General features: G+C 39.3%; 2 protein-coding genes across 3 annotated transcripts; both read left to right on the top strand.

Annotated features, from left to right (window-relative positions):
• Window positions 1-531: 531 nt before the first annotated feature.
• On the top strand, window positions 532-36135 carry LOC122638539 (fatty acyl-CoA reductase 3-like). Of its 2 annotated transcripts, XM_043831376.1 has the most exons (10): window positions 532-643; window positions 745-848; window positions 1159-1364; window positions 1500-1600; window positions 1720-1912; window positions 4535-4699; window positions 4920-5001; window positions 6415-6681; window positions 35571-35698; window positions 35952-36135. In XM_043831376.1, the coding sequence occupies exons 1-10, from the start codon at window positions 565-567 to the stop codon at window positions 36127-36129; spliced, it is 1503 nt and encodes a 500-aa protein (XP_043687311.1). In that variant the 5' UTR covers window positions 532-564; the 3' UTR covers window positions 36130-36135. The 2 variants fall into 2 exon arrangements, with proteins under 2 accessions (XP_043687311.1, XP_043687312.1); XM_043831377.1 differs by lacking the exons at window positions 6415-6681; window positions 35571-35698; window positions 35952-36135 and adding an exon at window positions 34999-35267.
• Window positions 36136-41636: 5501 nt separating this feature from the next.
• LOC122638642 lies at window positions 41637-43729 on the top strand. The gene is made up of 2 exons (XM_043831499.1): window positions 41637-43412; window positions 43458-43729. Exons 1-2 carry the CDS (start codon window positions 41637-41639, stop codon window positions 43725-43727), a joined length of 2046 nt encoding a protein of 681 aa, XP_043687434.1. The 3' UTR covers window positions 43728-43729.
• The last annotated feature ends 17219 nt before the right edge of the window (window positions 43730-60948 follow it).

Below are 60948 nucleotides of genomic sequence, written 5' to 3'. Positions count from 1 at the left end.
CCCTTAATTATATGAGATATGGTTTATGAAAGCGTATCAAAAATTAAACTGAACTGAACCTAATAAGAAAAAGGTTTTGAAATCGAATGTAAACCGTTTCGAAACCAACCAACTCGGTACGGTTTCAGTATTGAAAATGCAATTGAGTTCTCGCCTTCTCGGTATGGTACGGTACCGTTTTTGTTTTAGATTCTCCTCTCTATCTCCTGCACTGAACTGGAATTTGGATCGTCTACGACTGCCCGTCCTGCCTGTGCTGGTCAGACAAAAGGCCGCATGCAAAGACCGCCTTACCCCTGCCCAAGCGTCTTGCCCGAGTGGGGATAAGGCAGTCTTTGCGCGCGACCCCATATCTGCGCAGCACAAGCAGGACGGGCAGCTGCGTCGTAGATGATCTGCATCCACCGAACTGAAACCATACCGAATTCACAAAACCGTATGGATGGACAACTTTACCCATATTCGTCTTTCCTTACCTGTATAAATGCACACATCCTTCACTCCCTTCCCCTCCCCTCAATACTCCCGCCCTCTCTCTCTCTCTCTCTCACATTGATTTTTCCTATGGAATTAACGGGCATTGTCCAGTCTCTTGAGCACAAGACCATCTTGGTCACTGGTGCTGCTGGCTTTCTAGCGAAAAGTAAGAAGGGATGATCTCTCTCTCTCTCTCTCTCTCTCTGTGTTTGTGTGTAAGACTGTAAACGGTTTCTTATAAGTTCTGCATGGGTTCTTGAAATACAGTTTTCATAGAGAAAGTGTTGAGGGTCCAGCCAAACATCAAGAGGCTTTATCTTCTGTTAAGAGCTCCAGATACAGAGTCGGCTGTAGAGCGACTGCATAAGGAGGTATTACTTCATGGATCCAGATCTTCTATGGCGCACTACCCGTAGCGGCCTGAGGGGCGCAGACACATGGGTGTGCACATTGACCACCTTATCCCTGCCTGAGCTGGGGTAAGACAGTCATTGCATGCGCCCATGTGTCTACCCCCTCAGGCTGCTACGGGCACCGCACCATAGAGAATCTGAATTGTTACTTCATCCATCATAATCTCATATCTCATCATCACATATTAACGTTCAATGTCTCTCTGCTACCATTTAGGGTATGCTATGTTGCCATAACTCTCTTCTTGTTTGAATCTTAATAATTTAGGTGATAGGAAAGCAAGTTTTTAGGATTTTGAGAGAGAAATATGGTGCCGGCTTAGACTCCTTCATCTCGGAGAAGGTGACTATGGTTGCTGGCGACATCGCTTGCGAAGACTTGGATATCGATGACGCCTCAGATTTAAGGGAAGAGATGTGGAGAGAGATCGACATCATCGTAAACATAGCTGCCACAACCAAATTTGATGAGAGGTAGTACTTTAAGTAGATATTATTATCATTTTACTTAATTATCATCCGAGAATGCGAAATTGACTTAAAATGCATTCCAAAGATACATACCAAACACAGCCTTCTTAACTTGTTAGTTGTAACTGCCATGTGTAGATATGACGTGTCTTTAAGTGTGAATACAATGGGAGCTAAGCATGTTCTAAGCTTTGCAAAGAGATGTGTGAAGCTACAGATGCTTCTCCACGTATCTACTGGTTAGTATAGTAATGAATCTGTTTGTTTAATCTACCTAATTATGAAATCTTAAAAGAAGAATTTTGATGGATGATTAATGGTTTTTTTTTCTTTTTCTTTTTTCGTTTTTTCTTGACAGGTTATGTCGCGGGAGAACAGGCAGGGACCATATTGGAGAAACCGTTCAAGATGGGTGAAACACTGAATGGGATACCTGGGTTAGACATCGAACAGGAGCTCAAACTAGTGGAGGAGAAATTGAAAGAACTCCGGGCTTTGGGAGCCTCCAAAGAAACTGAGACAGATGCCATGAAAGATTTGGGACTAAACAGGTTTGAATCAATCCAATACAGTCAATGATCATAGGACGGTTCTTTATTTATTTATTTATTTTTTGGGTAAGAGATCGCTAACCAGTTGTGTAGTCCTTGCATTAGTACAGTAGCCAACGATAGTGTGTAAAGAGACATTGGTTTGGATGTGATTTTCGATTTCCCTGGGGGTTGGACGGTCTTTTCACACCCAAAAGCATTGGTTTGTGCCTAGGAGCAACAACCACGGGACCAATTAGCATTATTTTTCCCTCTTTTTTTTTTTTTGGTAAGAGAGTTTTCCTACACCCATGGATTGAGGAATTGGTATCGGCAACAATTTCATATCGACGTATCAGTAGGGACCAAGGGTAAAGAGGTTAAAAAACCTGATTTTTTTATAAAAAAAAAGGGGTAAGCCCGTCTGATCTAGATCAATATGGGTCGATCTGGATCGGTATTGGTATCAGCATCGACTGAGACTGATACCGATTACTAAATACATGCCTACACTCGTAGAGTAGGGTTCAACCACCTATCTAGGGTCATTAAAACTCCCCATATTATATAAGGTCAATAATAACCCCAAGTGTTGCCTGCTATCCTATCAACACAATCCAAACACAACAATCAAGGGATCGTTGTCAATTTAGGACCAGAACTAGAAATCGGAACCGATCCGTACCGACAGGAACCGCAATCGGACCACCCAATAGCTTATTGGGATGGATCTGGTCCTAGTGATATACTATTAATCCGGGTTGGTTCTGGTCCGGGTCCAAAACCAATAGCCCATTAAGGATCCAGTAGCACCGGAACCATTGGAGCTGGATGATGTATAAATAAATTGAATAGGAAATTAGAAATATGAAACCCCAAAAGGTTTTAAACCCTAACCTATTAATAGTATTACATTGTTTGGGACTTTTAAGTGACGCTCTTTTGTTGCTCTTTACGTCATCAGTATATGAGTTGTTGAACTGGAAATCATGAACTATTAAAGTTGTTTCCTTATTTATATATCCATTAATGTCGGTACTTTGGGCTCTACAAGTCTATATCTATATATGATGAAGTTTCCGTTTTCCTAGAGAAACTCTCATTGTCCTTGTTTTGAACTCAATAATGTTTGGAATCGATTAGGAATCGGAACTGGACCACCCATTAGTTAACGGTCCTGGATTTCAGATTTGGATCCACTAATCTTATTGGTCCGATTATGGTCTAGACACCTTAGAGTTGGAACCGCTAAGGATTTGGACCGATAGCCCAAAACCGGACCAATTGACAACCCTAGCGTGAGTTTCCAATTATAGAAATGTACACTGGTTACTAAACCAGATCCTTAATTGCGAAAAGTGACTACACAATTTATAGATCAAGATGGAATCACATGTACCACTTAAATTTTATTTGATATCAGAAGCCTGAGATAATAGCATTGGACACGCCATTAGTGAAGCTTTTGCCCATAAGTTATTTGAGAAAATGACTTAACAGATTTGAGCATTTTATAATTAAGAATGCAGTATAGTCAAATATGTATCCAAACAATGTTTTTATTCTAATTTAAAAACGTAATATGTGTAAGTATTGACGTAATTTCAGTTATTCAATTTGAATGCTACATGAAGAACATAAGCCAGATGACGGAATGGGGAGACCTAGAATATAGAAGATCATAATATGAGTGATTAGGCAGATTTAGATTCATATATATCGACTCATGTGGTATTTAGTCACATGCACTGGATTTAGCTTGTCTCTAGGGAGCCCATCACGCCAAGAATGCTGCCAGCTGTTGGGCTGTGCCTCACACATCCCTAGACATGCGCCAAGATGTGTGCGACACAGCTCCGTTGGATGCCTCCTGACAACACCCTGGACACACACCTCCCTGGAGACGATCCTGATCCTACCCAATATGGCTTTAATGTTTTACCCCAAAGCCTCCTATGTGGGTGGGTGAGTTTCACTTGACAGGAGGGACAACCGTACATCATGAGCCTGACCTAGCCCATGTGAATCGGCCTAAAGCTACCTTACCAATAAATGGGCTGGCCTCAGGTGGGCCCAGGCCCGATTTTCTGGTATCCATTATTTTGGTCCTAGCCCAAGTGTCAACTTTCTAGCTGTTTGTTCAATTTTATTTTCTTTGAGCATTGGAACTAGTAATAGACTTTTAATTAAGGTAAACAGATAATAGATAGCTGTCTTAATAAAAATTAAGGATCATTTCTCTTAAAAAAATAAATTAAGAGAACTATATAACATTGCCTGAGTCTCAAACACTATATTTCTTGGCCGAAACTATGTAAGTAACTGTTTACCAAAAAAAAAATGTAACTGCTTTTGACCACTCAATTTATTTTGTTTCTAATTCCAAACGATCTTCTTGTCTTATATATGTTAATGATAATTGGATGATTGTTCTTTGGCTAGGAGCGCAGGCTATGCCCAGATACATGGAATGATCATTTAGGTCATTCACGGGGGTGGGGTAGTCATTTCACCCATCTCATGTGTTTGGACGCATCTTGCGCCTCAGATACAGAGAATATTTGGCTATATTTTAATGATAACTGGGCAATTTTGACTCATAAGCCTTTTCTCTTTTCCCTCCTTTAATTTATTTTCATAAAGGGCAAGAATCTATGGTTGGCCGAACACCTACGTCTTTACAAAGGCTCTGGGAGAGATGCTTCTCGGAAGACAGTTCAGAGAGAATCTACCACTTGTTATTATTCGCCCAACCATCATAACAAGCACATACAGAGAACCATTCCCTGGTTGGATTGAAGGGTTGAGGTAATTTAATTCTCTATGAAGGTTTAGAGCAATTAATTAGTTCTCTTTAATATTAGCACTTATGATTATCTCTCTTGGAAAATTTTGTTTTTTCATTACCAATTTGATGTTACTTTCTTATCTATAAACAAATAGAATTACTAAATTTTGCTCAAGATCATCATGCTTGCATGGCTAAATTTTAATTTTGTGTTCACTTATTACTCTTTGATGACCACAGAACCACCGATAGCTTGTTTGTTGGTTACGGTAAGGGGAGAATAACATTCTTCCTCGGTGATCCGGATTCGATTATTGATGTGGTGAGTTTTAACTCATTTTGCGATTGACCATTATTACATACATACATACATACATACATACATACATACGATATTGCTCTTGTAACTCTGTATGTGAATATGTGGGGGATATTTTAGACAATCTTCCTATAATAAGGAGGAATAATAATGAGTGCAGGCCTCAGCACAGTCGTAAGGTTGCTCCAGGACCACCTATTGGTCACGAGTTTGAGTCAAGAAACAGTCTCTCTGCGAAGTAGGGATAAGATACCGAGATGGATCCGCCCATATTTGACCAATTTACCCTTGGTTTTCTTAAAAAAATGGGTTTTTTTTTTACTGGATTAGGTTTATCATTGGATGAACTGCATTGCGGATACTGACCCCAAAAAAAAAAGCGACAGCCCTTCCACTCGGCACCGTCGGATCACTAAGGCCGACTTTTGTCCCTACTCGATGGGTGGGTCTTGCAGTCAAGCTCCCTTCTATCTTTGCACTCGAAAGCCAATCTCCGTCCGACCTAAGGAAACCTTTGCACACCTCCGTTAACTTTTGGGAGGCCTACGATAGAAACTGTTTACCTGAGATTGTCCCTTGACCCATAGGTCCTGACATTTACTCCTGACCTGTACTATTCAACCGATAAGGTATTAGCACAGTATTGCAATCATGACCAGCAAAACCAATACGGATCATCCTCAATACCTGAAATAACCAAGATTATGACCTTCTCTAGACCTTGCAGTGGCAGGACCCTTGTGCATAGGCTATTAGGGGTGCAAGTTTGGTCCTGTTGGCCCGAACCCGTCGTGAGCCCGAATAGGGCCTGGGCTAAGATATTTGGCCCTGAGGGGGGGGGGTCAGGGCTGAAAATTTTTGGCCTTGAGTTAGGATCGGGTCAGGTTAGGGTTGAGGCCTCAAGCTAAGCTTGGCCCGGCGCGGTCCGACCCTGATTTAAGTTATACTATAAAATATATATTGATATAATTATACATTATAAACTTTAAATTTCACCCACATTTTTTTATATAATATATTATATATGAAGACAATAAGTGCTATAAGATATTTTATTATATTGTTATTTTATGTAAAATTGATAATATTCTTCCCGCCCCATTCCAGCCCATGCATTTCTTTCCCCTTCCCTATGATCAGGGCCAATCAGGGTCGGCCCAACTCGACCCTGAGGGCTGGTTAAGGTTAGATTTTTTTGGCCCTGAGTCAGGGTCGGGTCAGGCCTGAGCCCAGCTAAGGGGACTTAGGGTTGGGCTAGGGTTCTATAAAGTCCGGCCCAACTCGACCTTGTTGCAGCCCTATAGGCTATGCTCTTTTTTTTTTTCTATCTTATTAATGGGTGTTTACTTTTGCGACGGATATGGAATACTTTCGTCCATTTTTAATATTATCAAATTTAAAATAATGATGCAACAGATCCCAGGGGACATGGTTGTGAATGCAATGATTGTGGTTATGGCAGCCCATGCAAATCAATGTGGTGAGTTCATCTACCAAGTTGGGTCATCCCTAAGAAACCCAGCAAAATTTGCCTTACTTCAGGATTATTGCTATCAATACTTTTCTAAGCATCCATGGATTGATAAAGATGGAAAGCCTATCAAGATTGGCAAAGTTACAATATTTAACACCATGGACAGCTTCCACAAATACATGGCTATCCGTTATATGCTACCATTGAAGGTTAGTTACTTGGTTTTTTTGGGCTCTGATGCAGTATGGATGGTTATCAGTTAGACAGATCATCCTTTTTTTTTTCATGGTTTGATAATTATTTGAGAAAAAGATTTCTACTTGGTGGTGTTTCTTACACCCTATCACAGGACATCATGAAATAACGTCTCTGTCCCTTGGGTAGATACCCAAGCGTGCTATCCCATTGGCCTTGACACTTGTGTAGAAACCATGCGACCAAGTAGAGATCTCTTTTCCTTAATTAATTATATTCATTTTAATATCTCTACTTCTATTTTATCTTCTAGGCTTTACAACTGTTGAACATGGCAACTTTCCAATATTTCCAAAGCATATATAGCAATCTCACTTGGAAAATAAACTTTGTAATGCGGCTAGCGGAGCTTTATGAGCCTTACTTGTTCTTCAAAGGAGTGTATGTTTCTTTCTCTATCATCAGATCTTGCATAGAAATTAAAGTAAGGGGAACTTGCCTCGATCTACAAGATAAAAAAAAATTAATTACAAAACAAATAGGTTTGAGTGTTTGACTTTATTTTACATTTACTTTGTTTTGTAACCTATTTATTTTTGTAATTAATTTTCTTATAATATAGATCTAAAAAATTACACCAAACAGTATAATAAAATTTACCTAAACAATGACCCCATTTCTCATATGCAGCTTTGATGACTTGAACTTGGAAAACTTGCGAATGGCTATGGAGGATGTGGCAGAGGAAAATATGTTTTGTTGCGATCCAAAGTGTGTTGACTGGGAAGACTACTTCTTGAACATTCATCTCCCTGGGCTCATAAGATACGTTTTTCACATGACAACTCCAGAGATTGGGAAGCTATAGATCGATTTCTTAGTTAAATAATAATCTGTTTAGTATTAATTTTGTTTACAATTTAGTAAAAATTATTAGTTGCGTTCAAGGCAACACTAGAGATAGTTGCTACCTTAGGGAGGACTTTGGTTGGAAACATAAATATTAAATTCTCTTATGTTGGCTTGATGTAGAATAAATGACATAAAATGATATCTATAATAAATGTCAAAAATATGGAATTTGTCTCGTACCATTAGTATCCCATAGAAACTGGGATTTTTTTTATTGACCTCCCATAAGGTTTCAAATAATTTGTAATCTTTTATTTTTTGGGAAAATTACATCTCCCTCCTGTACTTTGCCTTAATTACACGATTCTCCTCTTAATTTTCCCATGTTAACCCTTGGTCCATGTGAATAGACCATTTTACCCTCCCTTCTTTTCTTCTTCTTCTTCTTCTCCTGCAACCCCTTTCCTGCAAATGGAACCCACCAAAATCCACTTCAATGTATTCAAATTCATGAAGTTCATGGTAAGATCCACTCTACAGTACAGGGTGAAGATCTCACGGACTCTGGAGCTGTTATATCTGATACCTCCTTTGTCATTATCTGAAACTGAAGAATTGTGATGAGATGAAGGAGTAATTTCTGATGGCGAGATGGGCTACCCATGGATCTCTTCTCCTTCAGATGCAGAAATACTACTCTATAGCCGATGTTGCCTTGGAACTAAGGAAGGTTGCGGCGAAAAAATTGAAGTTGAGAGAGGAAAGAGAAAAGAAGAAGATTGATGGAGGACACTTGCAAAGACGCAAACACTGTTCAGGTTGCGAATGGAGCATGGACAACTTGTAGTGAACCCTTCACAAAGTCATTTTCGGAAGCTCCAGGCTCTGAATTATGAGAACCACTAATTAATGGATGTTTCTTGAGTTCCAAGCTGAAATGAGAAAAAGCAGGGGAAAAAACCAAAAAATGAAAAATGAAAAGATTTGAGTCCCAACCGAGAAACTACAATGTAGGCAAAAAAGTTGAATCTGAAACCTATGCAAGCAGATTATGAACATGAATTACAACTAATTATTTTGCTCATTCCAGTAGTAAGAATTTAAGAATTAAATGAGACTTGTTCCCTTCTTTTTTTTTTCCTTCTAGTGTAAAGCAGAATTTCACGGAAAAACTTGAATTCGTTTTGCATTTCAAATTCTCGAAATTAGAGATCATCAACCCGTCGGAAGTCGGAACGATCGGCGTCTTTTACGATTGATTCTGTTTCCTTCTTTGATGGTGGAGGAGGAGGAGGCTGCAGTGGTGGTGGTGGTCCAGGCTGTGGAGCAGGAAAGTAATGGGTGTTTTAAGGTTGAAGATGATGAAAAGAGTATCATTGTAATTCTACTTGTGGTGTTTTAGAACAAGGGTAATATTGTCTTTTCAAACCATTAACTAAGAGCACCCTAACACCGTCAGCCATAAGGAGTCAAAATGTAAGGTGGAAAAACCAAGAGGAGAAACATGTAAATAGGGTAAAGTACAAGGAAGAGATATGTAATTTTCCCTTCTTTTATTTTGCCTTTTTTACTTTATAGTATAACACATTATTTTTTTTTTTTCAATGAGAGTGAATCCTATATCATTTTTCATGTGTACTCGAAAAATGCACAACACAATAACATCTTTTGATAATGATAAAGGAAATAAAGGTAAGTCACTATCAAATTAATTTTGAAAACCTCTTTTTACCTCTAATAACATAAAAAACTTTTGGAATAGGATTGAGTTTTTCTACACCCACGCCCATTCACCGTGGGGCAAGAAAGGTTATTTGGAGGGCATTTTTGTTACATACTAAAACCCTATAAGGGTTTGTAAACCTAGGATGGTGGTTGAATCAACCTCTATGGGTGGTGTGAAACTTAGTCCTTGGAAATAAGAAAAGGCAATCAAAATGTGTCAAGTTCTAAGTACACCTATAAAGGTGTCATTTAGGTGTCATTTTGACACTCCTTTCTTTTTATTTTATAATTTTCTGTTATTTATTCTAACCTGTTACAAATCTTTATCCACAAACTCAAGCTCTCAATAAGCCATTTATCCCAATTAATATAATCCACTATAACTGTTCTACAATTTTTCCTACTGCTCGTAATCACAAGTGTGGATTTGGAATAATCCACTTCCCCTTAGGTTTTAGTATTTTTCAAAATAACCTTTTTAATCGGTGTGAGATTCTATTTCGACACCTGCAATTATGGGCACCAGGAAATGTTATTTTCTATAGGTGTATTTGGAATTCGACATCTTTTTTTAATTGTCCCTTATTTTATCTCTAAAAATCATTTAAGTTAAGGCTATAAAAGGATTTCGAAAGATATTTTGAAAGTGACTTATACAATTCAACTCAATTCAACCTTATCCCAACTAAATGGAGTCCGCTATCTGGATCATATTTTTGCAGTCGGTTCAATTCAAAGTCATACGAGATTCCAATCCTAAATTATAAATGTCTTTCCGCACTTCTCTTATGGTTAATTTAGGCCTACTTATTTACAAAAAAAAAAAAAAAGGGCCTATCACTAGTTTTTTTAGCTCTTTCAATTTGAAATAAATCACTTTCTCTTAGGCGAGTTTCTTGCAACTTATCATGAATAGGGGCAATGTTGAGGTTTACTCTAATGTGTTTATTCTTTATTGGGGAAGGGATTCATGCATGGGAGATTCCTACCTTTACTGCGTTTTATAGGAGGCGGGAGTGTTTTGGTTATTTTAGATCTCACTATATTTAATGCAAACTATGCACATACACAGGCTGCACATAAAAACATTTTCCCTTCTTTATTTTATCTTTTCTAGTTTTACCATCCAGCCACAAATATCTTTTGAAAATGATTATAATTATGTCATTATAAAAAATGTCCATTGTTTTGCATATATATTTTTCGAATACACACATGAATGATAGTATTTATCCTGGTTAGGGCAAAAAAAGTGTTATTACACTTTAAGATATTGTCTTACTTGGATTCTCGGACACAAACTTATTACACTTTAAGAGGTTTTTATGTATGAGAAACTCCATAAAAGCACAGAACTTGGATACAGAGACTGGGAAATGGACTAGGCTTACAGTGCAGTTTTGGTTCTTGACAAGAATCACATAAGCATAACTTTCAATTTAGAAATCCACCCATGGCCAGAGAGCAAAGGGTTATATAAGCTTTTTGGAAATATATTCATTTTGGGTAGGACTCTTTTTTTTTTTAAAAAAAAAGGCACCTTAAATATATTTTTCACAAAGATTGGGCACCTTAAATGTAATTTACCCTAATAAAAATAATAAAGATCAACTACTAAAATAGGTTGAGATATATATAGTCAGCACCGAACAATGATGTGCTTGGTGCTTGATTTTATGGACGACAATTATATTTTCTTAATAAAAGTTCATAACAATTACTCATTGGTATTTCTTTAGTACTTTAGTTTCATGTTTGGGGGGGGGGGGGGGGGGGAGGATCAGTTCTATAAAGAAATCGGAGATGTTAAGGTTGCAACGGAGGGTGAGCTGGAAAGGCAAATGATAAACTAAGAAAAGGATTGAAGCTGAGCCCGGCCCAAATTTCTTATGGGCAGGTTAAAGATGAATTCAGGTTCAAAAACAACTTTCCTTTTTGTTTTGCCAAATCCTCTCACGGGTACTTATCAAGACTCAAGAGTCTACTGCAGTCCAACTGAAAAATGAAGATGATCGATGAAGGTGAAAACTGAAGAAGTGACGCAGGCCATCGGATGCACCAATTTGCACAAAAGAAAGAGGACATAAGAGGTGAACCGGAACAGGCTCCGGTGGAATACTCCGATGCCTAAATCAGTTTTCAGGGCAAACAGTCAAGAAGGAGAGTGTTTACCCACAAATTCGGCAACAACATGGCATATTGTGATGCGTGGGCATGCCAGAGTTGTACAAGTCAATGAAATGTGATGGGATAAAATCTAACTTCTAACCAGGACGAGAATGAAATCTTTCTAGTGCCTCGATTGCGCCAAAGACTTTATGAGAAAAGAAAATCATAATGGAAGAAGAAGAGGAAGAAGATTGAAAATCAAATTGATAACTTGCCAGTAACATAACCATTGAAAACGCTTACACTTGACCGTCTACAGATTGTTTGAACACATATAATTTGGTGTTGAACTATACTAAACTACACTAACCACACCAAATCTTTTGTTGTCAGTAGCGCATCCGTTGAAGTGCTCGCATCTTGCTTAGCGATGGACTGTTGAAATTTCCCAACTTGATGTCCAAAATATGAAAAAGTTAATGTTTAATGATAACAACACCATTGTCTGGGTATCAATACTAAAACATAAGGCTCTAAGAGAAATTAGGATAAATCCAAAGTGATAGATGCAACAAACAATGAAACTTGAATTTGCAAGGAGTATATGCTATATTATAGTACCAATGACAACACATTCTTTGTATGTTTAATGTTATTTGATCAAATGTTTATGACCATACAAGCCGGTGTAGTTTTCTCATCTCATACTAATTTTACTAATAACCACTTTTTTCCCCTGTGTTATACACTATCTCAGTTGAATGTTTTTTTCTACATAATTTAACACTCATGGTAAAATAGTTCTATGACTCTTGGTGGGTTCGAACCATCATTTCCCCGTTAAATTCGAGGTGCTCTTCCATTTTTTGAGCTAAAGAGTCACCTACCTACACTAGCCATGTTAGTTCCATTCTGATTGCAAAGGAAAAAAAAAACATGTTTCAATTTGTGATGGTTGGCTATCAAATACCTCAGGGCATCAAACAAACTAAGAGAGAGAGTAATCTCAGTTCTAATAACAGATATCACAGACACCATTCTTATTGAATTCTATAAGTATCAATTTCACTAACATTGTAGCATTGTAGAGTTAATCTTCTGAATCAGAATAGAACAGGTTAGGAGAAAATCCATTGCAGATTATAGATTAATCGAGTTGCAGATTATTATTGCAGATTAACAACAATTAAAACCCTAATCGAGTAGATGAAGAATACATTTATCAGAAACTAGTTTCAGATAAAATACAGAAACTAAGTTTGCAGATAATCATTGGAGATTTCCAATTATTAAGAACAATATTAAGATGATAGCAATTTGTCTTACTGGGCAGATTGGGATTTTTTTTTTTGGTAAAGGGCAGATTGGGATTGGAAGCGATAAAAATCCGTTGTAGTACAGAAAAAAAACAAAGGAAGTATTAGCCATGGTCCAAATCAAGGCAATAGAGTTGTGCAAAGTCGTTTCTCATGGTCATGAGTCATGACTACTCATGACTTCAATAGTTGTGTTTTACATTGTTTAAAGTTCTACGTAGTCCGTGTAAAGTGCAAGGTCAGTGCACTTAGCGATGTAAATGAATAGTCCAAATCCGTTTTCGTATCCGTGTCCATATCTGTTTAGCACTATCCGAATCCGTCCGAAAGCTAAACGGATACGGATACGGATAGGCTATAACCATTCGAAAAGCTATATTTATATGTAAACGGATAAAATATCTGATCCGTATCCGTGTCCGTATCCGTTTAGTATTATCCAAATCCATCCGAAAGCTAATCGGATGTGGATGCGGATATAGCACTATCCGAGCCGAATCCAATCCGTTTACATCCCTAAGTGTACTCTCTTGTCTATACATTCTCTTTTCTTCTCATCTAAGACATGTGTGCCTTTTTACAAATCATGTTTGTCCCTCATCTTACTTCACAACATGTCCATCCATTGCTCATTTGGAGAAGCCAAAAATTCTTCTTGGCATAAAATAGAATCTTTTCATCATAAGCATCTAAATCCTCTTAGGTCCCATTTGTTTAGAGGGACAGGTGGGGTGGGATTATTGGGAAGATAGGATCTATATGTTGGTGGAGTTTTATGTGAAGTAAAAATGTTAAGGTAATTAAAGTTGATATAAAGTTATTTTTCCACCCCAATTCTCCCACTTCACCAAAATCCCCTCTAAACAAACAAGGCCTTGTCGAACCCAAGAAAGGTATTTGTGAGTAGGAATAAGAGGATGACTCCGAAGCTTAAACATAGAGTACATCATTAATGGAGAAGTTCATTCTTTCAAAGATGAAGGAAAACTTTCATTAAAAATAAATATCAAACATTACAGGGTAGGCTTTTCATGGAGGGCTGCATTAGGTAAAAGTGGGGTGACAAATGTGAATAGGGAGGGGTGGGGTGATTAGTTAAGTCAGACTAATTTTAAACTTGTATAGATACCCCAAAAGTGCATTTTAAAAAATGAGACATTTGTGGTGTACCTTTCTCAAATAATGGGCACTTCCCATGGAATTTATCCCAACAATTTTGACTAATCTTTATCAAAGAGGAAAAATAAAAAAGAAATTTTCTTATCAACACCTGGTATCAAATTACCAAAAAAAAAAAAAAACCACCCGGTATCAAATACTTTGTAATTTTACTTTTTTCAGCCCTTTTATTGTAACACTTTTTTTTCTTTCAATGAGAATAAATCTAATTAGTTTACATTTATGCTCGAGAAATATGCAAGACAATAACATCTTTTGATAGTTACCTAAAAAAAAAAATTTTTTGATAATGACAGTAATAAGTTACTTTCAATTTATTTTTGAAAATCCTTTAAATTCTGTTTTTTTTGATAGAATTAAAACAAATGGAATTATTAAAAGAATTTTTGAAAAAAAAAATACCAGGAACTATCAAAAAGTGTCAAGTTCTAGATACAACTATAAGAATCATTTACATAGTCCCATTAAAAAATTAGCTAATTAAAAATCCCACTAACATAAAGGGTTGCAGAAAAATGCCAGGCCCCACGCATTGGCTGTTGCATGTGCCACTACCTTCCCTGAAAAATATGTGGTATTTGTTGCCTTTAAAATCAAAAGTCTTTTGCACAGACCACGTGGAAAGGCCGTAGCCATACATTGAGGTCCACCCAATCTTATACACTTAAACGTTTGATGGTAACCCCTACCATTTGGATCCTTTATTTTTTAACATTTGGGGAGGGGTTGTGTAGGATCGGCTCCTCTCCAAGGAGCCAGCGCCCCAGCTGGCACCCAACGGTGCTGGGTTGCTGGGCGCATCGGGTACACATTCTCGCATGCCCAATGGTGTTGGGTGCATCTTTGGGCACTTTCTGGGCACTGAGACGTAAAAATTTCTCAATTTATATGAGAATAGTCATTTTTTTTTTGTTCCATTTTTTTTAATATACATGTCTAAAACTCATACCGTTTTCTATTTTTTACAATTCTCTTTTTCTCACCATTTCCTTTTGTTTTTGTTTTTATAACAGAATTTTATTTTACTGTTCATTTGCAAATTTTTATCGGTTAAAACCTGTAAAGTCTGTTTCTGTTTTTTTGCCCTTCTCATTTTTGCTAACTATGATCGAACAGCCCAACTCCAACCCACTCTCCTCTCAAGTTAGGTGCACCTTCCCACCTTAACCACACATCAATTAATTCTCCAACATTTGACATCAATTAATTCTCCAACATTGCAGGAGAGTGACTACTCTCTTTCTACAAGGAGTTGATCCAAGCTCTACTTTTGGAGTGGATTTTTTCCTCGTATAGGCAATGAATGACCATTTTTCCTCTCAACTACCAATGCGGTCCTTCCTCACCTGTATAAATGCACGTATCCTTCACTCCTATCAGCCGAATATTTAGCTTTGGCTCTTCTCCTACAACCTATCCCTCCTACGTACTAAACACAAATAGAGATGAAATGACCATCCTACCTTTGTCTGATTGGGATCCACCCATGTTTGTGTCTGGTAGGAGGGGCAGGTCGTAGGAGAGGAACTGGTTTCAAATATTTATTACCTATATATAGATGCCTAGATGGCAATAATATAATCGGCTGACAACTCCCTTCCCCTCCCCCAACATTCCTGGCTTCTCTCTCTCTCATTGATTTTTCCTATGGAATTCACGGGCATTGTCCAGTCTCTTGAGCACAAGACCATCTTGGTCACTGGTGCTGCTGGCTTTCTAGCAAAAAGTAGGGATCCTCTTTCTCTGTCTCTCTTTCTCTTTTTGACCTTTATCCCCTCAAGTACACTCTCTCTTTCTCGCAAACCTTTATCGCCCTCACGTATACTACGGGTCCTTATAGCCCTTAGTAGTGGGGGTGCTGTGTGCATTGTGCGGTGCAGCCCACTATGCGTGCACACATGGGCGGTGTTGCACCGCACGATGCGCACAGCACCGCCCCCAATACTGGGGGTGATAATTTTCCAATATACTACACCCTCAAGTGCACCAAAAAAGTACATCTGACAATGTACATGTACTTGGGAGAGTGTTTTAAACAAAATCACTTTAAGGTGCACCGTTAAATATACCTTTTTGGTGCACTTGAGGTGATAAAAATTCCTCTTTGTGAGTGACTGTAAACGGTTTCTTATAAGTTGTGCATGGGTTCTTGAAATACAGTTTTCATAGAGAAAGTGCTGAGGGTCCAGCCAAACGTTAAGAGGCTTTATCTGCTGTTAAGAGCTCCAGATGCAGAGTCGGCTGTAGAGCGACTGCATAAGGAGGTATTACTTATTCACTTCATCATCATACTCTCATATCTCATCACATATTAATACTCAATCTCATAACTCTTTGGAACCTTGTTTGAATATTAATAATTAATAATATAGGTGATGGGGAAGGAAGTTTTTAGGGTTTTGAGAGAGAAATATGGTACCAGTTTCGACTCCTTCATCTCCGAGAAGGTGACAACGATCGCTGGCGACATCGCTTCCGAAGACTTGGATATCAATGATGCCTCAGATTTAAGGGAAGAGATGTGGAGAGAGATCGACATCATCGTTAACATAGCTGCCACAACCAAATTTGATGAGAGGTATCATTTTAGTTAATTATCACCCGAGAATGCAAAATTGAATTAAAATGCATTCCAAGAATACATACCAAACACAACCTTCTTGACTTGTTAGTTTTAACTGCCATGTGTAGATATGACGTGTCTTTGAGTGTGAATACCATGGGAGCTAAACATGTTCTAAGCTTTGCGAAGAGCTGTGTGAAGCTACAGATGCTTCTCCACGTATCTACTTGTTAGTATATATAGTAATGAATAGGTTTGTTTAATCTACCTAATTATGAAATCTTAAAAGAAGAATTTTAATGGATGATTAATGATTTTTTTTTTCTTTTTCTTTTTTCGTTTTTTCTTGACAGCTTATGTGGCAGGAGAACAGGCAGGGCTCATATTGGAGAAACCGTACAGGATGGGTAAAACACTGAACGGGATACCTGGGTTGGACATCGAACAGGAACTCAAACTAGTGGAGGAGAAATTGAAGGAACTCCAGGCTTTGGGGGGTTCCAAAGCAACTGAGACAGTTGCCATGAAAGAATTGGGACTAAACAGGTTTGAATTCAAACCAATCCAGTTTTGGCTTATGGCTTCTCTAGTCTTTCCCAAATTTACAGTAAAGATGGAATAGCCGTAAACCTCAACTGAAGCCAGAACCCTCATATAAACCAACTCATGGAACCGCCTAGAGAGAGAGAGAGAGATTTCAATTGTAGAAATTTACGAGAATGGATCATCTGCATGTACGTGGTATGAGCAGGTGAACGTACATCTCAGAATCAGTCACATGTTTATGTTGTTTTCATAAATACCCCTCCTCCCCTTATAAATGATAAAAAATGGGACAAGTGGTTGCCTCTCACATGTACGTGCAAAGGAACCGAACTCGAAATATACTTTTGTTACTTGCATTTTAAGCAAATGAATTCATTTTAGAAGGGAGATGCATGGGCTGGACAAGAGGTGTTCGGTTTGGACATTGTTCAGATTAGGTTTCATTCCCGCATCCTCGAATTTTATCCTCTCAATTACACTGCCCGTACTTGACCTCAAGTACATCTAATAGAGGGAGGTGGACCCCATGTGGACCCCACCACGGGCAATGTGTTTGGGTAGGGGATAGGATAGTCATTTCTGCCTCCTCTGTTAGATGTACTTGACGTCAAGTACAGACAGTGTAATGGAGAGGATAAAGATCCCGCATCCTCTGCTTGTTTGGATCTAAAAGGTTATTTTCTTTTGCATAGAGAAAATTATTCTTGTCAAAAGAGGTTGAAGGCTCGAAGCTTAATTAGAGACAAGAGGATTGATTAGGGTTTTATGTTTTTGGTCCAAAAATTTTTTTTTTTTTTATTTATTTATGTAAAAGACTAGGGTTTTAGTCATGGGATGCAGAGACTTACGGGTCCTCATCGAATATTAATAAATTTGGGATCAACCTGTTGGCGTTGAAATCTGAGTAGATGACTTGTCCTTAGGAGACCTTCACACCACCTGACATCAGAGAGAGAGAGAGAGAGAGAGAGAGAGAGAGAGAGAGAGAGAGAGAGAGTCCGGATGGCTTGAGGTAGTTACACTCCGGATGGCTTTTCAATGCTTAAGTCAGAATCCAAACGACAGGAGAAGAGTTTAAAACAATAAGAGAGCAGTTGGCATTGGGAGTGCATCCCCGACAGGAATTTTTATCCTCTCAATTACACTGACCATACTTGATGTGAAGTACATCTAATAGAGGGAGGTGGACCCCGGCTACTTCGGGCAATGTGTTTGGGCAGGGGTTAGGATAGTCATTTTTGCCTCTTTTGTTAGATGTACTTAACGTCAAGTACGATAGTGTAATTGAGAGGATAAAGATCCCCCCAAGAGCATACCTTGTGTCCTGAATCTCCTATTTATTATAGGATGGGCAAGGGAGTAGGGGTGGAGTGTCTTGATTCCTAAATATTGAGGTGGAGTGTGTAGACTTTACTCTAGGAAGGTGGCTGGGTGCAGGCTTTATTGCATAGATGGTTGGAGCTAACTTTACTGCATGGAGAGGTGGTCATATGCAGACTTTTTGGCGAGACCATTTCAAGATATAGGCATGGTTTTAGTGCACGGCATCCAAATGGGTATCGGCAACACATAAAACTGATACGATACCGATATGGTATCGATCTGGATCGGTTATATCAGACAAAATTATCCCTGAATTTTTTTAAAAATAAGTTTTCTGATCATTTTACCCCTTGTCCGTACCGTGCTATCGATATGATATCAGTACGATATTGATATCGGTGACTAGCAAAACTGATATGTATCGCTCAATACAGACGATACGATACCAATACTAAGAACCATGGGTATAGGGTTTCAAATTCAAGCAGCTAAGTTTTCAGCTGCTATTTAGAAAAAAACAACTGGACTCGATGAGTGTTTGACACTCTGCAATGTTTTTTTCACTCTCAACATTGGTCACTGGAATGAATCAATCCTTTTATGTGAGTGTGAATCCTCAATTTCGTTCTTTTATTTTTCCTGCAGTTTACCAATACATTTATTATTAATGTGAGCTTTTCCTTCTCTTGTCTTTTCTTTTCTTTTCTTTTTTATTATTTTTTATGCTAGAATTTAGCCCAAAGGGGACCCACTTGGGACTGACCCACGAATAGACCAAGAGGGCCGACAAAAGACCAATATTTATTCTAGAAATAGACCTGATTTTGCTGCATGTGATAGGGGAGGAGGGGTCTCCATCTCATGACCAATATACCCGAAGCACCATTACGACCAGTGGTCCCAACCATCGCTTCAAGACTGATGTCTATGTGAGCTTTTCCTTCGTTATTGCAATCTGCGACAATTTGATTACAAAGGAATTTTGTTGCAACAAGTGACTACACAATGTATCAAAGTGGAATCAGATGTAGGACTTGAGGTTTATTGGACAGAATTAAATCTAAGAATTTTTTTGCCTTTTTTGTGCAAACACCGCCAACCCCCCTCAATGAGGGGAAGGGGGTCATTTATTTATAATTCATCGAGTAGTACTCATAGAAGGAGAAGAACACATCTTCATAATCCATGGATCGGAATTGAGGTAGACTGTCCCACCCATGAGTTGTTTGAAGAAATGTGCAACAGACATACGTGAGGATTCTATAATTAAGAATGCATACCAAATATGGCTTTAATGTTTCTCCCATAGCCTCCTATGTGGGTGGGTGAGTTTTACGTGAGAGGAGCGACAACTGGGATCTTTATCCCCTGCAATTCCCTACCCGGTCTAGTTCCCCTAGTGTCCCTAACAAGGGGGCTCCATGACCATTCTACCCCTGCCCGAACACTATGCCTGGGTGGGTCCACCCCCCCTCTTATTACAAGCACTAGGGAATTGGACCAGGCAGTGAATTGTAGGAGATTTCCGCAACAACCGCACATCAAGGGCCTAACCTAGCCCATGTGAATTGTGAACCGGCCTAACGCTGCCTTACCAATAAATGGACTGGCCTCGGGTGGGCCCAGACCCGACAATCTGGTATCCATTGTTTTGGTCCATTAAGTGTCATCTTTCTATTTGTTCAATTTTATTTTCTTTGAGCATTGGAATTAGTAATATATTTTTTATTAAGGTAAACTGCTAATTAGGGCTGCAACAAGGTCAGGTTGGGTCGGGCTTGATAAAACCCTAGCCTAACCCTGAGTCCCCTTAGTTGGGCCTAGGCCCGACCCAACCCTACTCAAGGCCTGAAAATTCCAACTCTGACTTGTCCTGAAGGTCGGGCCGGGCTGACCCTGATTGGCCTTGAAAATGGGGAGGGGAAAAGGAGATGCATGGGCTGGACTAGGCTGGGGAGAAAATCATCAATTTTACGTAAAATAACACTATAATAAAATGTATTATATCAATTATTATCTGCATATATAATATATGGGCAAGAGCTCTACTTGGTCGCATAGTCTTTACATAAGTGTCTAGGCCAATGGTTGAGCACGCCTGAGTATCTACCCAGAGGGTAGAAGCATCATCTCACGGTGTCCTCTGAGAGGGTGTAGGAAACACCACCAAGTGTAGATCTTTTTCCCATAATATATTATATAACAAAATGTAGGTGACATTTAAAGTTTATAATATATATATTATATCAACATATATTTTATAGTATAATTTAAAATAGGGTTGGGCCGGGCTAGGTTAAGCCTGAGGCCTCAACCCTGGCCCGACCTGACCCTAACTCAGGGTTAGAAATTTTCATCCCTAACCCGTCCTCAGGGCCAAGATATCTCAACCCAAGCCCTGTTCAGGCTCAGGCCGGGTTCTGGCTGATAGGGCCAAACTTGGACCCCTAGTGATAATAGATGGCTATCTTATTAAAAATTAAGGATCATTTCTCTAAGAAAAAAATTTTTAAGAGAACTATATAACATTTCCTGTGAGTCTGAAACACAATATTTCTTGGCCGAAGCTATGTAAGTTATTGCTTTTGACCACTCATTTTTTTTTTTTTTGTTTCTAATTCCAAGCGATCTTCTTGTCTTATTTTAATGATAACTGGGCAATTTTGGCTCATAAACCTTTTCTTTCCCCTCCTTCAATTTATTTTCATAAAGGGCAAGACTCTATGGTTGGCCGAACACCTACGTCTTTACAAAGGCTCTGGGAGAGATGCTTCTGGGAGGACAGTCTACAGAGAATCTTCCACTTGTTATTATTCGCCCAACCATCATAACAAGCACAGACAGAGAACCATTCCCTGGTTGGGTTGAAGGATTGAGGTAATTTAATTCTCTATGAAGGTTTAGAGCAATTAAGTTCTCTTTAATATTAGCGCTTATGTTTATCTCTCTCAAAAATTTTTGTTTTCTCATTATCAATTTGATGTTATTTTCTTATCTAACAAATAGAATTACCAAATTTTGATCAAGATCATCATGCTTGCATAGCTAAATTTTAATTTTGTGTTCACTTATTACTCTTTGATGACCACAGAACCATCGATAGCTTGTTTGTTGGTTATGGTAGGGGGAAATTAACATTCTTTCTCGGCGATCCGGAGTCTATTATTGATGTGGTGAGTTTTAACTCATTTTGCGATTGACCATCATTACATACATACATACATACATACATATACATACATATATATATATATATATATATATATATATATATATATATATATATATATATATAAATAATAGGCTCGTTTATTGTGCTCTTCACCTTCTTTTAGTGCTTTTTCCATTTTTACGACGAAAAGGTTGGGTAAACTAGAACTGGACCGCTTCGAAGGGGCAAACGGACTGTAAGACCCGGTGATCGGCGGTGTACCACTAGTTAGTGCCTTTTCCCAGTTCAAAACGGTAAAATGCACTTTTAAAAAGGGGGATAGTGCCATTTATGGACCAATTAAATCGGATCATGTCTTCAAGTACCATGGATGACTGGAGTTCAAACTCCAGTATTATCAGTAGTGATGAACTCAGAAGAGATAACAACCTTCAAAAATGGACCATCCCTAAGATCCCGACCAAACATGTTTATAAACAAGACTGCATGCCTTCACGAGGCTATCAAGACACTCGAACAAACAGTTGATTTTAGTCCTGAGACGCATGAAATATGCCTCTTCAACCCAACAACCCTTCAACAATTAAAACAAAAATATAATTATCTGCATATTGGTTTAATCCAAGTTGCAGTAAAACCCCTCCATAGAGAAGGACTAAACACATCCATCCTCCTGGCATTAAGAGATGCCAGGTTTCTGAACTTTGATGACTCTCTCATAGGAGCCATTGAAACCAGCATGTGCTACGGACCAGTCCACTTTAATTGCTATCCAGATATTAATTTACCCTTAAAAGATGCTAACATACTAGACTCCCTAAAGATTAACTTCAAATCCCATGGCTACAATATGAAGCCTGGATCAATCCCCATAGCAGTAGTCCATAGGATCCAGTATAAGGCCATGAAAAAAAATCTCAGGACCTAGAGCCCTCCAAAAATCTGAAAAAGGATACACCAAGTTCGTAGAAACAGACTTTGCTCATGCCAGGGCAATTTTACCCAGGATGACTAAATGGGATGATATTGCCTTCCCAGATGAATGGAAACTTCAGGTTCAAGTACCCAGGCCACAGATAGAAAACAAAGAAGTAGAATACATAACTCAAACCTGTGATGGCCAGGTATCCATCAGGTTTATTAGAAGCCAGCCTAAGGATAAAGAACTTGCTGAGTCTTCATTCAGAAAACCCCCAGTAAGAAAAATCATTGAACAACCTGCCAGGGCCTCGTACTCGGGCACACCCTCAAATTACTGCCACTCATCCAGGACTAGTAACTTAACAGGACTTAGACAACAGGGAGGCATCCTGAGAGGGATGTATGATGAATTTAAAAGTTTAGAAAATCTAAGTGATGAATCGAACCAGGATGAAACAGTCACAAGGCCAAACTCCCCATCTTTCTCCCAGATGGAGCCTCCAGTTGGAAAGGTAGGAGTAATAATAGCAGAACAAGAGTTCAAAATAGACAAACCAATGTTAAGAAAAGATTTTGATCTTCCAGTAAATAAAGACAAGAAAGAATGGTTTTTTAAAAACACTACTTCAGACCAACAAGCTAAAATCAGAGAACATTGGTATGAACAAATGAACAAACATAGAACCAACATAGTATTCTTCACCTACCTGGACATTTACGCCCAGTACCATGGGTTAGAATACCCATTTGAAAACATAGCCCCAACCCAGAAGATTACAACTCTTTGGATAACAGATAGAGATGAGGAAATTGAATCCATTCATCCTCCCTATAGCGTAATCAAGATAAAAACAGGGGCAACGGAGACCATAGGAGCACCTTGCAGATCAACATCTGGAAACACTGAGAGCGACAAAAAATTAATCAGTCTAGCAAATTATTCAAACCAACACCTCCTAACCATAGGAAGACAACTAAATAGGATAGAGAACATAGTACAAACAAAACCCAGTACTTCCCAAGGAATTTCACCATCTAAGGAACACCCAAGTACTCAGAGGCATAGGCCTCTATTCATACCTCATAACATAAGCCTGAAGTCTGCAAAAGCCTTGAACAGAGCTGATGCATTGAAGGAAATTGAACAGAGGCTCAAAGGCTTAGTAATACCAGAAACACCAAACAAGGAATCCCAAGACTCGGCAGTTGCCCAAGTCGATGTAATAAGATCCCAAGAAACTAAACCAAGTTCCATACATAGAATTGAAGAAGACTATTACCAAAGGTCCAGGCCAAAACCCAGTTTTTTAGATCTACAAATAGAAAACAGGGGAATGTATCCCCAGGCCTCTTATCAAAGTGGTGTAATCTATGAATGGAACATAGACGGCATGTCTGAATATAACATCAAAAATAAGTTACATGAGATGACAATGGTAGCAAATGCCTACCGGATAAAAGAGACTTCTGATCAGGCAGTAGCCGATCTCCTAGTCTCAGGCTTTACAGGCCAATTAAAAGGATGGTGGGACTTCGTCCTAACCCAAGAACAAAGAATAGCAATCCTGTATGCAGTACAGATTGATGACCAAGGAGAAATAATCCAAGACAGAAATGGACCTATTGAGGATGCAGTAAATACACTCATCTTCAACTTAACCAAACATTTCCTAGGAGATCCATCTAAACTCAAAGATAGATCCGCTGAACAATTATCAAACCTAAAATGCAGAAAATTACATGACCTTAAGTGGTACAAAGATATCTTCATGACCAGAGTTATGTCCAGGGAGGATGCAAATCTCCCATTCTGGAAAGAAAAATTCCTAACAGGCCTCCCCAGAATATTTTCAGAAAAAATAAAACAAAAATTAAGAAAAGAGAACAACGGAGAGATTCCCTACGACAATTACACTTATGGGGAATTAAATGGTATCATCCACGAAGAGGCAATGTCCCTTTGTACAGACCTAAGACTAGCCCAACAAATGAAAAAAGAAAACAAATCCTATAAAAAAGAACTAGGAGGGTTTTGTGAACAGTATGGGTTCCCTGCCCCAAAACCCCCTTCGGAGAAGAAACATAAAAGGAAATCCCATAAATTCTCCAAGCATTACAAAGAAAACAAGTATAAAAAATATGAACCAAATAAGTACTATTCAAGACCAAGGTTCAACAAGAAAAAACGGTTCAACCAAACCAAAGCCACAGAAGAACCAAAAAAGGAAGATACCAAAACTACCCCAGAAAAACCCAAAGGATGTTTTAACTGTGGGAAACCAGGCCATATAGCCAAATACTGTAGGATAGCCAAAAGGGTTAGCTTACTTAGCCTGGACCAGAGTACCCAGAAAAAAATATTCGAAATATTCGCTGAGTCTGACTCAGAGGATTTGGACTCGGAAGAAGAGGTCTTCTATGAGGCCATCAACCAAATAAACCAGGATCAAGACTCAAGGTCCAGTAGTAGCAGTGACACAGAACCAGATGCAGTTGCATGCAACTGTATAACCTCGGCCATAAAAGGTGAGTGTTCCTGCACCACCAGTGACGGCTCCGAAACCAAATCCATTGGCATGATAAGACAATCCTTCTTTGATGCCATTGAACAAATAGCAGACGTTCAAATTAGAAAACAGTGCCTCGAAGAAGCCAGACAAGCTTTAGAAGAAAACAAAGAAAGACCTAAGGCTTATGATATAAACCAAGTCTTCAAGAGATTTGAACAAAGGAAGACTGCCAATAATCCAGATAACACTAGGATAACAAATCTGGAAGTTACTACCCAAGATTTAAAGAGAGAAATAAAAGAAGTAAAAGCCGAATTAGTCAAACTAAAAGGAAAGTCAAAACAAGTCCAGGAAGAACCAGAACTAGGACAAGAATCAGGATCCCAAAATTTCATAGCAAGCATATATACTTCTCCCCAAAAATGGCATGTAAAGGTCAAATTAACCATAGGTTCTTCCTATAAGTTTTCTTCAGTAGCCCTCATAGACTCAGGAGCCCAGCTGAACTGTATCCAAGAAGGAATAATTCCAACCCAGTATTACCAAAAAACTGCACAAAGGCTTACCACAGCCAGTGGTGACTACATGAATGTTCAGTACAAATTACCTGAAGTACATATATGCAATCAGGGCATATGCTTCAAACAAGCCTTTATCCTAGTAAAGAATCTAGATGGACAGGTAATTCTAGGACAACCATTCATAGAATTAATTAAACCCTTTAAAGTAACCAACAAAGGCTTAACAACCAAGATAGGCAAACAAAAATTACGTTTGAATTTTTAGAACCTTGACCTAGAACAAATAGGACGGGCAAAAGTGCATCTATAATAAAGGATCCTACCATTAGGAGTATAAAAGCCAAAGAAAAACACCTAAGTCATTTAAAAATGAAATCATGCACATCAAGACTGCAGAACAATTACAAGAACAGCCAATAAAAACCCAGGTTGATAGATTAAGAACCCAGTTCAAGAAAATCTATGTTAAATTCCCGATGCTTTTTGGCACAGGAAGAGGCACATAGTAAAATTACCATACGAAAAGGAATTCTCGAAAAAAACATTCCAACCAAGGCCAGGCCCATTCAAATGAGCCAGGAACTCCAAGAAACCTGCAAAAAAGAAATCCAAGATCTATTAAATAAAAACCTCATTAGAAACAGCAAGTCCCCCTGGAGTTGTGCTGCCTTCTATGTAAACAAAAATGCAGAAATAGAAAGAGGAGCACCAAGATTGGTCATAAATTATAAACCCCTCAATGATGTCCTTCAATGGATTAGATACCCAATCCCTAACAAGAAAGACCTACTCCAAAAAATTCACAAAGCCAAGGTCTTTTCAAAGTTTGACTTAAAATCTGGATATTGGCAAATCCAGGTTCATGAACAAGACAAATACAAAACAGCCTTCACCACACCCTTTGGACATTACGAATGGAATGTAATGCCATTTGGCCTAAAAAATGCCCCAAGCGAATTCCAAAACATAATGAATGATATATTCAACCCATACAGTAGTCACACGATTGTTTACATAGATGATGTCTTAATATTTTCAGACACCATAGACCAGCACTTTAAGCACCTTAGAAGCTTCTACCAAGTAGTCAAGACCAATGGGCTAGTACTATCAAAAAAGAAGATGGACCTATTCCAAACCAAGATTAGATTCTTAGGCCATTACATACATCGGGGAACCATCATTCCCATAGAAAGAACAATGGTCTTTGCGAGAAAAGTTTCTGATGAAATCCTTGAAAAGAAGCGATTGCAGAGATTTCTAGGAAGCCTAAATTATGTTAGAGACTTCCTCCCAGGAATTAGCAAAACCTGCGAACCTCTGTACCAAAGACTCAGAAAGAAACAACCAGCCTGGTCTGAGACCCATACCAAGGCCGTTCAAGATATCAAGAAACTGGTCAAAGAAATCCCCTGTTTAGTTCTGGCAAACCCGGACCTCCCAAAAATTGTTGAGACTGATGCCTCCGACCTAGGATATGGAGGAATCCTCAAACAAGTTGACCAAGAAAGAAAAACCCTGGTTCGTTCACTGGACTATGGAACCAAGCCCGGAAAATTACAAGTACCATTAAAAGGAAATTTTATCAATTGTCTTATGCATTCAAAAATTTCGAGTGATTTACTAAACAAAAGATTTTTAGTAAGAGTTGATTGCAGTGCGACCAAACAAGTTCTAAAAATGATGTTCAAAATATTGCATCAAAACAGATTTTTGCAAGATGGCAAGCACTCCTATCGAGCTTTGATTTTGAAATAGAACACATAAAAGGAGAAATGAATTCCATCCCTAATTTTCTCACAAGGGAATTTTTGCAGGGACCCAGAGTCATTTCAGTAATCATGGCTCCTAAGGAGCCTCCCCAGTCAAAAACAAAATCCAAGAGCTCTTATGCAAAACCAGCCCCATCAAAACAATTGACCTTGACCTCTTCCAGTATCCCATACAACCAAGTAGTAGCCACAAGCTCCACTCAAATAGTCCCGGCCACAAGAACCACCTCAATAGTATCTAGGCCCAGTACAACATCAGTTTCCAAACCAAGTTTTACCCCCAAAAGCCAGTACATCCAAAAACAGTACTACGAGGTCCTGGTATCCCTTGATGAACAACTTACCAAAGGCTGCCAGACCCCTAATGACATTGCCAGGAGAGTATTTTTTAAGGATTGGCAATACTATACATCAAGCAATGCAAAGTCCCAAGAATTCTATGAGTTCATCCTCATAGATACTGATTCCGTCAGGATCAAACAGAACTTTGATAAAACAGATCCTAATCTTGTGACCCACACATCAGTTACTATCCTCCAGATCCTCAGCACTGCTGATTGGGGTGTGCACCCTTTACAACATAAAAAGTTCTCACAAAACTACCAGCCACAAGAGTACCACTTCTTTGATTACATCGATGCATGGCACCATGCATTCTTGTACCAGAATCAGCAGAATAAGCACTCGTGGTTTTTTTGTTTCGATTATAAGTTCTCCAGTTCTATCCCAGTCTGGTTCCCCAAATGGTGGACCACCTACGGTCCAATCCTTGACATCCTGCCAGATCCCATTTTTGAAGCCTATCATGTATTTTGCCAACACACTGAACAGATCCCTGAGCAACCAGATTTGTTAAGGTTTTTTATCCACTGCAAGCTGGCATGGATAATGTATTGGGAATATGAGACCACCAGACAAGAAACCGATGAATGGTCCATTGAATCCCTCATCCGAGGATTCAGAGTAAAATGGTGGGATAAATGTGATCTCACAAAATGCTCCAAGGAAACGCTCATCAAGGCCCTTAGCAAGTCCAAGGACAAAGCCAAAATTACAGGCCCAACTAAGGCCCAGATAACAGGCCCAGCAAAATCCAAGTCCAGCAACAGCAAGAAGCTCCAGCTTGAAGCCCAGCAAGCAGAAATCGCAGCCCAGCTGGCTGCAATAGAATCTGAAGAAGAAGAAGAAGCCCATTCAGAAGGGGCCCATTCTAGTGTAGGATCCATTGGGCCACATCTCCACCAAGGAGAATACGCCCAAGATCCCAACAGTGAGCCCGAAGAAGTAACACAACAGTTCTCCACTTCATCAGCCAAGTCCACAAGAAGAAACTTGGGCCGCCCGCAGAGGCCTAAGAAATAATCCAGCCTTTCACACCCTGGATTCCGGGTATATGGATCCTAGCCAATGGGCATTCCGGGCAACCCGAAAGGGAAAAGGATGCCTACGTTAGTGTGACGTAAGGAAAACTCCTCTCACACTATTGCCACAACTCGGCAATTAAAAATTTGAGTTTTAGCAGTGCGGACACAATGTGGAAAACAGTCTGTCCCCCAGACATGGAATGCCACGTGTCCCCACTACCAGTCCGGAAGAATCTTTCTAGAAGACCCTTTTTCAAGATGCCTTTCACAAGGCAAACAGTAAAGCCTGTCGGCACTCCCGTCCAAGATGGGACCCTCCACCCGACATCTCTCAATCAACTTTCGGCCACAGTCTCTCAATCAAACTTTCGGCCACAGTAAAAGAGATTCCCTTCATCTTTCAAGAAAGAAGACCTTAGAAGCGTGATTCACGGGAGCATCTCGTGATTCGCAAAGCCCTGCTCAAGTCTCAAAAGTCTACTTAAGGCCAGATTTCGCAGGAGAAAGCAGGAGTTTTTGGAAGAGAACTCAGCTCTATTCTCTCCAAGCCTTCATCAAGCATTTTTAGTTTTTCATTTTTATTTTTCAAGTTGTAAAACTTCGAACATCGAAGCACAAGACCTCAAGCCCCAATCTTGTAACCAGACCTGTATCAAGCTTTCGTCCCGATCAAGGCTTGCCTCCTGCAAGTAGTTACTATTAGCCATCTTCCCAAACCGATAAGTTACTTCCAAGACTTGAATGATATCAAGAGTGTAATTCGGATCTCCTATAAAAGAACAAGTATATGAAATAAATTCTTCAAAGTTTTCCACCTCATTTTCTTAAAGTTTCAAATTTTTGGCGGCCGGCCTGTTAAATCTGACTACTGCAAACGGTAGACCGCCGAGGTTACCCCTCCGAGTGCCACGACCGGTTCAAATTATGGACTGCAGCACCTGCTAAGCACACACACTATATTATTTCCGCTGACCTCTTTCAAGTGTTCTGTATTATATCTCTGGACATAGTTACACACACTGAGCACTAGTAGTAAGATCCTTCAGTTTTCACTGGTTTCACTGGTATCAGTGAAAACTGAAGGATCTTACTACTAGTGCTCAGTGTGTGTAACTATGTCCAGAGATATAATACAGAACACTTGAAAGAGGTCAGCGGAAATAATATAGTGTGTGTGCTTAGCAGGTGCTGCAGTCCATAATTTGAACCGGTCGTGGCACTCTGAGGGGTAACCTCGGCGGTCTACCGTTTTGCGTAGCCTTTGTCAGATTTGAAGATGTCAGCCGCCAAAAATTTGAAACTTTAAGAAAATGAGGTGGAAAACTTTGAAGAATTTATTTCATATACTTGTTCTTTTATAGGAGATCTGAATTACACTCTTGATATCATTCAAGTCTTGGAAGTAACTTACTGGTTTGGGAAGATGGCTAATAGTAACTACTTGCAGGAGGCAAGCCTTGATCGGGGACGAAAGCTTGATACAGGTCTGGTTACAAGATTGGGGCTTGAGGTCTTGTGCTTCGATGTTCGAAGTTTTACAACTTGAAAAATAAAAATGAAAAACTAAAAATGCTTGATGAAGGCTTGGAGAGAATAGAGCTGAGTTCTCTTCCAAAAACTCCTGCTTTCTCCTGCGAAATCTGGCCTTAAGTAGACTTTTGAGACTTGAGCAGGGCTTTGCGAATCACGAGATGCTCCCGTGAATCACGCTTCTAAGGTCTTCTTTCTTGAAAGATGAAGGGAATCTCTTTTACTGTGGCCGAAAGTTTGATTGAGAGACTGTGGCCGAAAGTTGATTGAGAGATGTCGGGTGGAGGGTCCCATCTTGGACGGGAGTGCCGACAGGCTTTACTGTTTGCCTTGTGAAAGGCATCTTGAAAAAGGGTCTTCTAGAAAGATTCTTCCTGGATCGTAGTGGGGACACGTGGCATTCCATGTCCGGGGACAGATCGCTTTTCCACATTGTGTCCGCACCGCTAAAACTCAAATTTTTAATTGCCGAGTTGTGGCAATAGTGTGAGAGGAGTTTTCCTTACGTCACACTAACGTAGGCATCCTTTTCCCTTTCGGTGCCCGAATGCCCATTGGCTAGGATCCATATACCCGAATCCAGGTGTGAAAGGTCGATTATTTCTTGGGCCTCTCGCGCGGCCCAAGTTTCTTCTTGTGGACTTGGCCGATGAAGTGGAGAACTGTTGTGTTACTTCTTCGGCTCACTGTTGGGATCTTGGGCGTATTCTCCTTGGTGGAGATGTGGCCCAATGGATCCTACACTAGAATGGGCCCCTTCAATGGGCTTCTTCTTCTTCTTCGATTCTATTGCAGCCACCGGGGCGCGATTTCTGCTGCGGGCTTCGCCGGAGCTTCTTGCGTTGCTGGACTTGGATTTTGTGGCCTCGTTATCTGGGCCTTAGTTGGGCCTGTAATTTTGGCTTTGTCCTTGGACTTGCTAAGGGCCTTGATGAGCGTTTCCTTGGAGCATTTTGTGAGATCACATTTATCCCACCATTTTACTCAATCCTGGATGAGGGATTCAATGGACCATTCATCGGTTTCTTGTCCGGTGGTCTCATATTCCCAATACATTATCCATGCCACTTGCAAAGGATAAAAACCTTAACAAATCGGGTTGCTCGTGATCCGCTCAAGGTGTTGGCAAAATACATGATAGGCTTCAAAAATGGGATCTGGCAGATGTCAAGGATTGGACCGTAGGTGGTCCACCATTTGGGGAACCAGATCGGATAGAACTCGAGAACTTATAATCGAAACAAAAAACCACGAGTGCTTATTCTCACGATTCTGTACAAGAATGCATGGTGCCATGCATCGATGTAATCAAAGAAGTGGTACTCTTGTGGCTGGTAGTTTTGTGAGAACTTTTATGTTGTAAAGGGTGCACACCCCAATCAGCAGATCTGAGATCCGGAGGATAGTAATCGATGTGTGGGTCACAAGATTAGGATCTGCTTTATCAAAGTTCGCTTGATCCTGACGAATCAGTATCTATGAGGATGAACTCATAGAATTCTTGGGACTTTGCATTGCTTGATGTATAGTATTGCCAATCCTTAAAAAATACTCTCCTGGCAATGTCATTAGGGGTCTGGCAGCCTTTGGTAAGTTGTTCATCAAGGGATACCAGGACCTCGTAGTACTGTTTTTGGATGTACTGGCTTTTGGGGGTAAAACTTGGTTTGGAAACTGATGTTGTACTGGGCCTAGATACTATTGAGGTGGTTCTTGTGGCCGGGACTATTTGAGTGGAGCTTGTGGCTACTACTTGGTTGTATGGGATACTGGAAGAGGTCAAGGTCAATTGTTTTGATGGGGCTGGTTTTGCATAAGAGCTCTTGGATTTTGTTTTTGACTGGGGAGGCTCCTTAGGAGCCATGATTACTGAAATGACTCTGGGTCCCTGCAAAAATTCCCTTGTGAGAAAATCAGGGATGGAATTCATTTCTCCTTTTATGTGTTCTATTTCAAAATCAAAGCTCGATAGGAGTGCTTGCCATCTTGCAAAAATCTGTTTTGATGCAATATTTTGAACATCATTTTTTAGAACTTGTTTGGCTACCGCAATCAACTCTTACTAAAAATCTTTTGTTTAGTAAATCACTCAAATTTTTGAATGCATAAGACAATTGATAAAATTTCCTTTTAATGGTAATGTAATTCTTCCGGGCTTGGTTCCATAGTCCGTATGAATCGAACCAGGGTTTCCTTTCCTTGGTCAACTTGTTTGAGGATTCCTCCATATCCTAGGTCGGAGGCATCAGTCTCAACAATTTTTGGGAGGTCCGGGTTTGCCAGAACTAAACAGGGGATTTCTTTGACCAGTTTCTTGATATCTTGAACGGCCTTGGTATGGGTCTCAGACCAGGCTGGTTGTTTCTTTCTGAGTCTTTGGTACAGAGGTTCGCAGGTTTTGCTAATTCCTGGGAGGAAGTCTCTAACATAATTTAGGCTTCCTAGAAATCTCTGCAACTGCTTCTTTTCAAGGATTTCATCAGGAAACTTTTCTGCAAAGACCATTGTTCTTTCTATGGGAATGATGGTTCCCTGATGTATGTAATGGCCTAAGAATCTAATCTTGGTTTGGAATAGGTCCATCTTCTTTTTTGATAGTACTAGCCCATTGGTCTTGACTACTTGGTAGAAGCTTCTAAGGTGCTTAAAGTGCTGGTCTATGGTGTCTGAAAATATTAAGACATCATCTATGTAAACAATCGTGTGACTACTGTATGGGTTGAATATATCATTCATTATGTTTTGGAATTCGCTTGGGGCATTTTTTAGGCCAAATGGCATTACATTCCATTCGTAATGTCCAAAGGGTGTGGTGAAGGCTGTTTTGTATTTGTCTTGTTCATGAACCTGGATTTGCCAATATCCAGATTTTAAGTCAAACTTTGAAAAGACCTTGGCTCTGTGAATTTTTTGGAGTAGGTCTTTCTTGTTAGGGATTGGGTATCTAATCCATTGAAGGACATCATTGAGGGGTTTATAATTTATGACCAATCTTGGTGCTCCTCTTTCTATTTCTGCATTTTTGTTTACATAGAAGGCAAGACAACCTGTGGGGACTTGCTGTTTCTAATGAGGTTTTTATTTAATAGATCTTGGATTTCTTTTTTGCAGGTTTCTTGGAGTTCCTGGCTCATTTGAATGGGCCTGGCCTTGGTTGGAATGTTTTTTTCTGAGAATTCCTTTTCGTATGGTAATTTTACTATGTGCCTCTTCCTGTGCCAAAAAGCATCAGGGAATTCAGAACATAGATTTTCTTCGAACTGGGTTCTTAATCTATCAACCTGGGTTTTTATTGGCTGTTCTTGTAATTGTTCTGCAGTCTTGATGTGCATGATTTCATTTTTTAAATGACTTAGGTGTTTTTCTTTGGCTTTTATACTCCTAATGGTAGGATCCTTTATTATAGATGCAGCTTTTGCCCGTCCTATTTGTTCTAGGTCTGAAGGTTCTAAAAATTCAAACGTAATTTTTTGTTTGCCTATCTTGGTTGTTAAGCCTTTGTTGGTTACTTTAAAGGGTTTAATTAATTCTATGAATGGTTGTCCTAGAATTACCTGTCCATCTAGATTCTTTACTAGGATAAAGGCTTGTTTGAAGCATATGCCCTGATTGCATATATGTACTTCAGGTAATTTGTACTGAACATTCATGTAGTCACCACTGGCTGTGGTAAGCCTTTGTGCAGTTTTTTGGTAATACTGGGTTGGAATTATTCCTTCTTGGATACAGTTCAGCTGGGCTCCTGAGTCTATGAGGGCTACTGAAGAAAACTTATAGGAAGAACCTATGGTTAATTTGACCTTTACATGCCATTTTTGGGGAGAAGTATATATGCTTGCTATGAAATTTTGGGATCCTGATTCTTGTCCTAGTTCTGGTTCTTCCTGGACTTGTTTTGACTTTCCTTTTAGTTTGACTAACTATATATATATATATATATATATATATATATATATATATATATACATACGTTGTTGCTTTTGTAACTATGTATATGAATATGTGGAGGGATATTTTAGACATTCTTCCTATAAGGAGGAATAATAATGAGGGCGGGCCTCAGCACAACCGTAAGGTTGCTCTATGACCACCTATTGGTCACAAGTTTGAAACAATCTGTGTGCGAAGTAGGGATAAGATACCAATGCGGATTGGTTCATATCAACAAGTTTACCCTTGGTTTTCTTTAAAAAAAAAGGATTTTTTTGACTTTTTTACCCCTGACTTGTACCATTTCACCGATAAGGTATTATCACAGTATCGGGATCGTGACTAGCAATACCGATATGGATCTGTAACAACGTCGGGTTGGGCCGACCTTTACGGAACCCTAACCCAACCCTAAGTCCCCTTAGCTGGGCCCAGGCCCGACCCGACACTGACTCAGGGCTAGAAAAATCCAACCCTGACCCACCCTCAGAGTCGGGCTGGGCTGACCCTGATTGGCCCTGATCATGGGGAGGGGGAAGGAAATGCATGGGCTGGAATGGATCTTGGAGAAAATTATCAATTTTACGTGAAATAAAATTGTAATAAAATGTTTTATATCACTTATTGTCTTCATATACAATATATGATATAACAAAATGTGGGTGACGTTTATAGGCTTCGCTTGAGGCTTCAATCATGTCCCGACCCGACCCTGACTCAGAGCCAGAAATTTCTAGCCCTGACCTGCCCTCAGGGTCAAATATCTCAGCCCAAGCCCTGTTCGAGCTCAGGGCGGATTTGGGCCGACAGGGCCAAAGTTGCACCCTTACCTCAAATCATGATTATGACTTTCTCCAGTCCCTATAGTGGTGGGAGCCTTGTGCAGAGGCTATGCCCTTTTTTTTTCTTTCTTATTCATCGGTGTTTCCTTTTGCCATGGATATAGAAAAGTTTATTCAGTTTTTAATATCATCAAATTTTAAATAATGATAAAACAGATCCCAGGAGACATGGTTGTGAATGCGATGATTGTGGCTATGGCAGCTCATGCAAATCAATGTGGTGAGTTTATCTACCAAGTTGGGTCATCGCTTAGAGAGCCAGCAAAATTCGCCTTACTTCAGGATTATTGCTATCAGTACTTCTCTAAGCATCCATGGATTGATTAAAGATGGAAAGCCTATCAAGATTGGCAAAGGTTCAATATTTAACACCATAGACAGCTTCCACAAATACATGGCTATCCGTTATATATTACCATTGAAGGTTAGTTACTTGGTTTTTTGGGCATTGATGCAATATGGATGGTTATCAGTTAGATGGCTCGATCATCAACCTTTTTTTTTTCATGGTTTGATAATTAATTATAGGGGAAAAAAATCCTTACTTGGTGGTGTTTCCTATGCCCTCTCAGAGGCACCATGAAATGACGTCTCTACCCCCTGGGTAGATACTTAAGCGTACTCCCCCATTGGTCCAAACACTTATATAGAGACCATGCGACCAAGTAGAGATATTTTAGCTTTAATTATATTCATTTTAATATCTTTACTTCTATTTTATCTTCAAGGCTTTACAACTGCTGAACATGGCAACTTGCCAATATCTCCAAAGCATATATAACAATCTTTCTCGGAAGATAGACTTTGTAATGCGGCTAGTGGAGCTTTATGAGCCTTACTTGTTCTTCAAAGGAGTGTATGTTTTCTCTCTCTGGTTGCCAAAATAAACGTATCCTTAGATCTTGCATAGAAATTAAAGGGGAAATTCTCTTGATCTACGAGATAAAAAAAATTAATTACAAAACGAATAGTTTTGACTTTATTTTACATTTACTTTGTTTTATAACCTACTTATTTTGTAATTAATTTTCTTATAAGATAGTTCTAAAAAATTACTCCAAATAGTATAATAAATTTACCTAAACAATGACCACATTTCTCATATGCAGCTTTGATGACTTGAACTTGGAAAAGTTGCGAATCGCAATGGAGGATGCGGCGGAGAAAAATATGTTTTGTATTGATCCAAAGTGTGTTGACTGGGAAGACTACTTCTTGAACATTCATCTCCCTGGGCTCATAAGATACGTTTTTCAAATGACAACTCCAGAGATTGGGAAGCTATAGATCGATTTCTTGGTTAAATAATAATCTGTTTAGTATTAATTTTATTTAAAATATTAATAATAAAAATTATTAGTTGCATTCAAGGCAACACTAGATATAGTTGCTACCTTAGGGAGGACTTTGTTTGCAAACATAAATATGAAACTCTCTTGTATTGGCTTGATGAAGAATAAATGACATAAAAGGATATCTGTTATAAATGTCAAAAATTGGAATTTTCTTTGATGGAAAAGGAAAAATATTAAAAATATCTACATTGTTTCCAGCTATAACAAAATTTAGTCGGGCATCGATCTCATAGCATTAAGAGTTAGATGTTGAACAATAAGAAATGTCAAAAATTGGAATTTGTCTCATACTGTTAGAGCACGTTTGGTAACACTTCGGTTCCAAAAACATTGTTTTATACCTTTATCATTTTTTTTCGTTTCTATTCTAAAAACACGTTTTTGGCCTCTAAAATGGTGTTTGGTAAACCTGTTCCAAAAACGTTTTCAGAACAGGAAAACATATGTTGAGTCGTTTGTTAAAACTTGTTCTGGAATAGTTGTTAATATTGTGATCAATATTCACAGAAAAACCATTACCATCATAATTAACTCAAATAATTTTGTAAATGCCATTAGCATCCTAGACACCATAATAAGAATTACAAAAATATGAAAATTTGATTACATCTAATAAGATTAACATCCATTTGAAGCCAACTGTAACTGAGACATGCACATGTTCCAGTTGAATAAAAAGGATCTTAGTGGATTCGAACCACCATCCCTTGGAACATGCTTGAGACATGCTCATGTTCTAAGTGCTCTACCAATTTGTGTTAAAGTCCGATCAAGCAGAGTTTGGAATTACAAGAACTCTTTTTTTCTCTTACTGGTTTTCTTATTTAATACAAGTTCTACTAAAACCTTAAACCAAACCTTTAAATCACTTGTCGAGCACTTTAAAGACCAAGATTGCATTAGTTCTCCAAACCTTTTAGCCTACACAACTCCACAAAAAATCCAACCAGCTTTACTTAAACTACAAGCATCCTATAAGGAAACAATAATATAGAGGAGATTTGAGTGCAATGGTGAGGCAAGATTGTGGTGATCACACCAAATAGTTGAGGAAACCACCCCCCTTCCCCCCAAACACAGTGATAAGAAGGGCTATGTATTTAAATTGAAACCTTCAAGATCAATCACAAAAGATATCTTATTGCAAGTGAAAAGCAAACACAATCCCCATTAAATTGGAAGATTTGACAGAAGGGCTATGTATTAAATATCATCTGTTATCTACCTCAGTTGTAATGATCACCAGGTTTGTCATGAAGCAGAAAAGTTCAGTATTCCGTATGTATTTATTTTACAAAATTTTCAAGATTCCCTTGTAGATGGATGCCATACAAATACATGTCATTAACTACTGCCATTCTTGGCTAACAAAAAATGGCAGCAGAAGAAAATGATTCGATTCCCCTCTGAACAAATTCAAGTTTCAGATTTGTACTATCTCGAATGGGTCTGGTTCACCAAGGAAAGAGGAAAATGAAAATCTATCAAATCCCTTTGAATGTACAATTGAAGCAAATGATTGAAACATTATAAACAGAGTGTTCACCAGTAAGCCCATCCTTGCTATTTTTCATAAGGCCAACAGAGTGTAGGTCTCGGACAGCTCCACAGAGACCAAGTTTGCAGTAGAAATAAATATAATCAAAGAGAAGAAGAAGGAAGAGAGAAGAGGGAAGAATAAGGGATATAAACCCGAATTTTTATCACCTGCGGTTTCCTTGCTCGATACGGTTCCTTAGTGCCTCTAATAAAGAGGATGGACCCCACCCGAGCAGTGTGTTCGATCAGGAGGTGTAATGATCATTTCAACCCCCCTCTATGAGAGGAACCGCACAACCGCACCAGTCAACGAACCTCAATGGATAAAATAGCAACTTTTACTGCATAATTAAGGTCTATTTGATGAGCACAGACCTAAATCGCAAGGAAAAAACAGAAGAAGCAGAGGAAGAAGAAGACGAAGATAAGGAAGCATGAGTAAACCGAGAGGGCTTTTACCTGTGGAGCTTCAATCGGCCTATGAGAGGTAAGAAGATGTGAAATGGAGCTTGGATTGATATTGGAGATGAGGTCTATGGACTTTATCGTTGGGGAAGACGAACAATGTCTTGGATTTTTGGGTTTTTTGCAAAATCAAAATACAAAATTTTTAGAACTTTGAAGATGATGAAGCAAGTCAGACCTAAATCGCAAGAAAAAAGAAGTAAAAAGAAGAAAAATAGCAGAGGAAGAAGAAGACGACATAGGGCTTACCTGAGTCGCCGACGGTATAGAAGAAGCATAGGAAGCAGAAGTAGCATTTCTGGAGGTTCGATCTACCTAGGTGATGGCTTCGTTGGGTTTCAGTAGAGAAGACAGAGGAGAGCTCGAAATTATCGGGCACAAGTTTTTGAAAATGCCTCTTTTTGTTTCAATGAAAACGAAGGTTTTTGATATTTCTCAAAAAATTGTTTTGGTTGGTTTTTTTTACCGGTTTGCTTTTATAAAACGACAAAATCAGACCAGATTCCATTTTTTGTACCAATATCACAGAAAAACACCAGAATCATTCTTTAGAAGTGTTACCAAATGAGATTTTTTTATTGGCACCATATAAGGTGTCAAATTCCTCACCCCAATTCAACAAAAAAAAATTCTTACCATAAAAGTAAAACATATAAAGTGTCAAATAATTTGTAATCTTATTTTTTTACTTTTTTAGTATAACATGTTTTGTTTTTTTTTTTCAATGAGAGTAAATTTTATATCATTTTACATATGTACTCAAAAATGTGCAAGAATGACATATAATGACAATGGTAAGTCATTTTTAAATTATTTTGAAAATCTTTTTTTTTTTTTTTGGACTTGTTGGTTTTCATGCACGGTCGTATATAAGAGAAATCTTTTACATTGATTTTTTGTAACCGTTAAATTAAAGTGTTTTAATCTGAACAGTCCAAGGATAAAGTAATGGGAGATACTTCTCCTATACGGTTGCCTTTTCAGTTACTTTTTTAAATACGTATAAAAGATTTTTGTATATATCAATATGATTAAAAAAAACGATGATTAAAAAAAATCGAAACAACTTCCTTTTGTTTCGTTCTGTGCAACTTCCTTTTTAAAATATGTTCTCTTAAGAGGCTATGCTGGCTTTAAGAGATGCGAAAGGAAACCTTCCAAAAACCCAAGTCAAACGACAACCAGGAGCCCAGACCAAATTTTTTCCTCAAAATTGCGTTTTGGTGGCAATTCCACAGCAAAAACGATTGTAACTTGCAGATCTCAGGCTCAATTATAAGGTCTAAAAAACACAACAAATGAGGGTGGGAGGGGTCTCTTCTTTAGATCTATGTCCACATTGAGTGCAGATGTAAGGATTCAGATGGGATGGAAACTTTCCCTAACAAGGGGCGGTTGTTTGGATAAAAATCCTCTACAGTGCACTGCCTAGGATTTTTATACTGTTTTTGCTATTGGGTTGGGAGAGAATTTGAAATCAAAACAAAAGAATATGTGGTGAGGTCAAACTGAGTTTGAAATGAGACACTCAAAAGACAAACAGTAACAACGATCTCCCTTCCCGTAAAAATGAGTAAATTCTTGTAAAAAATAAAGATACAATTTTTTTTTCTTAAATACAACGGGAGAGATTATTGAGAGAAGAATTTTTAAGAACCTTTGTCCCTGTTTTTTTACACTTCACAGAGACGTAATGTTCCCTCCTTCTTTAGGTTTTTTATTTTATCAAAAAAACTATTGAAAACAATTGAAGAATAACAGCGATTCACTATTCAATAATCCAATTATGTTTCTCTTCTCTCCTTCTTTAGGTTTTCTCTTAAAGCCATCACAGCCTCTTAAGAGAACGTATTTGACAACAAAAGGAAGTTGTCTCATTTTTTCTTTTTTTTTTATCATATTGATAAATACAAAAGTCTTTTACACGTATTTGAAAAAGTAACCGAAATGTAACCGTAAAGAAAAAGTATCTACCATTATTTTATCCTTGGACGGTTCAGATTAAAACACTTTAATCTGTGTTTTAATCTAGGTTACTAAAAACTATTGTAAAAGATTCTTCTTATACACGACCGTGCATAAATTTTTTCCCTTTTTTTTAACCCCTAATAACTTAAAAAGTTTTTGAAAATAAGACAAAAGGTTTGAAGGTGTCAAGTTCTAGGGAGTGTTATTTAGACAGTCCCTTCTTTATATTTTATAATTTTCTCTTATCTATTTTAATCTGTTACAAACCTTTATCCAAAACCACAAGCTCTCCATAAGCTTTTTATCCCAAATAAAATCCACTATATAAGTGTTCTCCAATGGGAACAAAAATTCCTGCAACCCAAGTTGCAGAAACATTCCTACTGCCCCGTGGGAGAAACTTAAGATCAATAATGTTAATCTCAAACCCTATGAACACCAACAAGCAAACAGTGAATCCAGTAGCCTAAAAAATAATAAAAAGATGCTGAAATATGAGATCCGGCGGAAGAGTAATGCTCAGAAAAGGTCACAGATTTGGTTCTTAGTGCAGACAGATTATTAGGTCCAAATTGTCAACAACAGAGAAAAGAAGAAGAATGAAGAATGAAGATGGATAAGAATAGGAAGGAAAGGAGGGAAACTAACCTGATGGAAGAATGATTAACAAGGAACTGTTAGAATTAGAAACCTGCTCAGAATTAAACAGCTCAAACAAAGAAGTTACCAAAAAATCGAATTAAACCTATTGCACGTGGTGGTTTGAGGTATATGAGTATATCGGTATCCGTATTGGTATTATTGAACCCCGATCCCGATACCTGACCGATACCAGTGCGGTTGCACAGATCAGGTATGGTATTGACTCTGTGACACAGTATGGTCCGTTCCTTCTATACCCACCTAGAATTAGGGATGTAATCAAATTGGATTTTGCTTGGATACGGATCGGATGTGATCGGATCCGGATATTCCCTGACTGAATATGAATACTTCTCAACAGTTTTGGATGAATTCGAATACGGATCGAATTCGGATTTTCAATCATCCATTTACTTTACATCTCTGGCTTGTGAAAACCAAACCTTTCTCCCCCTAGCAAATACAATTCATTCTCAATTCATATCTCTTAAATCATACATCTTGATTCTATTTTCCTCGTATTTTATGGGATACCTCATTTGCTCTTAAAAACTAGGTTTTCTTAATTTCACGATTCCTTCCGTACTTAAAAAACCAGGTTACCTACTTCCTATCCACTTCCTTGCCGCCCACTCAACTTACTTGAACCCTACGCGTCCCTCCCCCTAATTTGTCTCATACCGACCTAAGATACATGCGTTTTACCCTACTATAAAATACTGTTGAGAATTAGCAATATTTTTGTAATTTTTGATTCAACGAAATTCTTTAGTACGTCGTGAGTCACAGAGAGCTTCCTTGCTTCATCAAAAGCCGCCATTAAACATGGCTCCTCATCCTAATCTCCTTGGCCCTCCAAAAATCCACCTTTCAACCCCTTCTTCCACCGGTAAAACAGATCCCTCTAAACCATCGATGGGGTTTACGGAAAACAATTCCCTAACCTTCTTATCCTCCGGCAATCCCTGCCTCGACTTCTTCTTCCATGTCGTCCCTAATACACCACCGGAGAGTCTGAAAAGTCGGTTAGATTTGGCATGGAATTACAATGCTTCAACCACTCTGAAGCTTATCTGCAACTTGAGAGGTGTTAGAGGAACTGGTAAATCTGACAAGGAGGGATTCTATACTGCTGCACTGTGGCTCCACAAATATCACCCTAAAACCCTAGCCTGCAACGTGAGGTGGTTTGCAGATTTTGGTTACTTCAAGGATTTACCGGAGATTCTTTACAGGCTTATTCAAGGAGATGATGTTCGGAGAATCGCAAAGCAGGGGAGACCTAACATAGTACCATGGAAATCTTTGAGGTCGCTACCTCCGCAGATGCGGAGGCGGTGTCAGAGGCAGAGGCAGAGACAGAGGCGGAGGCCGATTCCACCAATGCGGATGCCGCCGTTTGCACCCATGCCGCCGTTTACACCGATGTCGATGTCGATGTCGATGTCGATGCCGCTGCCGCCAAGTTCACCCATTCGGATGCCGATGTTCAAGAGGAAAATGTCTATGACAGAAACGCAGCAACCAAGGGAGAAACGCATAACTAGATCCTTGTTGCCGCCGCGGGAGGAGAGGATAGCGGCTGCAATTGAGAATGACAAGATTAACAAGGAGAAGGCCAGAGATATGAGGAATGAGAAGATCGTATCAATGGCGAAGAAGGCAGTCGAGAGGTATAGTCGTGATCCAGACTACCGATTCTTACACGATCGGATCTCTGATGTCTTCGCTGAACTCTTGGTCGCTGATCTTGAGTTCTTGAAATCTGGACAACTCAAAAATATAAGCCTTGCAGCCAAGTGGTGTCCCTCTCTTGATTCTTCCTTCGATCGATCAATTCTCCTCTGTGAAAGCATCGCTAGGAGAGTCTTTCCGCGTGATTCTTACCCAGAATACGAGGGAATCGAAGATGCTCACTATGCCTACCGAATCCGTGATCGTCTCCGGAAGGAATATCTTGTCCCAATCCGCGAATCCTTAGAGTTGCCAGAAGTTTACATGTCTGCAAATTTGTGGAATTCACTTCCATACAATCGTGTTTCCTCCGTCGCCATGAAAACCAACAAAGAGCACTTCTTGAAACATGACAAGGAGCGGTTCAACGAATATCTCGTCAGTGTAGAGCACCGAGAAGACAAAATCGCCGCCGGTGCCTTGCTGCCTCATGATATCATAAAATCCATATACGATGAAGATGATGGTGGTAAAGTTGCAGAGTTTCAGTGGCGTAGAATGGTGGAGGATGTATCAAAGAAGGGGAAATTAAGGAACTGCATTGCGGTCTGCGACGTCTCAGGAAGCATGAATGGAACGCCAATGGAAGTATGTGTTGCTCTGGGGCTATTAATGTCGGAGTTGAGTGAAGAGCCATGGAAAGGGAAAGTAATCACCTTCAGCCAAAGTCCTCAACTTCACATGATCAAGGGAGATGATCTTAAATCAAAGACTGAGTTCATTAGACATATGGACTGGGGTACAAACACAGATTTTCAGAAAGTGTTCGATCAAATACTGAAAGTCGCCCTTGAATCGAAGATAAAAGAAGAGGAGATGATAAAGAGGGTCTTCGTGTTTAGCGATATGGAGTTCGACCAGGCGTCGGGGAACAACAATTGGGGGATACGGATGAACAATTGGGGAATGCAGGGGAATAAATGGGAGACGGACTATGAAGTGATACAGAGGAAATTCAAAGAAAGTGGGTACGCATCGGTGCCTGAGATTGTGTTCTGGAACCTGAGGGACTCGCAAGCGACACCGGTGGCGAGCAACCAGAGTGGGGTGGCTCTAGTGAGTGGGTTTTCCAAGAATATGGTGAATCTGTTCTTGGACCGTGATGGAGTGGTGAGCCCAAACGTCGCCATGGAGTGTGCCATCTCTGGCGAAGAATACCAGAAACTCGTCGTTCTGGATTGATATTATGAGATGGATCTGTAATGGGAAAAACATTTTATTAGAACAATTCTTGTTTCCCATTGGTTAATTAATTATTTTTTAGCTTTCTTCGTCGGAATTTCTTCTAATAACTTTTTTTTTCCATTATTCTATTAGAATAGATCTCTCTCCCTAGTTAGGGATTTGGATCCTCCGTAACACGACATGGCGTGTAGCGCACCATTCGATGGCCCTGTATGTTCAGGCAAGCAGTCCAACACACAGGTGGGATATTAGATTGCATGCCCGTGCGCTGCAGCCCGCCATCGGATGTGTGCTACACACCATGTCGCGCTACTGAGAAGCCTCATCCCATAGCTAGATACCATTTTTATTTTATTTTTTGATTAAAAATAATTTGTTCCTCCACCATACTACTATCTCCATTAGTAATAGTAACTATTACTACCTATAGGATTCATGCTATACTTGATCTTAGCCAAAAGGCCGAGAAAGGTATTTCCCATAAAAAATAAAAAAGCCTATAGGATTCATGCTAGCTTGGCAAATTAAACATGGCGATTCAAAGATGAGTAATCTTCTTTAAAACAAGATTTTGGCATAATGGGGTCCCCTTGGCCTCTAGGTGTGAGTTATGTTTATGTAACATGGAATCTTCTCATATGTTTTTGCATTGCAACCTTACGAAGGTGTTGGACAAGTGTGTGTCCATCAAACCCGATTCGGTCCGGTTAAACCCGGTTCACCTTTGTATTGAACATTTATACATTTTAGTTTAATATTGTCACATGCGATATAAACTTTTTGAGCATTATGTGTTCGTAAGTTATACTTAAAATGGTAGTCACGACTAGGGTTTGGGCTGGGCACCCTTATCATATGGTCGTCGCATTGGGTATGCCTAGACATGTGATGTCAGGGTACGAATGCGAGTGCTCACATGTTTGATGTGTGCATTGGCGAAGAATCTACTTTGTCGATTCCCTCATGTATTACTGTCAGATGTAGGAAGGGATAGACATGTGTCACCGACACTGCACTGAGGGAACCTGTCACGCAAAGTGTGATCGCATTCTTTGGTTCATCAATGACCGAGACTCAAGCGAGTCAAAGCCGGTGTTCGGGAATGCGTGAACACTTTGTGAGTGAAGGAGTTATCCAACACGGTCACCACGCCCGATTGGGGAACACCAAGATAGAGACTGCTCTGTGCATGGTCGGATCGAACGGATCCAGATCGCTTTTGGAAATGGTTTTGCAAAATTTATTTTACATAAAATGATACATTATTTATAGTTATTTCAAATAAAGTGTTTTATCGAGTTTTGCGGGACCCGATCGGATGCACAGACGCTCTTGTATGGACATGTACTATGGATTGGGGTTTGGCAGTACATGTGTACATGCCCTAGATTCCATAATGATGGTGTTGATTAGTGGGGGGGTTGTATATGATAAATTGTTATCATATAGGGAGTTATTTGGAATTTGCTAATTTAATTGGCTCTTTATTTAATTAATGAATTTGGTGCTAATTGTAATTATCCATTAATAATTAAATAAAGAATCTAATTAATACTTTCCCTATTAGATTCTGCTTCTTCACCTGTGTAGCACTTTGAGTTTAAACAGAACTGCCAGACTGAGAGAGAGAGAGTCAGACTCTCACTAAGGCTCTATTAAACCTATCTAGGATTTAATTAAACCCTATTATTAGAAATAGGGGACCAAAAATACGCAGAAGAGCAGCTCTCCACGTTTTTGGAGCAGACACTCTCTCTCCTACATTTTTGGTTTCTCTCTCTCCCTCTTGTGATCTCTCTTCTTCTTCTTGCTTCTCTCACCTGTGTTTGAGAGTTAGGGTTTGTGAAACCCTAGATCTATGCTGAGGAGTTTGAGGGCATCTGGGATTGGCGTGTAGAACCTTGGTAGCACCATTGGAGGTTCAGATCTGTTTGCTAGGAGCGCTCATTGGAGGAAGAACCACTATCTATTGGAGGAGCAACACTTGAGGCTCACCAGGTTAGCAGTACTTTATTAATTCCTTCTGTTCGTTGATTATTAATATTTATGGGATGCGAAAGAAACTCGAATCGATTATTTTTCGCTGCGCATTCGAGTATGGGATAGATCCCTCTTGCCATGTGATGGACTAGAGATGAATTTCTCCGTCCCTATTGTGATAATTAATTTTATGGAATGCAATAGGGAAGGAGAAACCCTAATAGGGATGCACCAGGGTTCCCATGGGCGACCATGGAAAACCCTAAAATTAAAATGGGGCACCCATGGGACACCATGGGCTAACCCAGGGGGTGCAAAACCCTAAAGATAAATATCTTGGTTTCCCTAGGGAACCATGGTTTGATCCCTGGACCGTTGTTTAGCCAATAGTGTGGTATCAAAGCCATCTTTCCCACCCATGAATATTAGATAATTAATGGTTAATATGATTATCATGAGTGGGATGCAAGTTGGAACATGGGTGGTTAGGATATGGTTGTTGTAACAACCTTCCCATGTGCACATGGGTAGTTACAAGGTTGTTAGTGTAACAACCTACCCATGTGATGATGGATTTGGTTTGTTTTGTTTATTCCAATTATTGAAGCATGTATCCAATTAGGTTGTGATTACTAATTTTTATTTTAAAATTTTTTAATCATGTTCTATATGTGGGGGGCGAGCGCACGCTGCCAAGCCTCTGTGCACGTCCTTCCCCATGAACCTACCCTTGTACGCATCCCCTTGTGGGCTGCTGCTTGCGGGCTGCTGGCCTGCAGGCTGCTATCCGTGGGCTTTAGCCTATGGGCAGCAGGCCTGCGGCCTACAGCCCAAGGCTGCTGTCCGTGGGCCCTGTGCCTATGGGCTGCGCAGGGAGTGCCTGCAGCCTGCGCAAGTGGGCTGCATGCACCCCCCTTGTTTTCCCTCCAGTTTAACAAAAAAAAAAAAAAAAAAAAAAACATATTTTTCAAAACAGAATTTTATTATTTTGTTTTGTTTTTGGAGGATGATGATGGGTGAAGAGATTCCCTCTTTATCCACTTGCAATTAAAATGCGATTTTAATTTTATGGGCTTGGATACATGATATCACATGCGATGTGGTGGTTCAATAATTGAAGAAATCCATGTTTTAATTTTTGGTTCACTTACTTTAATGCCCATGCATGAAATTATATTATGATGTGATTATGGGAATGGCATTCTAATAAATGGATGGATTGTTTATGTATGTGATACATGGGGTTATGGGTGGATGTGATGCTTCTCTCTCTTTCTCTCTCTCCCCCTTTCTTTTTTATAAACAAATGTACTCCACCCCATGGGCAACCCAAATGGTGGGTTGGTTTCTCCATGCGGGGTTTCTTTATTATTATGGAAAGGAAAGTGTATAGAATTTTTCTAGGTTTCCGTTGTAATTTTAGAGGAGTTAGGACTCCCAGGGCATGTAGATGGTGATCCACATGTGGTGCTCAAAGCTTATGGAGATGCAAGTCACCTACTTTGAAGACGTGATCGGGCGGAGGAGATGATCGAGGCGTGGCATCCATGGCATGATAAATGCACCCAAAGTTATTAGTTTTATTTTCATTGGGAGGGTTCTTTAATTGCTTCTGATAAAAATGCTGTCATCCCATAATCACTTTTAATTAATGTTGATTAATTATGTTGTTTAAATCTATCCATGTATGTGAGAGTTAATTAATCCCTCTTTATTCACAATACATGTATGATATGGACTAGTCTTAATCGGTAGACATGTCCATGGCCTCCTATTGAAGATAAATGTAGAAAATATGTGACATGACCCCGCATAAGCCGATAGGACATTGCCAGGACCTCTGTCACGCATTTATCTATATTTACCTCCATCTAGATACGTTAGGGTATGGATAGTGAGAGGGCACTGCGACAATGGGCCATCTTTCATGATTCCATAATTCTAACTAATGCGATAGGTAAGTACATGACTTGGGTGTATGTCAGCCGACAGGATCTGGACATGACACCCAGGTGGCCAAAAATATTGGAAGCCCATGAGGCGGATAGCTTAGTCCACACTACCATGGTGTGTATAATGACTCCCGACAGAGTAAGTTATGCATGCAAGGGTTATAGGTATCCAATTCATCTTTTGGGTTATGAGGGAAACCCAAATCATGAAAGACCATTGATGTGTGTGTGCTCAATTTATTATTTTCAATGGTCATTAATTAGCATGTGGTTATTTACTTGTGCATGTGTAGATTAATATACAATGGCTGCCGTTAATTCCAACCTGTTAACACTCATTAGCGAATACAATCTTAATGGTACAAACTATGTCGATTGGTACCGGAGCATTAAGTTGCTCCTGACTGCTGAAGGACTATACACAGTTTTAGATGAACAAGTTCCTCCTTAACCCGACCCGAACGATTTTGAGGCAAATGAAGAGATGCAAGGGTTCCTCATGAGGGATTCCAAGGCATCACTCTATATCCTAGGATCGTTGGAAAAATCAATTGTAGACTCAGTCAAGGATATACGCACTGCTGGGGGTAAAATGGATAAGCTTGCTGAATTGTTCAACAGGCAGTTGACACACGCACATTCTGATGCGGTGAGTCAAATCCATAACTCCAAGATGTCTCAAGGGACTCCAGTGATGGATCATGTAATGAAAATGATCAATCTGTTTGAAAAATTAGAATCCATGGGGACTGATTTCAGCCTACGATACAAGACTGATGTGATCTTAGCGTCACTTACTTCTGCCTACGCACCTTTTAGGATGTCCTACAAGATGTCCGAGAAGGAGATGGAGCTCACCGAGCTTGCTAATGCACTGGTAGAGGCTGAAGCGTCCTTGAAAAAGGACAAGGCTGAGGTCAACGCAACTGAGGCAAAGCCTTCTTCAAATGGGAAGAAGAAGAAAAAGGGAAGTAAGGGCAAGACCCTGAAAGCAAAGGGTGGGAAGTCTGGCAATAAAGGCAAAGGCAAGTGCTTCTATTGCAAGAAGGAGGGTCACTGGAAAAGAAACTGTCGTGCTTACCTGGCAACTTTGAAAGACAAGAAGCCGGATGAAACAGAGGCTGCTAAAGAAGGTACATGTGATGTTCACGTTCTTTATGAGTCTAATTTGTCTTTTGAACCGACCAATTCTTGGTTGGTGGATAGTGGATCCACTGTTCACATTTGCAATGATTTGTAGGGATTCAAGGAGACAAGGAACCTGGAAAGAAATGAAGTGCGTCTTCGGATGGGTACTGGAGCTGAGACCATGGCGTTGGTTGTGGGAACTTTTATTTTAAATTTTAGTTCTGCTAGTTTAGTTTTAAAGGATTGCTATTATGTACCCTCTTTCAAGAGGAAGATAATTTCAGTTTCAAAACTTGTTTTGGACGGATATAGTTTTTCCTTTAATTCTAAATTGATTATTCGTTTTAATAATTCCTTTATGGCATCCGGATATATGCAAAGTGGTTTGTATTTTCTACATTGTCCTATTAGAACGAATGTTGTTTCAAATGTTGATTTGAAACGGAAGCAGCTCCAGTGAACTCAACATATCTGTGGCATTTAAGATTGGGTCACATTAATGTGGACCGAATTAGTAGATTGGTGAGGGATGAGCCCTTAGAGAGTCTGAGGGTGGAACCATTCCCCACCTGTGAGTCATGCCTTCAGGGCAAAATGACCAAGAAATCCTTTAGCAATAAAGGTGCTAGAGCCACAGATCTGTTGGAGTTGATACACACTGACGTGTGTGGACCTATAAACATACAAGCAAGATATGGGTATGAGTACTTTATCACGTTCACCGATGATTACTCTAAATATGGTTACATATACTTGATGCATAGGAAATCGGAAGCCTTTGATAAATTCAAAGAATTCTAAGCCGAAGTCGAAAGACAGCTCGATAAACGCATCAAGTCCTTACGATCAGATCGTGGAGGGGAGTATCTATCGGATGAGTTTAAAGAACATCTCATATCCCAAGGGATAGTTAGTCAACTAACTAATCCAGGCACACCACAATAAAATGGTGTATCCGAACGATGCAATTGGACCCTATTGGATATGGTCAGGACGATGCTCACTTATAGTGAGCTGCCTCTTTCTTTCTGGGGGTACGCTTTAGAGACGGCGATATATATCTTGAATAGGGTTCCATCTAAGTCTGTAGCCAAGACACCCTTTGAGTTGTGGAAAGGGCGAAAGCCCAGTATTCAACACCTTAGGGTATGGGGTTGCATAGCACATGTGCGAAAGCAACAGACAGACAAGTTAGAATCCAAGACTTCGAGATGCTATTTCTTAGGCTACCCCAAAGGCACGATAGGCTATTATTTTTATGACCCAGTTGACCAAAAGGTCATTGTAAGTAAACATGTCACATTTTTGGAGGAAGAAATGATGACCCAGAGGTCCAAACCAGTAGTCATAAAAGAGCTATCAGATGGCTCAGAAACGTCACTTTCAGAAGTGAGACCAACTGACATACCCGCTGAAATACCAACACCTAAGGAACCTCGAAGCAGTGGGAGGACTATTAGACCACCCACCAGGCTAACTCTTCTAACCGAAGAGGAAACAGTGGAAGAGTTCCACATGGTATTGGTTGAATCGAATGATGATCCGATGACATACTCTGAGGCTCTAAAGGATGTTGATGCCACTAGGTGGCTGAAAGCAATGCGCTCTGAAATCGATTTGATGCATTCCAACAAGGTCTGGACTCTAGTCGATCCACCACTTGGCGTCAAGCCGATTGGATGTAAATGGATCTCCAAGAGGAAGAAGGGCGCAGATGAAAAGGTCGAGAGATTCAAAGCGAGACTGGTGGTAAAGGGTTATACCCAGAAAGAGGGTACAGACTATGAGGAAACCTTTTCACCAGTAGCGATGATGAAATCCATCAGGATTTTACTGGGTATCGCAGCACACTTTGATTATGAGATCTGGCAGATGGATGTGCAGAGACTACATTTCTAAATGGGTTCCTTCAAGAGAAAACCTACATGGAACAGCCAGAGGGGTTCTCTTCCTTGGAGGAAGAAAGAAAGGTGTGCAAATTGCAGAGGTCCATTTTTGGGCTAAAGCAGGCTTCCAGGAGCTGGAACATCAGGTTTGATCAATCAATCAAATCGTTTGGTTTTGATCAAAAACTTAGATGAACCATGCGTTTACAAGAAGATCAGTGGGAGGGCAGTATGTTTTCTTGTTTTATACGTAGATGACATATTGCTGATTGGTAACGATGTAGGTTTTCTTTCATTGGTAAAACAGTGGTTATCCACAATGTTTTCGATGAAATACCTTGGTGAAGCTAGCTATATCCTTGGGATCAAACTCGTAAGAGATCGCCAGAAAAGGATGCTAGGCTTGTCACTGGCCAGATTTAGTATGGAGAACTCCAAGAGAAGAAGCGTTCCCTTCAGGCATGGAGTCAGTCTTTCCAGATCTCAATGTCCTCAGTCTCAGACGGACATTGAAGAGATGAAGAGAATTCCCTATGCCTCAGCAGTAGGAAGTCTAATGTACACTATGTTGCGTACGAGGCCGGACGTTTGCTATACAGTAGGTATTGTGAGTCGTTACGAGTCTAATGAGTGGAGGTGCCATTGTATAGAGGAGTACAAAATAGAAATCTACAGCCAATCCCTATTTTTATGAACACCTTGCATCATGTGATGCAGCTAATAAGGTGTTTGGGTTAGGAAGTTCCTAACATTTCTGGAGTAGTTCCTGATCTTGTCAAGGGCCCCATTCCCCTGTTATGTGACAACAGAGGGGCCATTGTACAAGCTAAGGAGCCTAGGGCTCATCAGAGGAACAAGCACATGCAGCGGAAGTATCTCCTCATCAGAGATATTATCCAGCAGGGTGACGTGAGTATCTCCAAAGTGGACACAACTGAAAATGTGTCTGATGCCATGACAAAAGGTTTGTCACCAGGAGTGTTTGAGAAACACATGGAGGGCATGGGTTTAAAATGTATGGGGAATTGGCTTTGATGTACAAGTGGGAGATTGTTGGACAAGTGTGTGTCCATCAAACCCGGTTCGGTCCGGTTCAACCCGGTTCACCTTTGTATTGAACATTTATACATTTTAGTTTAATATTGTCACATGCGATATAAACTTTTTGAGCATTATGTGTCCGTAAGTTATACTTAAAAAGGTAGTCACGACTAGGGTTTGGGCTGGGCACCCTTATCATATAGTCGTCGCATTGGGTATGCCTAGACATGTGATGTCAGGGTACGAATGCGAGTGCTCACATGTTTGATGTGTGCATTGGCGAAGAATCTACTTTGTCGATTCCCTCATGTATTACTGTCGGATGTAGGAAGGGATAGACATGTGTCACCGACACCATACTGAGGGAACCACACGCGCAAAGTGTGATCGCATTCTTTGGTTCATCAATGACCGAGACTCAAGCGAGTCAAAGCCGGTGTTCGGGAATGCGTGAACACTTTGTGAGTGAAGGAGTTATCCAACACGGTCACCACTGCCCGATTGGGGAACACCAAGATAGAGACTGTCAGTGCATGGTCGGATCGAACGGATCGATCTGCTTTTGGAAATGGTTTTGCAAAATTTATTTTACATAAAATGATACATTATTTATAGTTATTTCAAATAAAGTGTTTTATCGAGTTTTGTGGGACCCGATCGGATGCACAGACGCTCTTATATGGACATGTACTATGGATTGGGGTTTGGCAGTACATGTGTACATGCCCTAGATTCCATAATGATGGTGTTGATTAGTGGGGGGGTTGTATATGATAAATTGTTATCATATAGGGAGTTATTTGGAATTTGCTAATTTAATTGGCTCTTTATTTAATTAATGGATTTGGTGCTAATTTTAATTATCCATTAATAATTAAATAAAGAATCTAATTAATACTTTCCCTATTAGATTCTGCTTCTTCACCTGTGTAGCACTTTGAGTTTAAACAGAACTGCCAGACTGAGAGAGAGAGAGTCAGACTCTCACTAAGGCTCTATAAACCTATCTAGGATTTAATTAAACCCTATTATTAGAAATAGGGGACCAAAAATACGCAGAAGAGTAGCTCTCCACATTTTTGGAGCAGACACTCTCTCTCCTACGTTTTTGGTTTCTCTCTCTCCCTCTTGTGATCTCTCTTCTTCTTCTTGCTTCTCTCACCTGTGTTTGAGAGTTAGGGTTTGTGAAACCCTAAATCTATGCTGAGGAGTTTGAGGGCATCTGGGATTGGCGTGTAGAACCTTGGTAGCACCATTGGAGGTTCAGATCTGTTTGCTTGGAGCACTCATTGGAGGAAGAACCACTATCTATTGGAGGAGCAACACTTGAGGCTCACCAGGTTAGTAGTACTTTATTAATTCCTTCTGTTCATTGATTATTAATATTTATGGGATGCGAAAGAAACTCGAATCGATTATTTTCCGCTGCGCATTCGAGTATGGGATGGATCCCTCTTGCCATGTGATGGACTAGAGACGAATTTCTCCGTCCCTATTGTGATAATTAATTTTATGGAATGCAATAGGGAAGGAGAAACCCTAATAGGGATGCACCAGGGTTCCCATGGGCGACCATGGAAAACCCTAAAATTAAAATGGGGCACCCATTGGACACCATGGGCTAACCCAGGGCGTGCACAACCCTAAAGATAAATATCTTGGTCTCCCTAGGGAACCATGGTTTGATCCCTGGACCGTTGTTTAGCCAACAGAAGGATCTTTGGAGAAGGTTTATTGGGTGCTTCGGTGTCAATTGGATTGATTCGTTGGTGGAAATCTAAGTATTGTCTTCTTTCCCTCAAAGGTGTTTTGGAGTGTTGGTTTTACCTTGATAGCCTACAGTATCTGGATGGAAAGAAATCAATGTATATTTGAAGGGGGTGAGGAGATAGACTAGCTTGATTTTCAAGCTTACTTTAAGGGATTTGGGTGATATTGGCCACGGATTGAAAGGGGCTGTTTGTATGGATGTGGATCTCATGTGCTCCAGAAATCTGTGATTATCAGTTAAACCAATACCCACGAGTCGGATCTTAGAAACTCCTTAAACTAAATATAGATTGTTGCTCTCTGGGTATCCCAAGTAGAGCGGAGTGGGTGGCATCTTCATAAACTACTTGCGGAGTGTAATGCTCTTTTCAAGTTTTTCTTTTTGGTTTCAAGACTAATTTTGAGGCAGATTTTGCAGTTCTCATGCGTGGATTACATAAAGCCATGGAGCTAGGAATTGAAAACCTTCATTTGGATTAAGTATAACTCGGCAACAGTGGTATTCCTAACCCAGTTTGATCACTCTCCTAGGTTCTCTTGGCAGGATTTGTCTTTTCTGCAAACTTGTGTTTTGTCTATTAGATGGACGATCTCCCACTATTATAGGAATTCCAACCCAATAGCTGATTACCTTGCAAAGGAAGCCGCCAAATTTTTCGGTGATTTCCACATTGGTCTGTGATTTTTCTTATATGATAAAGGAGGAGATTCATAGAGATGTTTTGGGGATATATATATATAGACTTCAATAGTTTGGGATAAAACTGTGTAGAATCTGATGATGGCCATGTCAAAGGTGGGGTACGATTCTCAATATTTCATTGTATTTCCTTTTTCATTTTTATGATCTTTAGCCAAAAATAAAATAGGAAAAATTACATGATTAGCTACTTTTGGGTTTTTATTTACAAAACTGTCTACCTTATGTTTGAGTTAACAAAAATAGACAAAAACAAGTTTAGTTTTACAAAACTAGACAAAACAGTGACTCTCCTTCCTTCCTCGACAATTTCCCTCCGAAAAAATCTCTTTTTATTTTCCCCTCTGTTACTAGGGGTAGCAGAGAATGGCGGTGGCTGGGACAAGGGTAGGGTTGAAAGGAATGGAGGATGCCTAGGCGAAAAGGCAATGATAGGGGTAAAAATGTCTAAAAAAGTAAGTGTGGGGAGGGAGAGACACTATTTTGTCCAGTTTTGTAAACCTTAACTTGTTTTTGTCTATTTTTGTTAACTTAAACATAAGGTGGACAGTTTTGTAAATGAAAACCCAAAAGTAGCTAATCATGTAATTTTCCCAATAAAATATCCTTTACTGGGTTTCTAGGGATTCCTTCATAAATTTCCTATCGGCCAATGGCAAGCCTCGAAATGGAAGTTTTCCCATTGAACTCTGATTGACCTGATTTTAATGTCATAAGACAACCCCCCCTCCCCTTTCGAAATTAAGTTGTTTTTTTTTTAAGTAAAAAGAAATTATATCTTGATTGAAGAGATGTGTTACAAAAGGTTTCAAAAACATCGAGGTTTAGAAACCAATGAGTGGAATACGATCATGTCTTACATCTCATAGACGAGACCTTCCGAGCTAGGGAATGAACACAACTATTGTTATGAATGTCTCGAATTCTTGGATCCGTTTCGAAGAATGACCCGCTCCGACATTTTTGGTGGCGACCCGAATGGAACTTTTTCTGAGATCTGTGATTGTAGCGGAGGGCTTGGGCTGATTTGGGTGTTCTTGAGAGATCCGATGGAGGAGTATTTATGTTCTTTACCCGCTTTATTATAAAGATGAGTAAGATTTGGGGTTTTTCGTTTTAAGGTTTCTGGGAGAGAGCATCAGCGTCGTTTTGGGTGTTCTTGAGAGATCTCCATTGTAATTTTTCTCCGATTTGCATAGTGAATCATCTTCGTCTTCGCCCGTGGATGTAGCACACCATACTGATGTGTGAACCACGTTATATCTCTATGTCCTCTTGCTCTGTTCTTGTTTCTTTTCATGTTTTTGGTTAGTGTTTGCTATAACAACTATTAATATCCCTATAAACGAAACTGGATGTCCAACTAACAAAACAAAAAGATATATTAAACATATTCTTCATACTCGGTAAAGCCATTGTGGGCATCAGAGTGTCGGGCTTGACAATCTGGATCTTCGCATTTGCTTCACTAAGATTTTTGCCACATTTGTTTCTTTCCATGATAGATAAGAACTAAATTCACCAAAGTTTAACCAATCAGAATCATATGATTGATGTACTTAAAGCCACATTTGCTTCACTGGGATTGTAACCGTTGATCACAAATGGTAATTGATAAGCACGAAATTTAGATGTTTGTGGAGTACTAAGTGTAGTCTTTGGAGGAGCACTAAATATAGATGTTGGTGGAGCTTTAGATGCCGTAACCAACGAGAGATAAGGAGATTGATTACCACTAGTAGATGTGTAACGGCTACCTAATTGAATGGATTGATGACCATTGATAAATGTAACCCCTTCTTGTTTTCCGAAATTAGGTTGAGACCAAGGAATTCCAAATTTTCAGTTTCCCCTCACAAATTTCTTGTTGGCCAATGATGACCCGCAAAAAAGAATATTTTCTTGTGGAATTCCAATTGACCAGATCTCAATATCACTAGATCCCCCTTTCAAAATTAAAAGTTTAAAACCTGAGATTTTCAAATTTCCAGATTTCCCTTGCAATTTTTTTGATTGATAATCTGCGGCAGTGTTTTATAACTGCCACTTCATACCATTTTTTATTTAATATGTCCTCCACTAGTATTATAATACTATTGATATTAATGATAAAATGTCCTTTACTGGGTTTCTAGGGTTTCCCTCGCAAATTTCTTATGGACCAATAATGGCCTTTAAAACAAAATATTTTCCTCTGGAAATCCAATTAACCTAATTTTAATTTCATCGGATCCCCCTTTCAATCTCCCCTCAAAATTTCTCGTCGATGAATTATGGCTTTTGAAACAGAATCATTTTTTCCCATGGAACTCCAATTGACTAAATTTCAATGTCATCAGATCCCCTTTAAAAAAGTAGTTATTTAAGACCTAATATTTTCAAATTTGAAAATTTCCCTCATAATTTTATTGGTTGAGGTACGTACACTAGTTTATGATTTAGGGTTTAGGGTGTTGGGGCCTGGGGGTAAACTAGTAGTAGTTTATATGGTTTAGGTTGATTCTTGTCGATTCAAATTGAATCGGATTTAGGGTTTAGGGTGTTGAGGTAAACTATTAGTAAATCGGAATCAGTTGAGAGTCTAGTTTGTCTATAATTTTTTTTTCTTTTGTTCTATTGAAACTGTTTACATGTTTATTGTACAACCTATTTCTCTGAGAATTCACTCAACCTCCTCACAACTCTTGTTTTGAAATTATTTAATATATTACATTACATTGTATAATCCTTCATTAATTATGCAATCATCACCAATTGGTAATGAATTATTTAGTTCTTGTAAAAATATATTTTTTAAATTGCATGGATTTTTCATTATCATAAATTATATAATTTTTATTTGATTGGTATATGGTTTATAGATTTTTATGGATATTCACCATTTGTTTTCATACATAATTTTATGTAACATTTAACACACAAATTTCTATATTATATTTCCATCCAAATGTGTGTTAGACTATATGGCAGTGGTTAAATAAAACTAGTGCTAATTTTGACAATCGGTAAAAACCGTCGCTATATAATCATTACATTTCTATTTTTGTAACACATTGTATTAGCTTAGGGGTATGTATAATAGGTTATATAGCAGCAATTATATAAAACAGAAAATAAGACCGGAGTCAGGGAGTCAGACCGGATTTGAACTTAAGTAAGACCCATGGATTTAGCCGTTTCAAGCCCGCGATAGATCACCATCAGTTCCATCCGAACAATGTTATTGTCTTCAACCGCACCAATAATGGCAAAGAGCACATCCCCACCACCATTGCGACCCAAAGAGCCATACCCACCGAGCCTCCCCTTGATAGAGCCATAATATTATCTCCACGTATCTTATGATACTATAACTACTAATAATAAATGATCCCCTATTGGGTTTCTACCCTCTAGGTTTCCCTCACAAAATTTCTTATAGACCAATGGTGACCAAAGAATCTTTTCTCTTTCCCTATTGATTGAACCACGGCCAATTCTTTGTTTGATGGTATGTAAATAAAGCCGTAGGTCTGGCTGTGGCTCTCCCTATGGGTGTTATTTAGACGTGTGGTAATGGGTTGGTGCGGGACAGAGGGGTGGGATTGCAGGAAGGGTGGGGGAGGAGGGAGGAGGGAGGAGGGAAGAGGGAGTGGTTGCTCATCCAAGGAAGAAGAAAGGAGGAAAAAAACAGGATGCAGAGGGGTATTCTAGGTTTTTCCTTTATGTTTTTTTACTCCAATGGGAATTAAGTAAATCTTTTCAACAGTATAACTTGCAAATGTAAAACATAATTTTTACTTTCTAGTTTTGTAAATCTTTTTTTAGTCCCGTAGATCTAAGAAATTCCTTACTGTAATCTCTGCCGCCATTATGGCTTCTCCTTCTCTTCTCCTCGGCCCTTCCAAAATCTACGTCTCCTCCTCCACCCCTTCTTCCACCGGTGAAAGAGATCCCTCTAACCCTCCGATGGGGTTTACGGAAAACCATTCTCGCACCTTCTTATCCACCGGCAATTCCTGCCTCGACTTCTTCTTCCATGTCGTCCCTAATACACCACCGAAGAGTCTGAAAGAACAATTAGATTTAGCATGGAATTACAATGCTTCAACCACTCTCAAGCTTATCTGCAACTTGAGAGGTGTCAGAGGAACTGGTAAGTCAGACAAGGAGGGATTCTATACTGCTGCTCTGTGGCTCCACAAATATCACCCTAAAACCCTCGCCTGCAACGTGAGGTGGTTTGCAGATTTTGGTTACTTCAAGGATTTACCGGAGATTCTCTACAGGCTTATCCAAGGAGTCTAAGAAATTAAGGCGGAGTACACGGAACATACCTCCACCATTAGGACCGAGATTCGCCATCCTCTATCCAATCAATCTTGATCTCTCTTCAATCGATCTTGGTTGACTCTCTGAAGAAGTAGAATGTTATTGTTTTGAACTTCTTCTTGTTTTTAAAAGTCTCTCAACTTTTTCACTTTTCACACACTTTTGATGGATAGATTGTGTGCTATATATATAGCTTTTAAAACCAAGGAGTCCAATCTCCTTAAGGCTCTCATCTCAATAATTCCTCCCATCAAGGACTTTATCTTAATGGAGCTTAATGAAGTGCATATTCCCATATTCCACCATTAAGATGGTTCTTAGAATTTCAAAGAGGAATATGAAAAGATACTACTTATTCCCATATCCAACCATTAAGATGGTTAGAGTTTCTAAAAGGAATATTAAGAAATAATTCTTTATCTTAATGAAGTGCACATTCCCACTAAGATGGTTAGTGTTTCTAAATGGAATGTGAATTAAAGTAATTACTTTTTATATTGTGCTGATGTGGCATTTCTTATCCTGTGCTGACGTGGCACAGAGGCCACATTGGCTTACATTCTCCCACTTGGCCTTTAGTGCCACGTGCAAAATGCCAAGTTAATTGATAAAAGTTCAATTCAATACATGGCCATGCCGAACTTTATCCCAGGGAGCAACAAACATTTGAAATGAGAATTTCAATCCATGAATCATGGCGGTACATGTTCATACAAAGAACTTCCTTCCATGTATCACTATGAATTGTCCTTCTTAGATCAAACCTTAATGTAGTATATCAAACTTTATAAATTAACCTAATGGTTAATTCTAAATCCATCAAAATTGCCCCTATAAACTTAATGGGCATCAATCATTACTTCAATTTAGAGTGTACACTAATAAAATAGTAATGATATTAATAAAAATTGGCAGAGAATTTTTATGAATTGCGGAATTAAAACTGTGGTCCACAAGTCATAACTTGAAAACTGAAATGTATATATTAACACAGTTTAAACTTGATTCATGACACTCAAGGAACTATATAATCCCATACGACCCACATGGTCGGTAAAAACTTTAGGTACAAGCCCTTTAGTCAAGGGATCAGCAATCATGTCCTTAGTGCCAATATGATCAATTGCTACTCGTTGATCCCGAACATCTTCCTTGACAACAAAATACTTGATCTCAATATGTCGACAGCGACTTATTGAGCAAGTGTTGTTGGAAAGCTTCACTGCCGCAGTGTTGTCACAAAATACCCGAATAGGCCTTTCAATAGAGGGTATAACTTTCAAGTCTGTGACGAATTGCCTTAACCAAGATGCATGAGAGACTGCCTCATAGCATGCCACCACTTCCGCTTCCATAGTGGAAGAAGCTGTCTTAGGTTGCTTGACGCTTCTCCAGGAAACTGCACCAGAAGCTAGTAGAAAAATGTATCCCGATGTAGATCTTCTTGTATCACCACATCCAGCATAATCTGAGTCCAAGTAGCCAACTAGTTCCAAATCATCAACTCGCTTATATGTAAGCATGTGATTTTTGGTTCCTTTCAAGTATCTTATTACCTTTTTAGCTGCTGTCCAATGTGGCATTCCCGGATTCTTTTGGAATCTTCCTAGTACTCCCACTGCATAGGCAATGTCGGGTCTGGTACAGACCTGAGCATACATTAAGCTGCCTACTGCAAATGCATAGGGAATTTTTTGCATTTGTTGTTGCTCCAAGTCACTCGTCGGACACTGTTCCAGACTAAGTCTGTCACCTTTGACTATTGGTGCTACACTTGGTTTAGAGTCCATCATTCTGAATCGATCTAAAACCTTATCGATATAGGCTCTCTGAGACAGTCCTAAAGTCTTATTGGACCTATCTCGGTGAATTTCTATGCCTAAGACATAAAAGGCTTCACCCATGTTCTTCATTTCAAAGTTTCGAGTCAGAAACTCTTTTGTCTCATGTAGCAACCGAAGATCACTACTTGCTAATAAAATATCATCCACATATAACACTAATATGATGAAACGACTTCCCTTAAACTTTATGTAGATACATTGATCAGCACGATTTTCAACAAACCCAAATGAAGTAATTGTGTGATCAAACTTTAGGTACCATTGCCTGGAAGCTTGTTTCAAACCATATATGGACCTATTTAGTTTACATACAAGGTGATCTCCCTTATCCGATATAAATCCTTCAGATTGTTTCATATATATACCTCTTCTATCAATTCTCCATTCAATAACACAATCTTGGCATCCATTTGGTGTACCTCTAGATCGTAATGAGCAACCAAGGCCATGACAATACACATTGAATCCTTCCTTGATACAGGAGAAAAGGTTTCTTTATAATCAATATCTTCTTTTTAATTAAACTCTTTTGCCATAAGGCGAGCCTTATATCGTTCTATATTACCTTTGGAATTCCTTTTGGTTTTAAAAACCCATTTACAGCCA

The sequence above is a fragment of the Telopea speciosissima genome, chromosome 9, assembly GCF_018873765.1.
Source record: "Telopea speciosissima isolate NSW1024214 ecotype Mountain lineage chromosome 9, Tspe_v1, whole genome shotgun sequence".
Lineage (NCBI taxonomy): Eukaryota > Viridiplantae > Streptophyta > Magnoliopsida > Proteales > Proteaceae > Telopea > Telopea speciosissima.
This window is presented reverse-complemented; position numbering and strand designations above follow the sequence as displayed.

Coding starts and splice junctions, on each gene's coding strand:
- LOC122638539 (XM_043831376.1), top strand. CDS start 565: ATGGAATTAACGGGCATTGTCCAGTCTCTTGAGCACAAGACCATCTTG. Junction 644..744: donor TGCTGGCTTTCTAGCGAAAA/GTAAGAAGGGAT, acceptor CTTGAAATACAG/TTTTCATAGAGAAAGTGTTG. Junction 1,365..1,499: donor ACAACCAAATTTGATGAGAG/GTAGTACTTTAA, acceptor TGCCATGTGTAG/ATATGACGTGTCTTTAAGTG.
- LOC122638642 (XM_043831499.1), top strand. CDS start 41,637: ATGGCTCCTCATCCTAATCTCCTTGGCCCTCCAAAAATCCACCTTTCA. Junction 43,413..43,457: donor TGGAGTTCGACCAGGCGTCG/GGGAACAACAAT, acceptor TGGGGAATGCAG/GGGAATAAATGGGAGACGGA.